The sequence below is a fragment of the Staurois parvus genome, unplaced genomic scaffold (genome assembly GCF_062004578.1).
Source record: "Staurois parvus isolate SC_StPar_1 unplaced genomic scaffold, SC_StPar_1.0 ptg001348l, whole genome shotgun sequence".
Classification (NCBI taxonomy): domain Eukaryota; kingdom Metazoa; phylum Chordata; class Amphibia; order Anura; family Ranidae; genus Staurois; species Staurois parvus.
This window is the reverse complement of record NW_028319144.1, coordinates 316,165-388,253: the sequence shown is the minus strand read 5'-3', so window position 1 is coordinate 388,253 and position 72,089 is coordinate 316,165. Positions and strand designations below refer to the sequence as shown.

At 42.3% G+C, this 72,089-nt stretch overlaps 1 protein-coding gene across 1 annotated transcript; it reads left to right on the top strand.

The window, feature by feature from the left end:
• The first annotated feature begins 29,008 nt into the window (after positions 1-29,008).
• LOC149436748 (uncharacterized) lies at positions 29,009-64,255 on the top strand. Its single transcript, XM_089661504.1, has 7 exons — positions 29,009-29,146; positions 48,285-48,381; positions 51,090-51,404; positions 54,020-54,304; positions 55,640-55,771; positions 57,807-57,836; positions 59,807-64,255. Exons 2-7 carry the CDS (start codon positions 48,318-48,320, stop codon positions 59,875-59,877), a joined length of 897 nt encoding a protein of 298 aa, XP_089517630.1. The 5' UTR covers positions 29,009-29,146; positions 48,285-48,317; the 3' UTR covers positions 59,878-64,255.
• Positions 64,256-72,089: the final 7,834 nt, after the last annotated feature.

Genomic DNA, 72,089 nt, shown 5'->3' with positions numbered 1-72,089 from the left:
TGGGGCGGGCTGATGATGTATTTCCTGTTCCTGGTTGTATTTCCCCGCCCTCTGTATATATCCTGTGTTTTGTGTTAAAATAAATGGAGTTGGCTTCCTGTTTTAAGAAGAGCTGGGTGCTGTCTATTTTCCTGAGGGATTTCAAGGGTGTGGTCCGTGGATGGTGTTCGGACAGGGAAGCTGTGGTATAACGGAAAAACTCAGTGCGGTCTGGGTTCCGGTTCCGTTACAAAGATCTTTTATCACTTTTGATATGTTACGCAGGCTTTTTGATGTTCCTCTCAGGGAATACCAGCGTTATCGACAGATCAGACATTTTTATGGCTCACATTTTGGCCTTATGACCTCATCTCCGATTACCTCTTTTGAACGTGTCTGCCATGAATCCCCTAGGGGTAAAGGTCTTATCTCTGATTTCTATCACCAATTTTTGATCTGCTATTCCTCTATACCCCCTTTATATAGACGAAAATGGGAAGAAGATAGTGGTATTACTTTTTCAGATGATGATTGGGACTCCATGGTGGATAACATTTGTAAGTGCTCTAGGTCTCTGTGCGTGAGACAGCCCTTAAGGTCCTCACAAGATGGTATTATACTCCATCTAGATTGCATGTGTTGTTCCCACAGACGTCTCCGTTGTGTTTCCGGGGATTTGTCCTTACAGGTACTTTGATACATATATTTTGGGACTGCCCTGCCATTTCCTCGGTCTGGCGTAAGATATCTGAGGTGGCTACCTCACTGGCAGGCTCTCCACTTACTTTGTCCTTACAGATATGTCTCTTGGGTGCTCCCATCCCTGGGGTTTCTAATGCTATTATGATATTGATACATACTATTTGTATTGCCACACTGTGGGCTATTGCCCTGAGCTGGAAGTCCCATTCTGTACCCTTGATCTCTGTTTTGCGCAGAGTTGATGCTGTGATGCTTATGGAGCGGATTCACTATATTCTGCTGGATAAAATGCACTTGTTTGATAAAAAATGGGAATCATGGAAGACTTATAGATATATACTTCACAATTGACTTTATGTCATGTGAAGGTTGACTGACATATACTATTGACAGTTGTATCATTCAACCTGCTTTATCGTCTCATTTTCATGTACTTATATTTGCTCTTTATTTCCTTTACTTCTATTCTAATGCATTACCATACTTTTCAACATTGTACTTTTTATAAGTGCTTTCTTCTTGTTTTGTGTATACTCTGCAAAAATATTGTTATTTTGCTGTCTACCTTTGCAAAATAAAAACGTTTGTAAACAAAAAAAAAAAAATGACTATTTTATATGTAAAAAAAATCTGAAGAATATATTTTAAAATATATATAATTTTAAAAATATTTTTCATATATGTTGAAATATATAAAAATACGCATTTCAACCTGCAATATATATATATATATTTATTATTATTATTACATCGAGTTTATATAGCGCCAAAGGGTTTGCTCAGCGCTGTACAATAGAGGGGGGGGGGGACAATACATGAAACAGTACAGCAACAACAAACAGCACACGTGGGGTTAGAGGGCCCTACTCTTTCGAGCTTACAATCTATATATATGTCAGTGTTATGGAATAAGCACACCCATGGATCTTTGGATATATCCTCTCCTATAATAATATATATATATGTGTGTGTATTTAAATATATTTTGAAATATATTGAATACGGCCAAAATTGTAGTATTTCAAATATATGTCAATATATTTGGGAAGAATATTTAAAAAATATATTTCAAATATATATTTTTCTTCCATGTGGGACCCTCCAGCAAAGTGGATAATTCTCTGAATGTAACTGTATTGGGTATAACATACCATCTTGTTATACATTTTTACTTCATCTCCACTGTGTTTATATCCACAACTCCATGTGCAATCCTAAAAATGTTCTATCTCTGCCGCTCACTCAACTGTGTTTTCAACTCTTTTTTACCATTTACCGATATACAGTGGTACAACCGGTTCCACCATTATAGAAAGTGTTCTATAAATGTGCGAAGTGCAATGATTTTGTGTTCCCTTTAAATTCAATCATTGCTCTAGTGGATGCATATTTTAAATATATTTTTAAAATATTCTTCTCAAATATATTGACATATATTTGAAATACTATGATTTTGTCCGTATTCAATATATTTCAAGATATATATATATATATATATATATATATTTTTTTTATATATATATGTACAACCAGTTCAGCCATTATAGAAAGTGTCCTATAAATGTTTTTGTGTTCCCTTTAAATTCAATCATTGCTCTAGTGCAGCAATGGGCAAACTACGGCCCGCGGGCCGTATACGTCCCGGCGGACCTTTTAATCCGGCCCGCGGAGCTAGGCTCCCGCTAGGCTCCTCTCACAGTCCGCCCTGAAGACCGGTAGCATGTAGCATGAAAATCTGTCTCCTATGAGGATCCGTCCCCCTCGACATATCTGCGCATGTGCCGGAGATCGCCGATCGGCTGCTAATGCCTGAAACTGGCACATGCGCAGATACGTCGAGGGGGACAGATCCTCATAGGAGACAGATTTTCATGCTACACCGGAACGGCGCGGGAACATGGCGAGAGGAACGCGCGGAGCAAAGGTAAGTGAATTGACACAGGGGGGACTTGGGGACTTAATATGGGGAATGAATTACTATAGGGGGGATGAATTACTATATGGGGGATGAATTACTATATGGGGGATGAATTACTATAGGGGGGATGAATTACTATAGGGGGGATGAATTACTATGGGGGATGAATGACTATGGGGGATGAATTACTATATGGGGGATGAATTACTATGGGGGATGAATTACTATATGGGGGATGAATTACTATATGGGGGATGAATTACTATGGGGGATGAATTACTATATGGGGGATGAATTACTATGGGGGATGAATTACTATATGGGGGATGAATTACTATGGGGGATGAATTACTATATGGGGGATGAATTACTATATGGGGGATTAATTACTATATGGGGGATGAATTACTATACGGGGGATTAATTACTATGGGGGATGAATTACTATATGGGTAATGAATTACTATGGGGGATGAATTACTATGAGGGATGAATTACTATATGGGGGATGAATTACTATAGGGGGGATGAATTACTATATGGGGGATGAATTACTATGGGGGATGAATTACTATATGGGGGATGAATTACTATGGGGGATGAATTACTATGGGGGATGAATTACTATATGGGGGATGAATTACTATAGGGGGGATTAATTACTATATGGGGGATGAATTACTATGGGGGATGAATTACTATATGGGGGATTAATTACTATGGGGGATGAATTACTATGGGGGATGAATTACTATATGGGGGATTAATTACTATGGGGGATGAATTACTATGGGGGATGAATTACTATATGGGGGATGAATTACTATGGGGGATGAATTACTATATGGGGGATTAATTACTATGGGGGATGAATTACTATGGGGGATGAATTACTATGGAGGATGAATTACTATATGGGGGATGAATTACTATGGGGGATGAATTACTATATGGGGGATGAATTACTATGGGGGATGAATTACTATGGGGGATGAATTACTATATGGGGGATGAATTACTATATGGGGGATGAATTACTATGGGGGATGAATTACTATGGGGGATGAATTACTATATGGGGGATGAATTACTATGGGGGATGAATTACTATGGGGGATTAATTACTATGCTTACTATGGGGGAATATTACTATACTTACTATGGATGACACATACACATCATTCATCTACTCTTGGTCCGGCCCCTGGGTCCAATATATGAACCCATTGCGGCCCTCAAGTCAAAAAGTTTGCCCACCCCTGCTCTAGTGGATACAAATGTTTATCCTTTCACAATGGCTGTGGGAGTGATACAGCGAAATGTTTCAGTTGATATCATCGCCATTCATCCATGATCTGAAACATTTACTTTTTTCTGTTTCAACGCCTGTAAAGTGTTAACCTCCCCTTCCTTCATAATATCCTTCAACCGTGCATTTCCCTTGTGGGAAATAATTTTTTCCCTCCAATTGTATTAATGGTGAATTATACTCCCACCCATTTCGTTTGTGAATGGCATCCCGTATCCTAAATACATTCTTAGTTAAAGTGCTAGTATTTTCAGAAAACATACGATTCAGTTGTGGAACCCAAATAACTTTCTCTAATTGTGCCTCACTTTTGACTTCCAATTTTCCCCTGTGGATTATACACTCATTCTATTACAGTATTTGTAGATTGTTAGCTCCCAGGAGTCAGGCCCTCTGTTTCCTTTTGTACCAAATTGTATTGTAACTGTAATGTTCATTTTGTAAAGCGCTGTGGATGTTGGAGCTACATAAATCCTGTATAATAATAATAATTTGTGATATAATTACTGCACAGTAGTATCTTTTAATCTCCGGCATATTTAGCCCCCCCCCCTTTATTATACATAGGACCTCATATTTCACTCTTGGTTTTTTTGTTTGCTCATATATATCTCATTATCATTCCTTTTAACACCCTGAAATATGCTGGCGGCAAATAAATTGGAAGCGTTTGAAATTTATACAAGAGTTTAGGAAGTATCACCATTTTAACCATTCTAATTCGCTCAATCCAGGACAATAATCCATCTGAAGTTTTCTTCAACTCCTCTTTTATGTCATTCAATAGTAGAATGTAGTTCGCTTGGGGTGTGCTCTTGATTGACGGGGTTAACGTCACTCCTAAATACTTTAATTATTTATCCTGCCATTTAAAAGGAATTTTTTCTTGTAATACTTGTCTTTCTACTTTCAATATATTGATATCTAAAATCTCAGGTTTTGCAAGATATATTTTAAGATTTAATAGTTCTCCATAATATTTTAAAGTTTGCATTAGGTTTGGCAAAGTTACTCTGGGGTTTATCACGTAAAATAACATATCGTCCGCATATGCCGCCACTTTATGTTCTACTTCTCCTATCCGAATCGCTTTTATGCCTACACTTTTCTGTTTGTTGCTAAAAGGGGCTTCAAAGTTAATACGAGCAAGAGAGGTGAGAGTGGGCATCCCTGCTTGTTCCATTATACATTTCGAAAGGTTCCGGCAGTGTAAGGGAATTTCTGTATGGCGACTGGCACATAGAAATGCGCATGCTCCAGGGGCGGACTGACAACTCATGGGGCCCCCTGGCAATAGGGGATCATGGGGCCCCTGTGTCCTTGCACAAACTCAAAAAAGCCTATAAAAAAGGTACCAGGGGCATCTCATGGGGCCCCCTACTGACCCCGGGCCCTCGGGCAGTGCCGAGTTTCCAAATGGTTAGTCCGCCCCTGGCATGCTCACAATATCGTGCATAGAAATGAGCACGAGTGCATTGCTAATAGAAATGAGTATAGGCTTGTGCACTCGTGCAAGAATGCATGCACGCGGTAGCGTGCCCACAGTTTCTGAGTTTTTTTAACCCTGATGAAGGAGTAAAGTTACTCTGAAACGTGTTGGATGCTACCTAGGAACTCTGTAATTTTGTATGGTATCATTGTAATTAATGAATGTAAAACCGCCTTTTCAATGTTTTATGGCTCTCACCTATTTATGTCTAATAAAAATTGATGTAACTTTTATACACTCTGGTGATGCCTATAAAGTCCCACTTATGGGGGTTATTTTCTTCTATAATTTGTGCAGGACTTTTTATCTCAGAAAATAAGTGCAGGAGTGCAACTACACCCCACCCCAGACTTCAGGGGTACGCTGCGTACTGAGTGCAGGTTCATGGGTCCGCTATGTACAGAGTGCAGAGTTCAGGGGTGCCCTATGCACAGAATGCAGAGTTCAGGGGTGTGCTGCATACCGCGTGCAGAGTTCCGGGGTGCTCTATGCACAGATTGCAGAGTTCAGGGGTGTGCTAAGTTCAGAATACAGAGTTCAGGGGTGTGCTGTGTACAGAGTGCAGGGTTCAGTGGTGCACTGTATACAGAATTCAGGGTTCACAATTCAGAGGTGGCCAATGCACAGAATGCAGAGTTCAGAGGTGTGCTACATACAAAGTGCAGAGTTCAGGGGTGTGCTATGTACAGAGTGCAGGGTTGAGGAGTATGCTACATACAGAGTGCAGAGTTCAGGGGTGTGTTTACAGAGTGCAGAGTTCAGGGGTGTGCTTACAGAGTGCAGAGTTCAGGGGTGTGCTATTTACAGAGTGCAGAATTTAGGGGTGCTCTATGTACAGAGTGCAGGGTTGAGGAGTGTGCTACATACATAGTGCAGGGTATAGGGGTGCTATATGTACAGAGTGCAGGGTTGAGGTGTGTGCTACATACAGAGTGCAGGGTTGAGGAGTGTGCTACATACAGAGTGCAGGGTTGAGGAGTGTGCTACATACAAAGTGCAGGGTTGAGGAGTGTGCTACATACAGAGTGCAGAATTCATAGGTGTGCTATGTACGGAGTGCAGGTTTGAGGCATAAGCTACATACAGAGTGCAGAGTTCAGGAGTGTGCTATGTACAGAGTGCAGGGTTGAGGCGTATGCTACATACAGAGTGCAGAGTTCAGGAGTGTGCTATGTACAGAGTGCAGGTTTGAGGTGTATGCTACATACAGAGTGCACAGTTCAGGAGTGTGCTATGTACGGAGTGCAGGGTTGAGGAGTATGCTACATACAGAGTGCAGAGTTCAGGGTTGTGCTATGTACGGAGTGCAGGTTTGAGGCATATGCTACATACAGAGTGTAGAGTTCAGGGTTGTGCTATGTACGGAGTGCAGGGTTGAGGCGTATGCTACATACAGAGTGCAGAGTTCAGGAGTGTGCTATGTACAGAGTGCAGGGTTGAGGTGTATGCTACATACAGAGTGCAGAGTTCAGGAGTGTGCTATGTACGGAGTGCAGGTTTGAGGCGTATGCTACATACAGAGTGTAGAGTTCAGGGTTGTGCTATGTACGGAGTGCAGGTTTGAGGCGTATGCTACATACAGAGTGCAGGTTTTTGGGATTCTGACACATTCCTACTGAAAAAAGCCCTGGGTGCGAAAGACATGAAATGGCCTGGCGGGACAGATTCATCCCATGGGCCTTATGTTTGAAACATGTGGTTAGGATCAAACATTCTCAGTTGAGAGACCAAAAATAGATTGTTAGCTTCTCTGCCAAACAGAGCAACCAAAAAGAAAGCAGAGTTCAGAAGATGAAAATGGTTAGTTTTATAGTTCATGTAAGTTTACACTTTTGTTTTTTGCCGAGTTTTTCAGCTTGCAGTTCTGTTTGCTAGGTTATTGGCCCGGACACACCTTGTGTGTTGCAATAAGATGCCAGAACAAAAATAGAATTATGGTAATCATGAAGCTGCTTCTAAAGCAAAACCATTGCCTGTAGGGAAAGTGAAATTGTCATGTAAAGCTAAAATCCACATCAAGCCTCATTGACATGGGCATACCTAGGCATATGGGAGGGCTGCATTTGCACGTGTGTTCTGTACAGGCAGTCCCATTTATGTCAACACGATATACATGATATACACCTGTGCCTACTGGCCAAACCAGGTATCATGTACCTGGTGATGGAGGCCAATGGAGAGAGGGCTTCCCTTGCGGCTAAGTTCCGGACTCCCCTGAGAGTGGGACAGCGGGAGTCAGGCCCAAAGTTGCACAGGTCGCCTGTAGGAGTGCTGGTTGGTGGTCCACTCAGAAGCACAGCTGGTGCATGGAGATAGGTCTGCAGACAGGAGGCGCCTGTGCGTGGTATGCAAGCCTTTCCGGGATTTAGATGTTTATTGGGTAGTCGGTTCAAGCCAAGGTCAGGTACCAGGTGGGAATCAGAGCAGACGTAGTCAGATGGGATAGCCGAGGTCATACACAGAGGAGCGAGAGAGAGAGAGTATCCGTAAGCCAAGCCGAGGTCAGATCAGGGGTAAAGTAGAGTAGACAGGTCCAGGAGCAAGCCGAGTTGGTAACAGGAAATCACAAGTCAGAATCACAGGAAACAGGAACAGGGCACGGGGAGCTAGAGATCATCCAGCAACTTGAGGAAGTGATGAGCCTCCTTATAAAGACCGTCTGGCACCAAACTGAGACTGATGTGTACTTCTGCGGCCATGCAGAGTACTGGCAGAAATGCCAGATCTTCCAGAACTTCTGCCGTGGACAGGACCCTGACACCAGGACCTTACAGAGCTATGATAAGTGATACTGCAGCCTAGAGCTTGACCTCCTCATACCAAAGTCCTCCTCTGCACAGAGGGTATAAAAAACATGATGAACATGAGGTGAAGAAAAAAAAGTTTTTTACATTGGTTCTACTTTAATGCCGTCACCTGGAGCTGAGCATACCCAAGCCCATGGTTCCGCTTCAGACTTGCTCCTTTCATCTCATGCGGACTACCAGGGTGCTGGACACCACCGCCCGTCTCCACTCTGTTAAAAGTAAAAAATATAAGCCGCACTTCAAAGCTTAGCTCTTCCTTTTTTGTTCCTTTTGTCAAAAAATAATACATACATTGATATCTCCACCCAAAAACAGCCTTCCTTGATGCGTTTCACACTGCTGGTTTGCTCACAAGGTTAGGGGAAGTCCCTCATCCTCATCTCCCCTTTGCTCCCCTCCCCCACGTTTTGCTCCAATGCAATGAGTAGAATAAGTCCTGTGTAAACTCTAAGGATAAGGATTCACTCCCTGTATAAGTTAAATACACAAAGCATATCCCTCTATAGTGTGTACTTGTCTCAATCCAGAGCACTGAGTGTCATTTCTGTCTGCTCCCTCCTTCCTCCTTCCTCTGCTATATGCAGTCACTTCTAACAAGTTTTCCTGACACCAAGAGATAAATGCTGACAGCATACAGCCTGTGATTGACAGCCTCAGCTCTGTTCCTTTGTGCTGTGTGAAGGTGGGTGCATCTCTCCAGTCAGCTCTCAATGAGCTGTGCAGAGCATAATTTCAGCTCCCCACCTCCTGCTTTTTGACAGCTCAGACAAGCCATATAAATTTAGCACTTTGAACCAGGGGCGGACTGACAACTCATGGGGCCCCCGGGCAATAGGGGATCATGGGGCCCCTGTGTCCTTGCCCAAACTCAAAAAAGCCTATGAAAAAGGTACCATGGGCATCTCATGGGGCCCCCTACTGACCCCAGGCCCTCGGGCAGTGCCGGAGTTTTCAAATGGTCAGTCCGCCCCTGCTTTGAACGTCTATAGAGAAGAAAGGGTTGCAGAAAACCAGGTGCAACTTATGTAGGAGGATTTGTTTCATCTCTATGTATTACCTAAGGCCAGTCCCTTCACGGGGTGCATGTAAGGGTTTTGAAACCACTTTAAAGCAAGGGGATTGAGTCACGTGGGTGCAGGATATGCCACTTTACCCAGCAATTGGAATTCTAGGAATGGCGAGTGAAGAAAAGGTGAGTATAAGCAGCTGAGCCTGGTGGAATTAAAGTGAAAGTGGTACTTTTTCTGTCATGGACTTTAAATAAAGGGTTTTTGGTTACAGTTGGGGCCACTAAATAAAGAGTCTTCATCAATTCCATATTCTAGATTTTCCAGGAAATCCTTCTGTTCCAATAAACCCATCATGGTCCTAAATGCTGTAAAAATCAGAAAATGAAAGACACAGTCTGGGAAAATCCAAAATTAGGAAGCATTTCTTTCAGTTTTGGTTTACGTAAATTCGATACACCGGCCAAATTATTTTTCTCACAAAGAACATGGCAAGCAAATGGCTTTGTGTTAAACACTGTGGGCCAACTTAGATCCGTGCGCTGAATTAACATGTGTTATGCCACACTTTAACATTCGTTCAATTAAGGCAAACAATAAAATGAATGGGCTTCCAGAGCATCAAATATTGGAAATGTTACAAATTCTTTACCGCAATGCACTATGGTGCGTTACCTTGTATGGCAATTAGAGATGAGCGAATTTCTCAAAAATTCGATTCGGCTGATTCGGCGAATTCCAGTGTGAAATTCGATTCGATGCGAATTTCTTCGCTACGAAGATGACTTATAAAAAGGGTTTCTAGGCTTCAGAGAGCCTTTAAATTAGTGCAGAACACTGTACCTTTAATTTAAATGCCCTTGGAGATGAGGAAAGAGAAGGAGAAGGAGAAGGAGAAGGATGAGAAGAAGGAGAAGGATGAGAAGAAGGAGAAGGAGAAGGATGAGAAGAAGGAGAAGGAGAAGGATGAGAAGAAGGAGAAGGAGAAGGAGAAGGATGAGAAGAAGGAGAAGGATGAGAAGAAGGAGAAGGAGAAGGATGAGAAGAAGGAGAAGGATGAGAAGAAGGAGAAGGAGAAGGATGAGAAGATGGAGAAGGAGAAGGATGAGAAGAAGGAGAAGGAGAAGGATGAGAAGAAGGAGAAGGATGAGAAGAAGGAGAAGGATGAGGAGAAGGAGAAGGATGAGAAGAAGGAGAAGGATGAGAAGAAGGAGAAGGATGAGAAGAAGGAGAAGGAGAAGGATGAGAAGAAGGAGAAGGATGAGAAGAAGGAGAAGGATGAGAAGAAGGAGAAGGAGAAGCAGAAGGAGAAGGATGAGAAGAAGGAAAAGGAGAAGGATGAGAAGATGGAGAAGGAGAAGGATGAGAAGAAGGAGAAGGATGAGAAGAAGGAGAAGGAGAAGGATGAGGAGAAGGAGAAGGATGAGAAGAAGGAGAAGGAGAAGGATGAGAAGAAGGAGAAGGAGAAGGATGAGAAGAAGGAGAAGGAGAAGGATGAGAAGAAGGAGAAGGAGAAGGATGAGAAGAAGGAGAAGGAGAAGGATGAGAAGAAGGAGAAGGATGAGAAGAAGGAGAAGGATGAGAAGAAGGAGAAGGAGAAGGATGAGAAGAAGGAGAAGGAGAAGGATGAGAAGAAGGAGAAGGATGAGAAGAAGGAGAAGGATGAGAAGAAGGATGAGAAGAAGAAGGATGAGAAGAAGGACAGTTCTGTGACAGTTTCTGTCTATTTCTGACAGTTCTGGGACATTCACTCCATACAGCTGTTTCAACCTCTGTATGGAGGGAATGTCATGGAACTGTCAGAAATAGACTATTAATGACAGTTCTGGGACTGTCCTTCCATGCAGCGGTTGAAACATTGTATGTATTTGTTTCCATAAATGGATCCATTTATGGAAACAAATACATACAATGTTTCAACCGCTGTATGGAAGGACAGTCCCAGAACTGTCATTAATAGTCTATTTCTGACAGTTCTATGACATTCCCTCCATACAGCGGTTGAAACAGCTGTATGGAGTGAATGTCCCAGAACTGTCAGAAATAGACTATTTATGACAGTTCTGGGACTGTCCTTCCATACAGCGGTTGAAACATTGTATCTATTTTTTTCCATAAATGACATTCTGCAAATACACTTAGAGGAGCGCTGCAGATACACTTTTTGCCGGCTTGGAATTAATCTTATTTTCATCCTACTTCTTCTTCTTCATCCTCATCCTCATAAGAAGAAAAAGAAGAAGTAGGATGAAAATAAGAATAATTCCAAGCCGGCAAAAAGTGTATCTGCAGCGCTCCTCTAAGTGTATCTGCAGAATGTCATTTATGGAAAAAAATAGATACAATGTTTCAACCGCTGTATGGAGTGAATGTCCCAGAACTGTCATAAATAGTCTATTTCTGACAGTTCTGGGACATTCACTCCATACAGCTGTTTCAACCGCTGTATTTGTTATGGAATGGATCCATTTATGGAAACAAATACATACAATGTTTCAACCGCTGTATGGAAGGACAGTCCCAGAACTGTCATAAATAGTCTATTTCTGACAGTTCTATGACATTCCCTCCATACAGCGGTTGAAACAGCTGTATGGAGTGAATGTCCCAGAACTGTCAGAAATAGACTATTTATGACAGTTCTGGGACATTCACTCCATACAGCGGTTGAAACATTGTATCTATTTTTTTCCATAAATGACATTCTGCAGATACACTTAGAGGAGCGCTGCAGATACACTTTTTGCCGGCTTGGAATTATTCTTATTTTCATCCTACTTCTTCTTTTTCTTCTTATGAGGATGAGGATGAAGAAGAAGAAGTAGGATGAAAATAAGATTAATTCCAAGCCGGCAAAAAGTGTATCTGCAGCGCTCCTCTAAGTGTATTTGCAGAATGTCATTTATGGAAAAAAATAGATACAATGTTTCAACCGCTGTATGGAAGGACAGTCCCAGAACTGTCATAAATAGTCTATTTCCGACAGTTCTGGGACATTCACTCCATACAGCTGTTTCAACCGCTGTATGGAGGGAATGTCATAGAACTGTCAGAAATAGACTATTAATGACAGTTCTGGGACTGTCCTTCCATACAGCGGTTGAAACATTGTATGTATTTGTTTCCATAAATGGTTGAAACATTGTATGTATTTGTTTCCATAAATGGATCCATTTATGGAAACAAATACATACAATGTTTCAACCGCTGTATGGAAGGACAGTCCCAGAACTGTCATTAATAGTCTATTTCTGACAGTTCCATGACATTCCCTCCATACAGCGGTTGAAACAGCTGTATGGAGTGAATGTCCCAGAACTGTCAGAAATAGACTGTTTCTGACAGTTCTGGGACAATCACTCCATACAGCTGTTTCAACCGCTGTATGGAGGGAATGTCATAGAACTGTCAGAAATAGACTATTTATGACAGTTCTGGGACTGTCCTTCCATACAGCGGTTGAAACATTGTATGTATTTGTTTCCATAAATGGATCCATTTATGGAAACAAATACATACAATGTTTCAACCGCTGTATGGAAGGACAGTCCCAGAACTGTCATTAATATTCTATTTCTGACAGTTCCATGACATTCCCTCCATACAGCGGTTTCCGGCAAAAAGTGTATGTGCAGAGTTCCTCTATTCTGCAGATACACTTAGAGGAGCTCTGCACATACACTTTTTGCCGGCTTGGAATTATTCTTATTTTCATCCTACTTCTTCTTCTTCTTCTTCTTCTTCTTCATCCTCATCCTCATCCTCTTCTTCTTCTTCTGAGGATGAGGATGAGGATGAAGAAGAAGAAGAAGAAGTAGGATGAAAATAAAATTAATTCCAAGCCGGCAAAAAGTGTATGTGCAGAGCTCCTCTAAGTGTATGTGCAGAATAGAGGAACTCTGCACATACACTTTTTGCCGGCTTGCAATTATTCTTATTTTCATCCTACTTCTTCTTCTTCTTCTTCATCCTCTTCTTCTTCTTCTGAGGATGAGGATAAAGAAGAAGAAGAAGAAGAAGAAGTAGGATGAAAATAAGATTAATTCCAAACAGGCAAAAAGTGTATGTGCAGAGCTCCTCTAAGTGTATCTGCAGAATAGAGGAACTCTGCACATACACTTTTTGCCGGCTTGGAATTATTCTTATTTTCATCCTACTGCTTCTTCTTCTTCTTCATCCTCATCCTCATCCTCAGAAGAAGAGGATGAGGATGAGGATGAAGAAGAAGAAGAAGAAGTAGGATGAAAAGAAGAATAATTCCAAGCCGGCAAAAAGTGTATGTGCAGAGTTCCTCTATTTCTGACAGTTCTCTCACAGCTTCTTCACATGAACAGTGGTTGAAACATCTGTATCCTAAATGTAAACTAATAGATACAATGTTTCAACCGCTAAACATGTGTTCCTTCTGTCAGAGAACTGTCAGAAATAGCGGAGCTCACTGCAGGGACACTTTTGCCGGCTGATCGGGAAATGTTCGATTCGCGCACCCGAAGTAGGCAAAATTTCGGTTTCGCCGCGAATCGAATATTTCCTGAAATTCGACTCGAATTCCGGTTCGCCTGGTTCGATTCGCTCATCTCTAATGGCAATGCATGCGCGTTGCCTTGGTGTATTGGAGATGATGGAAATGAATGGCAGTGCAAAGCATTGACACTTGTACCATGCAATGTGCTTACATATGCAATATCCCCCAAAGAACTACAGTATACACATATAGTAGGATGTTGCTGAACCCAGGCACCTGGGGCAGGTGCCCTAAGTCTTCAACTGACTGCCCAGTTCTTCTATAGAGTGCCCCTGGTCTTCTACTGACTGTCATGGTCCTTTGCCCAGTTTTTGTATTGAGTGCCCCAGGTCTTCCACTAAATGATCCAAGTCTTCTATTAAGTGCTTCAGGTCTTCTACTAAGTGTTCCATGTCTTCTACTAAGTAACTCAGGCATTCTACTGACTGCCCCAGGTCTTCTGGGTAATGGCATGCCCATGTCTCTACACCCATCTAGGTCTTCTACTGACTACCTCAGATCTAATAATGAGTGCCTCAGGTCTTCTACTGCGTGACCAGGGCCTTCTACTGAGTGCCCTGTGTCTTCTGCTGACTTCCTTGGGTCTTCTACTGACTGCCTCAGGTCTTCTACCGTGTGTGTGTGTGTGTGTGTGTGACAGCACTGGACTTCTGTATGGTCTGGTATTGATAATAGTGATGTGGGCTATGTCATCCTTCAAGGGGGCTTGCAGCCAATGACGGTGTGGTGTAGGGTTGCCCTGCTAGGTTCTCAGGCTTTTACCTCTCTGAAACTAATGGAAAAGGTGCTCCGTAAAATACTCTTGGATGCGTGTTGAGACACGCTCAGTATAAAGATTCATCACAACTGAGGTTATATTTAAGAAGTTTATTGAAGTTGACAGGTGATGAGTATAGTCAATGCATTTCAGGAGAAATGCCTCCCTCTGTCATCAGGGCTCTGATGGTAGGTGTAGTTGAAACAGATGCAAACTACCAAAGTAGGCAATGAACACCCAAGCAGTATAGCTCAAATGTAAAATCACATATTTTTATTAATCCCATTTTGGGAGAAAAGAGTCATATCCGTGGATGGTGACACATACAATCACTGAACGCATATTAAAAACAATGAAAAGATAGGCAATCCATATTGCAACATGAATATATTTCAGTGGTAATCACTTTAGACTGGTTTAGGGTTATAAGCAGCGCTGAACCGTTTCATGTGAAACTGTATTAGACCGTGTAAACCATAGCCCTGTGTAATGAGCATAATATCTATGCACTTCCGATGCGTGGGAGCATCAAAAATAGGATGCAGGCAGAAAAAGTATCCGGTAGTGGGATGTGGTGGAACAAACTCATGGAATGATACAGCGTTGAAAGGATTCATACTGTCCCATGTTCTTTCAAAGCTTGAATACTGTGTGGTATAAATGATGAAGTATCACGGAAATGTGTATATTATCCCATATGGATGTTCCTCCAATTAGGCCGAGTAGAGAATGTAAAGTACAGCTGAGAGATAGTTGAAAGGCTTCAGGTGAGGTGTGCAATAGCATATAATGATGGTTTGTAATACACCACGCTCACCACCGTCATATTAACCGAACTGATTCCAGGTAGTAGAACTCTCAATGCGCTGTAACTTTGCTGCCCTATGGTAGATGAGTGATGAATACCCAACACAGTCCCCATCAGGGTAATGTTCAGATCTTATATTGTAGATTGCATAGTATGCAGCGTTCCCGCCGGATCAGAAGGCATGTTGAGTGGCGCAGCATCTGAGACTGCTCACACCAGTCCGTGATATCAACCACGTGGGACGTTGCTTCCGGGTGCGATGACGTCAGTACGTTACATTGACGCGTTTCGTCAGAATAGGGAGCAGACAGTGAGAGCTCCTTAAATACCCTATTGTCTAATTGGAAATAATATACAGCGTCTCCTAGTGACTTAAAGTCATCATAGCTTGTTAACCCCTTTACGCCAGCCGCACACAAATGTGCGGCCTCCCGGCGTCTGGGCCTAGACGCCGAGCGGCCGCACATTTGCGTTCATGTAAGAAAAAACATATGTGCTGAGAGCACGCGCCCTGCTCACTCCCAGCACACGTGTCCAGTACTCACGGAAAGGTCCCAGTCTGCTCTTTCGATCGGGACCTTTCCCAATCATGTGACCGCCGTGACAGGATGTCACAATGGTCACATGACCTTAAACCCCGCCCCGCCTCCTGGCTTCTGAAACCCTTAAAAGGCACCGGCGTGAAGGGGTTAAAAACTTAAGTTGGAGAATAGACTGTGATGTGAAACCCACATCTCATCTATACTCCCACCATTTGTTAGTATCTCTACCGGCCCTGGAGACACTAAGAGCCTGGTGGAGGCGTGACCTGTCAGATGTGGATGACGACGACTGGAAAGATATGTGAGATCTCTCTTTTGGAGCTTTGGTCTCACATGATCCCTAAACCACGCCCCACCCGCCCCGCCTCCCGGCGTCTGAAACTCTTAAAGGGTCAGTAGGCGCCGGCGGGAAGGGGTTAAAGAAAATTTAAATTAGCAGTATGACAGTAATAGTAAATATTTCACCCTGCTGGTAAAGTATTTTAACATGGCAATCAATCAGAATTAATTGATCTCAATTCAAGAAGACCTTAAAATTTAGTTCAATATTTAAACCTTTTGGAACCAATGTTTCAAGAGTGTATATCCAAAATTTCTCTATCTGTAAGAGTAGTTTATCAAAATCCCCCGTTCTTGGGGAGATATGAGAGCAAAAATTCCCTTTACCTTCAGATCATCGATCCGTCCATTATGGACTTCCTTAAAATGCTGGGCTAAGGGATTTTCCCTTCCATTATCTTTGGGTTTTTGTTTGGATCTAAAATCCCTAAGGTGTTCACCTATACGGATTCATTTAGTTTTCCCTATATAGAGCTTTTTACATATTCAATGATATAGATAACCTTGGAGCTAGAACAGTTAATAAAATTTGGAATATTGTAAAGTTTAGTTCTACCAGAATTTGAAAAGTTCTTAAAGTGATTACCACGGAAATATATTAATGTTGCAATCCTGATTGTTTATCTTTTCATTGTTTTTAATATGTGTTCAGTGATTGTATGTGTCACCATCCACGGATATGACTCTTTTTTCCCAAAATGGGATTAATAAAAATATGTGATTTTACATATGAGCTATACTGCTTGGGTGTTCATTGCCTACTTTGGAAGTTTGCATCTTGCAACTACAACTCTTTTTGCTATTTAAAATTATTTGGTTTATACCCACACCACTATAAGGTGCGTTCTTTGAGCTCATCACTAGGTTGCCCTGTCTTTACATTTCATGGTAAATTAATATTTTTGGCAGTTGAAACAGACCTGGAACCGGAATTCACCAGAGTATGGTCCATTAAGTGCTGTCAAATGTTAGAATAATGGCATGTCTGTAAATCTATATCCATCCAGGTCTTTTACTGACTGACCCAGGTCTTCCACTTAGTGCCCCATGTCTAATACTGAGTTCCTCAGTTCTACTTTTGAGTGTCTCAGGTCTGCTTGTCCCTGGTCTTCTGCTGTGTTCTACTGAGTGTCCTTGGTCTTCTGTTGACTGTCCTGGGCCTTCTACTCAGAGCTCTTGGTCTTCTACTGAGTGTCCTGGGTCTTTTACTGAGTTCCCCAGGTCTTCTGAGTGTCCTGAGTCTTTTGCTGAGTTCCCCAGGTCTTCTGAGTGTCCTGAGTCTTTTGCTGAGTGCCCTAGGTCTTCTACTGTGTGTCCTGAGTCTTCTGCTGAGTGTCCCAGGTCTTCTACTGTGTGTCCCGAGTCTTCTACTGAGTGTCTCACGTTTTCTCTTGAGTGCCCCAGGTCTTCTACTGAGTGCCCCAGGTCTTCTACTGAGTGCCCCAGGTCTTCTACTGAGTGCCCCAGGTCTTCTACTGAGTGCCCCAGGTCTTCTACTGAGTGCCCCGAGTTTTCTACTGTGTGCCCCAGGTCTTCTGAGCGTCCCAGGTCTTCTACTGAGTGACCTGGGTCTTCTACCGTGTGCTCTAGGTCTTCTACTGAGTGCCCTAGGTCTTCTACTGAGTGTCCAAGGTCTTCTACTGAGTGTCCCAGGTCTTCTACTGAGTGCCACAGGTCTTCTACTGTGTGTCCCGAGTCTTCTACTTTGTGTTCCAGGTCTTCTGAATGTCTCAGGTCTTCTACTGAGTGCCCTAGGTCTTCTACTGAGTGTCCAAGGTCTTCTACTGAGTGTCCCAGGTCTTCTACTGAGTGCCACAGGTCTTCTACTGTGTGTCCCGAGTCTTCTACTTTGTGTTCCAGGTCTTCTGAATGTCTCAGGTCTTCTACTGAGTGACCTGGGTCTTCTACCGTGTGTTCTTGGTCTTCTACTGAGTGTCCCAGGTATTCTACTGAGGGCCCCAAGTCTTCTACTGTGTGTCCCGAGTCTTCTATTGTGTGTCCCAGGTCTTCTGCATGTCCCAGGTCTTCTACTGAGTGACCTGGGTCTTCTACCGTGTGCTCTAGGTTTTCTACTGAGTGTCCTAGGTCTCTTTTGAGATAAGGAGATTATACATTCTATGCACTATACAGTTTAGAAACATTGTATAATTTTTCTCATTTTCAATCCATCTATTAAATATTTTGGTATATTTTGGCATGGTATATTAGCAGCAGATCAACATTTTAATTTGTGTGACCAGAGGTGCCCCTGGTTTATTAGGACCCAAGAAACGCCCTGAGATATAGTATAGTTTAGTGGTGTGATTCCCAGTGACACGTTTATGTATGGATACAATGTGGTCATATGTATCTGTTTATTATTATTATTATTATTATTATACAGTATTTATAAAGCGCCAATAGTTCGCTCAGCGCTGTACATTACAAAGGGGGACAGAACATGTGACAGAACAATACCAATACAATGCAAAACATGAGGGGTTCGAGGGCCCTGCTCTTTCGAGCTTACAATCTAGGAGGGAGGGGGTGGTGGCACAGGAGGAGATAGCTGTGGGGGATGGAGTGGTAGGAAGAGTGGAGGAGGTTGGCAAGTTAGCAGGGGGTGGGGTAGGCTTCCCTGAAGAGATGGGTTTTCAGGGTGCGCCTAAAGGAGAGGAGAGTAGGTGATAATCTGATGGGTTGGGGCAGGGAGTTCCAGAGGATGGGTGACACCCTGGAGAAGTCCTGGAGGCGGGCATGGGAGGAGGAGACCAGGGAACTAGAGAGAAGGAGGTCTTGTGAGGAGCGGAGTGTGCGTGCTGGGCAGTACTTGGATATTAGGTCATTGATGTAGTTCGGGGCAGTATGGTGGACAGCTTTGTACATCAGTGTTAGGATTTTGAATTTGATCCATTGCGCAATCGGAAGCCAGTGGAGGGATTGGCAGAGGGGGGTGGCGGACACTGAGTGGAGGCCAGTGCAGGGATTGGCAGAGGGGGGTGGCGGAGACAGAGCGGTTGGAAAGGTGAATGAGTCTGGCAGCCGTATTCAGGATGGACTGAAGCGGGGATAGCCAGCGGCGAGGCAGGCCAGTGAGGAGGGAGTTGCAGTAGTCGAGTCGTGATATGATGAGGGAGTGGATGAGCTGTTTAGTGGTTTCTGGGGTTAGGAACGTGCGGATTTTGGCGATGTTGCGGAGGTGGAGTCTGCACGAGTTTGTTAAAGATTGGACTTGGGGCTGGAAGGATAGGTTGGAGTCCAGAATGACACCCAGTACTCTGGCCTGCAGGGCGGGTTTGATGGTAGCGTTGTTGGATGTGACGGAGAAATCATTGGGGGGTGGTGTCCGGGCTAGGGGGAAGACAAGAAACTCGGTTTTGGAGAGGTTCAATTTAAGAAAGTGGAGCGACATCCAGTCTGATATGTCGCTCAGTAGGTGTGTGATTCGGGCTGAGACCAAGGGGGTGAGGTGGGGGGTTGAGAGATAGATTTGTGTGTCGTCGGCATAGAGGTGGTAGTTGAAGCCGTGAGAGTGTATGAGTTGGCCAAGGGAGGAGGTATAGATGGAGAAGAGAAGGGGCCCAAGGACAGAGCCTTGAGGGACCCCAACAATAATTAACAACAGAGAGCATTACTGAATGCTGGGTACTCCTGCTTTATCAGCATTTCCCACTTGTTGCTGCTCTTGTAGCTGCAGAGAGTTTTGTGGATCCTCTTATGTCTTCGGAAAGCTTTGTTACTGTGGCTCCAGGTGTCTGCAAAAGCTACATATAAATGACAGAAAGTTTTTTTTGTTATTTCTGTGATCACGTATGTCAGGAAGGGATCTTATATCTTTACTGTTGCTGTTGTCATTTCAGTGTTCAGGAAAGTTCCTATTTACACAAATCCTTCACTGGCTGTCTATAAGTGAGATTCCTCTGACTTGAATTCTCCACTGTGATGAGATCCTACCTAGTTACATCTTGGTCTCGGTTTACAAGATCATTCCTGAAGTCGGGAATTTCTGCAAATTTTCAGTTACCATTGAAATGTTACACCTGGGACCAGTAAACTTTTCATCACTGAGTGTCAATTTGCAAGCAATAGACAACTGGTGTGCCAATCAATGAACAGTAGTGTGCCGCAGCCCTCATATCAGCCCCAATTCACACCTCAGATCACCCCAATTCCTGCACCTTCAGACTCCAGATCACCAGCAATTCCTCCAACTTCACACCTCAAATCACCTGAATTCCTACACCTTCGTACCTCAGATCACCCCAATTCCTGAAACTTCACACCTCTAATCACCCCCAGTTCCTGCATCTTCAAACCCCAGATCATCCCCAATTCCTGCAGCTTCACACCTCAAATGACCCAAATTCCTACACCTTCACACCTCAGATCACCCCAGTTCCTACATCTTCACACCTCGGATCACCCAGTTCCTGCAACTTCACTCTTCAAATCACCCCCCAATTCCTACACATCTCAAATCACTCCTAATTCCTGAATCTTCACACCACTGATCGCCCTCAATTCCTGCAGCTTCATATCCCAGATTACCCCAAATTCCTGCAAATTTACACCTCAGATCACCTCCAATCCATGCACCTTCAGATGTCAGATCATCCCAGTTCCTATACCTTTACACCTCAGATCATCCCAATTCCTGTACCTGCACCCCTCATATCACCCCAAAATCTTCACACTTTAGATCACCCTCAGTTCCTATACCTTCACTCCTCAGATCACCCCCAATTCCCACACCTTCATACCCCAGATCACCCTCAATTCCTGTACCTACACCCTTCAGATTACCTTAATTCTTTTACTGTCACTCCTTAGATCACACCTGATTCCTGCACCCTCACACCTTAGATCATCCCAGTTCCTGAACCTTCACACCTCAGATCACACCCCATTCCTGCCCCTTCACACCTCAGATCACACCCCATTCCTACACCTTCACACCTCAGATCACACCCCATTCCTGCCCCTTCACACCTCAGATCACACCCCATTCCTGCCCCTTCACATCTCAGATCACACCCAATTCCTGTACCTTCACACCTCAGATCACCCCAATTCCTGCACCTTCACTCCTCAGATCACACCCGATTCCTGAACCTTCACACCTCAGATCACACCCCATTCCTGCCCCTTCACACCTCAGATCACACCCCATTCCTACACCTTCACACCTCAGATCACACCCCATTCCTGCCCCTTCACACCTCAGATCACACCCCATTCCTGCCCCTTCACATCTCAGATCACACCCAATTCCTGTACCTTCACACCTCAGATCACCCCAATTCCTGCATCTTCACCTTTTCTTCATGTTCACTGTACATGACCCAGAACTGGTTTCTCTTTTCTCAACAGATCCAGTATCTCTTTTTCACAAAAGAAATAAGACATAATGGTGACTGTTGCCATTAAACACGCCATCTTGTCATCACTCATATTTGAAAAGTATGAAGCACCACACAATCCCTCCACTGGCTCCCGATTGCCCAACGCATCAAATTCAAATTACTAACTCTGACCTACAAAGCCATTCACAACGCCGCCCTAAACTACCTCACCGACCTCATACCCAAATACCACCCTACCCGTGCCCTTCGCTCCTCACAGGACCTCCTACTCTCTAGCTCCCTGGTCTCCTCCTCCCACGCCTGACTCCAGGACTTCTCCAGGGCTTCCCCCATCCTCTGGAACTCCCTACCCCAATCCATCAGACTGTCACCTACCCACCTCACCTTCAGGCGCACCCTGAAAACCCATCTCTTCAGGGAAGCCTACCCCACCCTCACCTAACAACCGATCTCCTCCACTCCTCCCACCACTCCATCCCCCACAGCCATTTCCTCCTGTACCACCTTCCCCTCCCTCCTAGATTGTAAGCTCGAAAGAGCAGGGCCCTCGAACCCCTCGTGTATTGTATTGTTACTGTATTGTCTCATGTTCTGTCCCCCTCGCTATTATACAGCGCTGAGAAAACCCTTTGGCGCTATATAAATACTGTATAATAATAATAATGATGTCACCATGATACCACCAGAGTCTTTACGACCTGTTAGGACTCTGACGATTGATATTTTTTAGTACTGAAAGCCCATTTCTCAAGGAATCCTGTCAGGGATCCAACCGCGGTAGCCTCTAGCACTCCACAGACCGGGTTCCCCCAAGGCGCGGAATCTAAGCTCCGACCTGCTTGTTCACCAGGGCCCCTGATGGTGGGGATGGACTTGGAGCAGGCCGAGACCAGGTCGCGGCCCCTGGGTTCACCCAGCTGCCATAGAAGCACCGTTGGAGGTGTATAGCAGGTGAGAGTCTGATGTGAGGAGGTAACAGGAGCAGCGTCGGGCAGGCCGGGTCGGTAACAGTGGTGGCGGCGTAGTACAAAATCAGCAGGCAGAGGAATAAACAGGTCACAAGCTAACAGGAGGTCAGAACGTGCAGGGTTAAGCAGGAGAATGGTCAGACAAGCCAGGGATCAGAGCAGGAGACGGACAGCAAATCAGGGTCAGGCAGGGTTGGCAACAAAACAATCTACAATCAGGAACTTCAGGAAAACAGGTAAGACCAGACGGCACTTGAGCATGGCAAGAGCCGGGTTTAAATAGCCCGCCCGACTCCTGACAGGCGCTCCTGGGTCCTAGTGCTTGCCCGGCGCCGTCATTGGTGACCGGCGCGGCTGGGTCCTAGTGCCCACCTGCCTGTACATTTTGTCAGGATTCTACGCATGTGCAGATTCGATCACCGAGGCGATCTTCCCATTCCCTGACAAATCCAAACAGCAGCCTCTATATGCTTCCTGACAGGTTCCCTTTAATCCCAAAATTACACTTTCTCATTTCCTGCACCTGGAAACTTAATTTCCAGATTATTTCCCACCATTGCATGTGTTTTGCAAAGATACATTTTTGAGAACATTGTTAAGCCTCTTTCACACAGATATTGTCAAGTACCTGGTCGAGGCCAAGCTGATGAGTGGGCTTTCCCTTACACCTCCTGTCCTGTTTCTTCTGAAGGCAATAACAAGATATAACAGGGCATGGGGTGGAATGGGTGTCTTGTTGGAGATCCTGGCCTGAAGATCCTTGCAGCAGGTGTAGAGAAGCAGACAAATTGGAGAGATGGTTGAGGTGAAGACTCAGTAGCAGTTGTTCAACAATGGGCAGCAAGCGGGTTGGTAAGCAGGCAGATGCAGCATACCCTAGCCGATGTAGTAGGTGCAGAATTGCAGGCGGCAAGCAAGCTGGCAAGCAGATGGAAGCACGATCTCGGGTGGTCAGGCAGGCAAGAGTAAGTAAATGCCGAGCAGCAGAGATGCAGAATCAGGAAACAAAGCAGAGTCAGAGTCAGGCCGGGGTCGGTATCGGATGAGCAGAGAAGGTACCAAAACAGCAGGAGGAAGGCAGAATTAGGTCACTAGCTCAAGTCAGCAATGGGGTATCAGGAACAAGGAGAGTCAATACTGGCCGGGTAAACACAGAAGCTAGCACCGGATCAGGTCAGAGACGGTAGAAGCTGAAGACCACTCAGCAATCATCTGGTCCCTGGAGCCACTTTAAATAGACAAGTGAGCGCCAACTATTAAGCGCTGTGCTTAACCCTTTATCCTTGTCCTAGGAGATCTTCAAAGCAGCCAGATGAGCTGGTAGTGTCCGCAGGCTGTGAAGCTGGGAGAAGTTCTATAGGGGAGAAGAGACATTTCTGCATGTAGTTTTCAACAAGCTAAGTTAACTTTCAGATGGGGCTGCGAGTCCCTATCATGTTAGGGATTATCGCTACTGATCCGAAATGACTGACTGCATTCAAGGAGAAGAATGGTCCAGGATCTGTTTCTGTAAATAGGAAGAAATTTGTCTCCATGCAATGATTCAGTCAAGTTGGGCATCCCATATTCCCTAGTACCCCATCCAAGGTATTTCCCCGAATAAAATAACAAAACCAAGCTCATGGACTGTTTGCTTACTGTGGATGCAAGTCTGGAAAAAGCGTGGCTGTACGGAGTTTAGGGGGACCTAGAAACACAGCACCCCTCAAAATAGTAGCACTACATAATTACTAGGATGTGGGTAAATAACAAACATGGAATGCCTCCAGGTGCTCTCCAAAAAAATTGGTGTGCCCGTGTAGGTGGAGAACGAATGTGGAATAATTTCAGGTGTACGCTGGATGAATTGACGTGCATTTGAGGTCAAAGTCAGATCAGTCTGGAACAGGTTTCAAATGCACTTTTATTGATTTGTATGAAAGAAAAACAAATGCATTGCAACTGCGATCATAAATGCAATTATATACCCTTCATAAGATCCAACGTTTGAACCTATACTCCAGATTCTTCATAAATGTTTTCAGATGTCAGAAGTAAAAACACAATATCTGCATACGCTTGTTTTTAAGCATGACCTCACGAAACTGGTGAGTGGGACTTGAACTGAAAACCTTGGGGATCGAGCTACAAGCAATTTACCATTTTGGGTGCCAGGGGTGTTTGAGGTCTTTTAGCAATTTCCCTGGTCATCTTGAAGAGCTACTGTGACCGCCGTCCTAAAATAACTGAAACTAGCTTGGGTCTGGAGTGAATTGGTACTAGTCTGAATCCAAGTCCAAAGTCCAATCAGGCATGGTTTGGGACAAACTTGAAAAAATAAATTGCAAACCTCGATTTGGAACACCTGACCCAAAAGTAACATTGAAGACAAAGGGATCCAAGAAAAGCTACAAACATGAGCATTACAGCATTACAGACCAGGAAATATTTCAAAGCTGTGCAGAATTGTTTGGAATGCTCCTGGCCACTCATAGCTGATGAAATGATGGGCTAGATTAGAACAATGAACTGTGAGCCAAGGGACAGATGTTGCTTACCCTTATCCAGCCTTTGGGGCACTAGTCCATCCACTGACTCAATAAAAAGGGCAACAATAAGGCACTATTCCTCCAACTGAGACCAACAACTGGGCACAATTCCTTCCACTGACACCAACAATGGGGTACTATTCCTCCCAATGACATCAATAATGGGGCATAATTCCTTTCAATGACACCAGCGATGGAGCACTATTCCTCCTACTGACACCAAAGATGAGGCACAATTTCTCCCAATGACACCAATGATGGGGCATGATTTCTCCCACTTGCACCAATGATAGGGTGTAATCCCTCCCAATGACACCAATAATAGGGCAGAATTCCTCTCACTGACACCAACAATGGGGCACTATTCCTCTCACTCACACCAATAATGGGGAAAAATTCCTTCATCTGACACCAAAGATGGAGCACATTTTCTCCCACTAACAACAACAATGTGGCACTATTCCTTCCACCAATAAGGGGGTGCAATTCCTCCCAATGATACCAATGATGGGGCAGAATTCCTCCCACTGACTCCAACAATGGGGCACTATTCCTTTCACTCACACCAATAATGGGACAAAATGCATTCATTTGACACCAATGATGGAGCACATTTCCTCCTACTAACAACAACAATGTGGCACTATTCCTTCCAGTGACACCAATAAGGGGTGCAATTCCTCCCAATGATACCAATGATGGAGCACAATTCCTGCCACTGACACCAGCAATGGGGCATTATTCCTCCCAATGACACCAACGATGGAGCACTATTCCTCCTACTGACTCCAAAATGGGGCACAATTCATCCCACTGACACCTATGATGGGGCACAATTCCTCCCACTAACACCAATGATGGGGCGCTATTTCTCCTACTGACACCAACACTGGGGTGCAATTCCTCCCAATGACACCAACGATGGGGCACATTTCCTCCTACTGACAACAAAATGGGGCACAATTCCTCCCACTAATACCAATGATGGAGCAATGTTTACTCCCACTGATGCCAGGACAATTTCTACTCCAACTTGCCACAGCCCAGCTCTTTTACATAGAAAAATAGCAAAAAAAAAGTGACAGCAGAAAAAAAGACCAACTAGTCCACTGAGTCTGACACATTTTTTTTTTTAATTTATACAATTTTTTTCGTTAACTATTTTGTCTGAGTATAGATCTATGCGTGCCCAAGCATGTACTGTATGAATTCCCCCAACTGCTTACTGACTCCCTGCCTCTGCTGGAAGTTCATTTCAAGAATCAACTTAAGTACAATCATACTTTCTAAGATTTTAACTTTCCTCCTGATAGTTTGATCTTGAAGTGATGTCCACGTTTTCTTGATCTTGGCTTCATAATGGAAATACTACCCTCCTAAACCTTCTTCACCCCCTTGTTGTATTTAAAGATTTTCCAAAGTATCTCCCCTTTCCCTTCTTTTTTTAAGGTCTGAAGGACAGTAAACTGGAAAAATCTCCTACATAAAAATGTAATATCCTGGTGAAAGGTATTGAAAATAGCTCCACAACCAGAGGATGTGGCCTAAAGCCCTGCTGCCCTCTTGGACTGGGGAAGTCCCAAAGTCACTACAAAAAAATTAATAAAAGGAGGCGCACCAGCACCATTAGGAAAAAAGGTCATACATTATACTCACAAATAAAGCATTAAAATTGAACCAACAGCAAGGCTCTTACTTTCCATTCATCATACATCAGCATCAGAGGTTGGTCATCAGCTCTGAGGAAAGGGATTCGTCCCCGAAACGCGTCAGCCATTTGACCGCACTGACAGTGAGAACACCTTGCCTGCCGTTGTGGCCATTGTCATTTTTCTATGCTTTTTAGATACATGCTTCGTCTGTGAGTATGTTTTTATTATTTTTTCACTCCTACAATAAACCTTGGATAATGCACTAGGTGTGTGCGCCACCTGTTTTCTCTCTATCCAGTGGCTGATTTCCCCGTCTGAGGAGGGCTGCACCCCTGAAGCATTTCCTTTGGTTGTCGCTGTCCTGGTACCCTTGGCTTCCCTTTTGGCTGTGCATATCCTGAGGCGCTGGAGAGTACATACGATATCCAGTTCGGGAGAAATAGTGCCTCATCATTGATCTTAGCAGGAAGAATAGTGCCCCATCGATGGTATCAGTGGGAAGTAGAGTGCCCCATCGATGGTATCAGTGGGAAGAACAGTACCCCATCGATGGTATCAGTGGGAAGAACAGTGCCCCATCGATGGTATCAGTAGGAAGAATAGTGCTCCATCATTGGCCTTAGCAGGAAGAATAATACCCCATCGATGGTATCAGTGGTAAGAATAGTGCCCCATTGATGGTATCAGTGGGAATAATAGTGCCCCATCGATGGTATCAGTGGGAAGAAGAGTGCCCCATCATTAGCCTTAGTAGGAAGAAAAGTGCCCCATCGATGGTATCAGTGGGAATAATAGTGCCCCATTGATGGTATCAGTGGGAAGAAGAGTGCCCCATCAATGGTATCAGTGGGAAGAATAGTGCCCCATCGATGGTATCAGTGGGAAGAATAGTGCTCCATCATTGGTCTTAGCAGGAAGAATAATACCCCATCGATGGTATCAGTGGTAAGAAGAGTGCCCCATCGATGGTATCAGTGGGAATAATAGTGCCCCATCGATGGTATCAGTGGGAAGAAGAGTTCCCCATCATTAGCCTTAGCAGGAAGAAAAGTGCCCCATCGATGGTATCAGTGGGAATAATAGTGCCCCATCGATGGTATCAGTGGGAAGAAGAGTGGCCCATCGATGGTATCAGTGGGAAGAAGAGTGCCCCATCGATGGTATCAGTGGGAAGAAGAGTGCCCCGACGATGGTATCAGTGGGAAGAAGAGTGCCCCATCAATGGTATTAGTGGGAAGAAGAGTGCCCCATCGATGGTATCAGTGGGAAGAATAGTGCCCCATCGATGGTATCAGTGGGAAGAATAGTGCTCCATCATTGGTCTTAGCAGGAAAAATAATACCCCAACGATGGTATCAGTGGGAAGAATAGTGCTCCATCATTGGTCTTAGCAGGAAAAATAATACCCCAACGATGGTATCAGTGGTAAGAAGAGTGTCCCACCGATGGTATCAGTGGGAAGAATAGTGCCCCATCATTGGCCTTAGCAGGAAGAAAAGTGCCCCATCGATGGTATCAGTGGGAATAATAGTGCCCCATCGATGGTATCAGTGGGAAGAAGAGTGCCCCATCATTGGACTTAGCAGGAAGAAAAGTGCCCCATCGATGGTATCAGTGGGAATAATGGTGCCCCATCGATGGTATCAGTGGGAAGAAGAGTGCCCCATCATTGGACTTAGCAGGAAGAAAAGTGCCCCATCGATGGTATCAGTGGGAGGAATAGTGCCCCATCGATGGTATCAGTGGGAAGAAGAGTGGCCCATTAATGGTGAGAGTGGGAGGAATGGTGCCTCAGCATTGGTATCAGTTGGAACAATAGTGTCCCAAGTGCCGGACAGAGGCAAGCAAAGGGTCGAGTCTGGCCCCCGAGCCACAGTTTGGAGACCACTGCTCTACAGTCTCGGAGATGACCTCTTGATAGTTCAAACTCTAGCCATACTGTTTCATGTGTATATTTGATATGGGAACATCCGTCCTTTTCCATGTCAGCGTGATATGATTTTCCGATTGTCATTTCTGTGTCTGTATGCAGCACCTTCTCAACCTTGGGTGTTAACCCTACGCTTTGTCTCCCCTTACCCTTCTGTGGCATCCTCCTGCTGATTTGTTGTATGATTTGTTTGTACTTAAGTGTCTGTTAAAAAAAAAAAAAAATTAAATTGGAATTTGCGCTGGGGAATTTTTCTTTTGGATCATTTTGTGGACTGCTCTTCCTATGTTCATCTTTCCTTTTCCTTCATTGATCGGAGTTGTTGGCGTTGCACCTTAGCTGGACAGCTCAAGGGTTGGACAAGAAGCAGCACACCTAAAGAGAAAGTGAAAGCAGCTTGCAGAGACTTGCTGTTATTGAGACGATCGGGGAGTCGCTGTCACAACTCTCAGAGGTTCAGGAGGGAGCAGAAAAATCCTGGAGCTGGAGAAGAACATTCGCTGGGGCTCTCGGCTGCAGCTGACTCACCGGACATCGCAAGCAGGTGAGGCGAATGCGACATCAAGTGCAGGAGGAATGCCCAAAATAGTAGCAGATTCTTCTTCCAGCTGCTTTCGTCTTTTTGTAGTTTACACTTAATGAGTAACTTTCAGCCAAAGTAACAAAGCTCTACTAATCCGAAGAAAACGCCAACAGGGTCACCTGCAGGCTAATGCAGCAACGCAGCCAGCAAAGCAGAGAAAGTCCAAGTTTTTTGGCTGGAAAAAACCCAGGACTAGTGTGTTTCTAGAGGAGTTTTTTTAGCTGTAAAAACGCTCTAACACTGAAAAACGCAGCAAAATGCGGTAAAACGCAGTGTCTTTGGTTGTTTTTTTTACCAAAAAAAAAAAATGGGGGGTAAAAATGTTAAAAAACACTGCTAATCGCAGCAAAATGCCGCTAAACGCTGATGCAAAAACGCTAAAAAACTTTTAGCTGTAGAAACGCTCTAAGGCTGAAAATCGTGGCAAAATGCAGTAAAACGCAGATTTTTAAAATAAAAAAAATTTGGGGAAAAAAATTGTAAAAAACGCAAACGCAGCTAATCGCGGCAAAACACCGCTAAATGCTAATGCAAAGGCTGGTATAAACAGCGTTTTTTGGCAGGGGGCTTTTTTTAGCTGGAAAAAAAAATGAGGACTACTGGGTTTCTAGAGGAGTTTTTTAGCTGTAAAAACGCTCTAATGCTGAAAAATGCGGCAAAATGCAGTAAAACAGTGATTTTGGTCTTTTTTTAAAAATGTTAAACACTGCTAATCGCAGCAAAATGCAGCTAAACGCTAATGCAAAAACGCTAAAAAACTTTTAGCTGTGGAAATGGTCTAAGGCTGAAAAACGCGGCAAAATGTGGTAAATGTTAAAAAATGCAAACGCCGCTAATCGCGGCAAAACGCTGCTAAACGCTAATGCAAAACTGCTAAAAAAGCTGAAAAACTCCAGTTTGTAACATGACTTTACACAACTAACGTTACTGGCGTTAACGCCGCTAATCGCGGCAGAACTAGTGCGTTTCTAGAGGAGTTTTTTAGCTGTAAAAACACTCTAATGCTGAAAAATGTGACAAAATACGGTAAAATGCAGTGTTTTTGGACTTTTTTTGACCCAAAAAAATTTTTGGGGGGTCAAAAGAATGTTAAAAAACGCAAACGCCGCTAAACACTAATGCAAAAACGCTAAAAAAGCTGAAAAACTCATGTTTTCAACATGACTTTACACAGCTAACGTTACCGGCGTTATCAAAACGTCCCGTGTGCATGGAGCCCTAGTCCTCATGCACACGGGGCATTTTTACAGCGGCTGTTTTTGACTTTTGCCGTTTTTTTCTACAGTCAGTAAACTCCCCAGCATGTTATTCTATGTGTTCATGTACACACAGGCTGTAATCAGCGTTTTATGGTGGGAAAAAAAAAACCCAGGCTTTTTTTTACCTCCCCAAACATGCCCCAAAGATGCTGCAAGCAGCGGTTTTTACACAGCACTGCAAGCGCAACACCCCAGTGTGAACACATACATAGATTCAGATACGCAGAGAAGTGTATTTCTTGAGCTTTTCAGGCGCTTTTTTTTTTTAAGCAAAAACGCTTCAAAAACTCCTCATTGTGAAAGCAGCCTAAGCCCGGGTTCACATGCATGCGGTGCGGAATATCGCATGGGATTCGCATAGGAGCCGCACCGCATTCCTGTGCCAATCACATGCAATTTGTGTGCGGTGCGATCGGAGTCATACATTTTGCATGGCTGTAATCGCACCGCACCCGCACTAAACACATGCAGGATCCTTTTTTTGGTCCGCACTAGAATCGGATCACATGGGTATTCACACCTATGTGATCCGATTCTGCACATCGCACCTCATTTTGTGGACCACTTTTGGGGTGCTGTTAATGTCACATACACACCCGCAGTAGTTCACATGAACGGGGAGCGATTCTGATGCGGTGCGGAATTCGCACAGAAAACACTGCAAATTCCGCACCGAATGAATGTACACCATATCTAATGGAACAAGGAAATTGCCAAACATATTCCATGTAAATATTTGCCGTCTAGTGCTGAGCTCCGGTGCCCAGCAGAGCTCTTTCACGCCAACGTTCTGATCGGGTCCGCTTGTCCATTTTTCAGGTGGACCCGATCGGAACCTCCATTCTCCTCTATGGAGTGTTCGTTTACACCCGTCGACATCCGATCGGACGAAAACGGATAGGCGGGCCGTTTTCATACCACCGCCCATTGAGGAGCAGCTCTGTGTCGGCTCTGCAAGCAGCGGAGGGGACACAGAACCGTCATCCCCTTGCTCAGCAGGGATCAGCAGAGAGATTCCCCCCCTGCTGAGCAAGCAGATCTGCTAAACAGATCCGCTCCGTGGGAAAGGACCCAGACTGTTTGTACAGAGTTTGTTCACTCTTTGTAGGGATTTCCCTCCTCAATGGAAAATCATACCGGATATTCAGGTTTTGACCAAACAGGCTTGGATAGGTATGGACGTGGTAGCCATGTTGGATAGGCATGGACGCGGTAGCCATGTTGGATAGGCATGGACGTGGTAGCCATGTTGGATAGGCATGGACGCAGTAGCCATGTTGGATTGTAGCCATGTTGGATTGTCATGTTGGATTGTAGCCATGTTGGATAGGCATGTTGGATAGCCATGTTGGATTGTAGCCATGTTGGATTGTCATGTTGGATTGTAGCCATGTTGGATAGGCATGGACATGGTAGCCATGTTGAATTGTAGCCATGTTGGATTTTCATGTTGGATTGTAGCCATGTTGGATTGTCATGTTGGATTGTAGCCATGTTGGATAGGCATGTTGGATAGCCATGTTGGATTGTAGCCATGTTGGATAGCCATGTTGGATTGTAGCCATGTTGGATTGTCATGTTGGATTGTAGCCATGTTGGATAGGCATGGACATGGTAGCCATGTTGGATTGTAGCCATGTTGGATAGGCATGTTGGATAGCCATGTTGGATTGTCATGTTGGATTGTAGCCATGTTGGATAGGCATGGACGTGGTAGCCATGTTGAATGGTAGCCATGTTGGATTGTAGCCATGTTGGATAGGCATGCATGTGGTAGACATGTTGAATTGTCTTTGTACTTTTGTAGCGAGGAAAGAATTGCATAGTACATGTGTCGGTGCTGAATAGGTGACTGATAAATGGAATCAGGTCATTGTCCAATAATAGTTTATTATTAGATTTGGTTGCTACCTTCTAGCTGTGGGGGGCATAGACAAGTTTGCATTCTGTTTGTTTGGATTGAAGATTAACCCCTTGCCCTCCAGAGGATTTACCGCTCCCCCCCCCCTTCCTGACCAGTCCATTTCTTGCAATACGGCGATGCGTTTCTCACACACCCGCAGCGGTTCACATGAACGGGGTGCGATTCTGATGCTGTGCGGAATTTGCACAGAAAACGCTGAGAAGTCTGCTCCAAATCAGTGTGAACTCGGGCTGAAGTGAAGCTCCACTTTAACTACTACTAGCTACACCATGACTTTGATAGATGAGAACCATGACAGCAGGAAAATGTGCGAACTCAGCAGTACTGACCTAATTTCCCATACCACTTTGTGTGAGTCAGACATACACAGACGAATACACAGCCAAACGAAGATTTTACAGTATGTTTACCCTGTGAATTGACTAAGAGGTTTTTTAAGTTCACCACTTCCCTGTCAAGCGCTTCTCGTGATATTTCATCATATTAAATGTAAAGTATTTTTTTCCTAGTAGTTCAACTTGAACTACTTTGAGTTCCTAGTTCAAAGTATTTCAATATGACATGAACTCAAAAAAGTGATTGGCCATAGTACAGGAAATATTAAAGTGTTACTAAACCCTGGACCCCGCATTCGCTATATCCGCTCTCCCCGGACCCCGCATTCACTATATCCTGTCTCCCCGGACCCCGCATTCGCTATATCCGCTCTCCCCGGACCCCGCATTCGCTATATCCGCTCTCCCCGGACCCCGCATTCGCTATATCCGCTCTCCCCGGACCCCGCATTCGCTATATCCGCTCTCCCCGGACCCCGCATTCGCTATATCCGCTCTCCCCGGACCCCGCATTCGCTATATCCGCTCTCCCCGGACCCCGCATTCGCTATATCCGCTCTCCCCGGACCCCGCATTCCCTATATCCGCTCTCCCCGGACCCCGCATTCGCTATATCCGCTCTCCCCGGACCCCGCATTCGCTATATCCGCTCTCCCCGGACCCCGCATTCCCTATATCCGCTCTCCCCGGACCCCGCATTCACTATATCCGCTCTCCCCGGACCCCGCATTCACTATATCCGCTCTCCCCGGACCCCGCATTCACTATATCCGGTCTCCCCGGACCCCGCATTCACTATATCCGCTCTCCCCGGACCCCGCATTCACTATATCCGCTCTCCCCGGACCCCGCACTCTCTTGATTAGATATCATCAGATAGAACACCAGCCAGCTGACAAATACTTTAACCACTTAAGGACCAGCTATAATATCGACGGTCCCCGTTGGGAGTTCACTTAAAGCAGTATTAAACCCAAAAGAAAACATTCGTTATATTGCAGCTTACCAATTCTAAGATGTGACTGCTGCATTAGTGTTCTTTTTTCATACTTTTTTGCTTTATTTTCTCCTGGTGATCCTGCCAGTAAGCCTGTTGTTTTTGAACATAACAAGCTGTCCTGCAGATGTAGCAGTTACAGGAAATAGACAAACCATTTGGGGGGCTTACAATGATCACCTTTAATCACAAAAAAGAAAAAGAAAAAAACTGTTGCTGTCACTGGTTATAAAGTGGGAGCTGGAGTTTGGCTTCAATTTGTTAGTGTGTTTGAATCTGCTAGTCCACCAAATATTCCCCGCCTCCCCAGACTGACAATGCTCCTGTCCAAAGGTTCCCCCTGTCCTCTTTCATCCAGAGTGGGGGCGCTCTAATACAGGAGGTGTGTTAGGCTCAGTTCACACCTATACAGTTTGCTTTTTGTAGGTTTTGCAGTGCTTTTCGCAGTTCGTTTTGCATTTTTCTACACGTTTTTGACGCATTTCGTTCTTTTTTTTGCCGCAAAACGCTGCGAAAACGCAGCAGAAACGCACTACCATGCATTTCAGCAGATTATCATTTAACTCTATTGTAGCAAGAATGCTGCTTTTTAAAAATAAGTCCCCGACCCTTTCCAAAAACTCAGCGGCTCAAAAAAACCTCGATGTGAACGTGTCCCATAGGAAACCATGTTACATGGACTGTAGTGCGTTTCTGCAAAAAGCACTAAAAAACGCACTAGTGTGAACGGAGCCTACCACCAGGTGAAAACAGAGGGGAACAAAAAAGCCTAAAAAAAGAAAACCAATGCAGCCGCCACATCTAATGATTGGTAAGCTGCAATGTAGGACGTTTTTGGTTTTGGGTTGAAACAAAGTATTATAGGAGGGAAGTAATTACAAAGTTCTGTCTTGTTATTGAGAATTTCAGGCTTGTTCTGTTATCTGATCATTTCTACAGCAAAACTCTGCAATGTAAAAAAAATTGTTTTTGTTTTGATATTTTTTTTTATAAATGTAACACTTAAAGTGTCCCAGCCATAGAAAAAAAAGGAAGAGAACCCTTCCAACGAAGACGACTTTTATATCGGCTCCATTGCAGAGCTACGGCGGCTGAAGAATGTTCAATATCCAAAACACTTCTGGGGGTGTTCAATGCTGAGTCTAGTTTTGCGTGTTGATGCCCCCCCCCCCCCCTCCCACCAGTCGATACACATTAAAGATCAACAGTAAACAGCTTCAAACATGCTTGGGACAAGCATAGACCTATACTCAGACAAAACAAGTTAAAACAAAAAAATCAAAAGAAGCAAAAAAAACACACATACACAAAAAAAAGAAAAAGGCAGACTCTATGGACCACTGGATCTCTTTCTGCCTCTCTTTTAAATGTTTCTATTTGAGATTAAAAAAACAAAAAAAATACAATAATAAACGCTACAACTGACTTTTGCATTTAACACGCCTTCTAAAAGTTGTCAGTTACTGTTTTTTAAAACTTGGCCCCCCTTTGCTATCTCCTCGCCCTGGGCTCAGAGAAGAATGCTGCAGAGAGATGACCCCTGTCATTATGGAGCCACATTCTTTGTGACATTTAGGTTCTGCCCACCTGAGAAAGAGGCCCTGTGATGTCACAGGACTGAGCACAACTGGAAATTTGTTTTTTTTTTAATGGTGCAGTAGTGCTCCAATGGGGATTCTTCTCACTGACCATAAATGTAAGGAGCATTCTTCCCACTGATCATCAATGTAAGGGACATTCTTCCCACTGATCACCAATGTAAGGGACATTCTTTCCACTGATCACCAATGTAAGGGACATTCTTCCCACTGACCACCAATGTAAGGAGCATTCTTCCCACTGACCACCAATGTAAGGAGCATTCTTCCCACTGACCACCAATGTAAGGGACATTCTTCCCACTGATCACCAATGTAAGGAGCATTCTTCCCACTGATCACCAATGTAAGGAGCATTCTTCCCACTGACCACCAATGTAAGGAGCATTCTTCCCACTGATCACCAATGTAAGGGACATTCTTCCCACTGACCACCAATGTAAGGAGCATTCTTCCCACTGACCTCCAATGTAAGGGACATTCTTCCCACTGACCTCCAATGTAAGGGACATTCTTCCCACTGACCACCAATGTAAGGGACATTCTTCCCACTGACCACCAATGTAAGGGACATTCTTCCCACTGATCACCAATGTAAGGGACATTCTTCCCACTGCTTACCAATGTAAGGGACATTCTTCCCACTGACCACCAATGTAAGGAGCATTCTTCCCACTGACCCCCAATGTAAGGGACATTCTTCCCACTGACCGCCAATGTAAGGGACATTCTTCCCACTGATCACCAATGTAAGGGACATTCTTCCCACTGATCACCAATGTAAGGAGCATTCTTCCCACTGATCCCCAATGTAAGGGACATTCTTCCCACTGATACCCAATGTAAGGGACATTCTTCCCACTGATCACCAATGTAAGGAACATTCTTCCCACTGATCACCAATGTAAGGAACATTCTTCCCACTGACCACCAATGTAAGGGACATTCTTCCCTCTGATCACCAATGTAAGGAGCATTCTTCTCACTGATCACCAATGTAAGGGACATTCTTCCCACTGATCACCAATGTAAGGAACATTCTTCCCACTGACCACCAATGTAAGGGACATTCTTCCCTCTGATCACCAATGTAAGGAGCATTCTTCTCACTGATCACCAATGTAAGGGACACTCTTCCCACTGATCACCTATGTAAGGGACATTCTTCCCACTGATCACCAATGTAAGGAGCATTCTTCCCACTGATCACCAATGTAAGGGACATTCTTCTCACTGACAACCAATGTAAGGGACATTCTTCCCACTGATCACCAATGTAAGGGACATTCTTCCCACTGACCACCAATGTAAGGAACATTCTTCTCACTGACCACCAATGTAAGGGACATTCTTCCCACTGACCACCAATGTAAGGGACATTCTTCCCACTGACCCCCAATGTAAGGGACATTCTTCTCACTGACCCCCAATGTAAGGGACATTCTTCTCACTGACCCCCAATGTAAGGGACATTCTTCCCAATGACCCCCAATGTAAGGAGCATTCTTCCCACTGATCCCCAATGTAAGGGACATTCTTCCCACTGATCACCAATGTAAGGGACATTCTTCTCACTGACAACCAATGTAAGGGACATTCTTCCCACTGATCACCAATGTAAGGGACATTCTTCCCACTGACCACCAATGTAAGGAACATTCTTCTCACTGACCACCAATGTAAGGGACATTCTTCCCACTGACCCCCAATGTAAGGGACATTCTTCTCACTGACCCCCAATGTAAGGGACATTCTTCTCACTGACCCCCAATGTAAGGGACATTCTTCCCAATGACCCCCAATGTAAGGAGCATTCTTCTCGCTGATCACCAATGTAAGGGACATTCTTCCCACTGATCACCAATGTAAGGGACATTCTTCTCACTGACCCCCCAATGTAAGGGACATTCTTCCCACTGACCCCCAATGTAAGGGACATTCTCCCCACTGACCCCCAATGTAAGGGACATTCTTCCCACTGACCCCCAATGTAAGGGACATTCTTCCCAATGACCCCCAATGTAAGGAGCATTCTTCTCGCTGATCACCAATGTAAGGAGCATTCTTCTCACTGACCCCCCAATGTAAGGGACATTCTTCCCACTGACACCCAATGTAAGGGACATTCTCCCCACTGATCACCAATGTAAGGGACATTCCTCCCACTGACCGCAATTAAACAATTTTAGCAGGGGTTCCCCAAAATCTCAACATTATTTAAGGGGTTCCTTTGTAGAAATACGTTTGAGAAAGGTTGGCCTAAAGGGAAATACCTAAACTGGCTTTCTATGACGAACACTAAAACGCTGCATTTTGTCAACAATCCTACCTCTGAAGCCTCGGGCTCATTCTGCTCTCATTATAAGCAGCCACTGGTAGATGGCCTCCAGTAGCACATCATTGATCTTAGTGCTTGTAAATAATTAAACAAAAAGGAGTGGAAAATGTGCAAAGATGGTGTCATCATTGGTGTGTTAGACATGGTGAATAATTGCAGCCCAGGGGAAGCATGCAGACTATTACACCATTCCAGCCTGTGCAGGCAAATGTGTGATTTATGGTGTCCTACTCTGCTCTCCTACTGCCTCAGTTCAGCTGATTTGAAAATTTGACTGCAAGAGATGAGACACGATGGCCATGCAAACTAGATGTTCCTAGATGTTACAATGTAAACCTTCAGTTCTTCAGTTCTTTTCTACTTTAAGAAGAACCCACTACACCCATGTTTGACATCCCGCAGTCTAGGAAAAATGTAACAATGCCTGCTCTTCATTGCATGCATAATGACAATACACAGCCTCTGGACTTGCAAAATTCTTAGAACATCTTCTGGCCCAGATTCTTCCCTAAACGAAAATACTCCGACCTCACAACCATTACTGTTTAGGCAATGGATGGGCAAAGTGAGTACAGCCAGTCTTATTGTTGGCTCAACCATTTGTGCCAATCATGAGCTGTATTGTATGATTATGAATGGGCTTTATAAAAACATAATTTGTCTTTTTTTTTTCTTGATGCGAAAGAGAAAACTTGACATGCTCTGCTATTAAGTACAACAAGAAAAATAAAAAATGCTGTCAAGCCACTTTAAGAAAACAAAACATAACAGGAAGATGCCAGATAACAAAAAAGTCTTGGTAATGTAAGGACAGTCTAAGCAGGAAGGTTACTAACGAAAAAAAAACTGCTAAAGTGAATGTGTTGTGTTTACTCCAGATTTAACTGCCTCCTCCTACAATTCTTTGTTGATTATCTCTGCTCCTGTTTACAATGAGAGGTGCTCAACAGGAACATCTACTCTACATAATGGTATTTGGAATGCACTTGGGTCAAAAGGTAGCGTTAGGTTGGAGTTAGGAAGTATGGTTCATGTTAGGGGTAGGGTTAGTGTTAGGAGGTAGGGTTAGAGTTAGGAGGGTTAGGGTAAGAGTTAGGAGGTAGAGTTAGTGTTAGGAGTAGGGTTAGTGTTAGGAGGTAGGGTTAGGGTTAGGAGTAGGGTTAGTGTTAGGGGGTAGGGTTAGGGTTAGGAGTAGGGCTAGAGTTAGATGATAGAGTTAGAGTTAGGAGGTAGGGTTAGAGTTAGGAGGTAGGGTTAGTGTTAGGAGTAGGGTTAGTGTTAGGATGTAGGGTTAGAGTTAGGAGGTAGGGTTAGTGTTAGGAGGTAGGGTTAGTGTTAGGAGGTAGGGTTAGTGTTAGATGATAGAGTTAGAGTTAGGAAGCAGGGTTAGTGTTAGGAAGTAGGGTTAGAGTTAGGAGTAGGGTTAGTGTTAGGAGGTAAGGTTAGGAGGTAGGGTTAGAGTTAGGAAGTAGGGATAGTGTTAGGAGGTAGGGTTAGAGTTAGGAGTAGGGTTAGTGTTAGGAGGTAAGGTTAGGAGGTAGGGTTAGAGTTAGGAAGTAGGGATAGTGTTAGGAGGTAGGGTTAGTGTTAGGAGGTAGGGCTAGAGTTAGGAGGTAGGGTTAGTGTTAGGAGGTAGGGTTAGAGTTAGGAGGTAGGGCTAGAGTTAGGAGGTAGGGTTAGGAGTAGGGTTAGTATTAGGAGGTAGGGTTAGGAGTAGGGTTAGTATTAGGAGGTAGGGTTAGGAGTAGGGTTAGTGTTAGGAGGTAGGGTTAGGAGTAGGGTTAGTATTAGGAGGTAGGGTTAGGAGTAGGGTTAGTATTAGGAGGTAGGGTTAGGAGTAGGGTTAGTGTTAGGAGGTAGGGTTAGGAGTAGGGTTAGTGTTAGGAGGTAGGGTTAGGAGTAGGGTTAGTGTTAGGAGGTAGGGTTAGGAGTAGGGTTAGAGTTAAGAGGTAGGGTTAGAGTTAGGAGGTAGAGTTAGAGTTAGGAGGTAGGGTTAGAGTTAGGAGGTAGGGTTAGAGTTAGGAGGTAGGGTTAGGAGTAGGGTTAGAGTTAGGAGGTAGGGTTAGAGTTAGGAGGTAGGGTTAGGAGTAGGGTTAGTGTTAGGAGGTAGGGTTAGGAGTAGGGTTAGAGTTAGGAGGTAGGGTTAGAGTTAGGAGGTTGGGTTAGAGTTAGGAGGTAGGGCAAGAGTTTGGAGGTAGGGTTAGGAGGTAGGGTTAGAGTTAGGAGGTAGGGCTAGAGTTAGGAGGTAGGGTTAGGAGTAGGGTTAGTGTTAGGAGGTAGGGTTAGGAGTAGGGTTAGAGTTAGGAGTAGGATTAGAGTTAGGAGGTAGGGTTAGGGTTAGGAGTAGGATTAGAGTTAGGAGGTAGGGTTAGGAGTAGGGGTAGGGTTAGGAGGTAGGGTTAGAGTTAATAGGGTTAGAGGAAGAGAAAGAGGTTCTGCCTCAAAATACATCAGCCATTTGGACAGCCACCATTTAGGGAGTTTGGACCATGCTGTCTTTTTTGTGATGTGCCTTTGATTTTATTCTTTTGTGAGTATACTACTTTTATTTAATAAATCTCATTTTTAGAAGGTAATGCACTAGGCCCGTGCGCCCTCTGTTTGTTTCTTTGCACACAGCTTCTTTGGATTTCCGTGGTCAGTTGAGGACAGCAAGGCTTGCATTCCCAAAAAGTACTCCATGTGGGGCCACTGACATTGTGGAGCTCATCGTCCAGCGCAGGAGTTTCAGCATCCATTTGCTCATGTTTTTTTATCAGTCTGCCAGCTTTCCCTATTCTTTTCTTATGGCTGTTTCAATACCATGACACTATGGAGTTTATTGACTAAAATTGAAGAGTGCAAAATCTGGTGCAATGGTAGCCAACCAGCTTCTTCAGCTAATTCAACTTGTTCAATTGAGCTTTGATGAAAAAACTTGAAGGCTGACTGACCAAATGTTGCACTTTCAGTTTTAGTAAACCAACCCCTTTTGTCTGCTCTCTTCCTCCCATATTTCTACTTAGGGGGTTGGCTCATCCAACAGCCCCCCTAATTGGTCCTTCTAAGCCTCCTTGCCATAGTTCAAAGGCCACGCAGTATATTATGGTATACCAAAACGATCCTGGGCTAATCGGCACATAACTTTGTGTAGGATGCACCTTGAACCCATGTGGGTAGTGAACCTGAACCTCAATCTGAGGGTGCAAAAGCCTCCATCATCCACTCTATGGAAAGCAGAACTTTGACCTTGGAAAGTTTCGTTCTCAACGGCTGATCTCTGTTTTTCTGCTTATCGGTCTAAACTTTGTCCTCATAAACAGCTGTTGTTGTCAGTTAGGCAATATAATGTCACTTGTATGATACAAGGAAATATGATTATCTATTGATATCCTGTTATCAACGGCACAGGAAAAAAAACGGGTAAAGTGTAAGCAAACGGGGGAGAAGGTCACTGTCGCTTGGTAATGCTCAGATGGTTTGCGCTCTTGGATTCAGGATTTGGTTCTTCCAGGGTCAGGATCTGGTTAGCATTTGTGTGAGTCTCTTCCTGGCGCACCAACCCATCCACAAGCCAGAAATACTGATAAATGATTGCAATCCAACTAGACTGGCCTGAAAAAAAATGAGTCTGAGCAAAATTAAAAAAAACAAAACAAACCAATTCAGTACATCTCTGCAGCTTTGTCAGCCCTCCTTGTCTCCTGTCAGCATGTTTACAGTGTCAGACTGACTGCACAAAAGGACCATGATTGGCTGAGAGACCTCTCTGGGTTAGATCGTTGGCTCTACAAGCTTTTCAACATGAAGGCCACATTGCATGTTTGACAAATAATTATGGGATGGAAAACAATAAATAAATAAATAGCATTTGAATGAATAAATAAACACCTTCTAAGAAATAACTTCAGAAGCCCCGAAATCATTTCAAAGCCCCCCTTATACAACAGAGACCCCTCTTCACATCGCAGACCTCCCCTTTCCATTAGAGTCCCTCCTTCATAGCAAAAGATCCCCATCACATCACAGCAACCCCTCACATCAGAACACCGCCTTCACATCAGAGTTCTCCCTTTACATCATGGTCCCCCCTTGCACATCAGAGCCCCACCTTTACATCAGACCCCTCTATCACATCAGAGCTCCCTCTCTCACATCAGAGTCCCCACTTCATATCAGAATCCTCCCTTGAACATCAGAGCCCTCCTTCCTATCAGCCCCCCATTTCACATCAGAGCCCCCCCCCCTTTCACATCAGAGCCCCCCTTCATATCAGGCCCCACTTTCACCTTAAAGTCCCCGCTTTCACATCAGAAACCCCCCTTGACATCAGAGTACCTCTTCACATTACCCCCCCCCCCTTTCACATCAGAGCTTCCCTTCATATCAGGCCCCCCTTCATATCAGGCCCCACTTTCACCTTAAAGTCCCCCCTTTCACATCAGAACCCCCCTTTTTACATCAGAGTCCCCCTTTATATCACCCCCTTTACATCAGAGCCCCCCTTCACATCAGCCCCCCCCCTTTCATATTAGAGCTTCCCTTCATATCAGCCCCCCTTTCACATCAGAGCTCCCCTTCAGATCAGCCCCCCCATTTCACATCAGAGTCCCCCTTCATTTCAGCCCCCCTTTACATCAGAGCCTCCCTTCACATCAGCTCCCCCTTTCATATTAGAGCTTCCCTTCAGATCAGACCCCCCTCTATCACATCAGAGTCCCCCTTCATATCAACCCCCCTTTACATCAGAGCCCCCCTTCATATCAGCCCCCCCTTTCTTATTAGAGCTTCCTCCCCCTTTTATCAGCCCCCCTTTCACATCAGAGCTCTCCTTCATATCTGCCTCCCCCTTTCACATCAGAACCCCCATTTCTTTTGCTGTTAGCTTGTCCACTATTGAACCGTATGATGTAAATATGAAGCAAATTGCTGCCGGCAAAAATCCCGTAGACTGCCAGATGTGGCCCCCCGCCTGTGGTTTGGATACCCCGATGTACATAACTCCCAAGCTTTTGAGATGGGAACGAGAGACACCTATTAGGAAAAGTATGTAGGCATAGGACACACCCCCACCACGCCCCCTTAAAGGAGAATTCTACCAAAAATCGGTTTGTAAAACCCAGAAATGCTTTTTTTTTACCACTACTATTTCTTTGTATTGGCTTTTGAAATTTACAAATGCAACAAATTAGAAACTGGGTGGAAGGTTTATGTACAGATAAACAGTGCAATTTATATACAACTCTATATATCAGACCAAAATGAGGGACAAATGAGGAGGAATGAGGGACAGAGGGACTTTCGAAATCAGGGACAGTCCCTTAATATCAGGGACAGTCCCTCGAAATCAGGGACAGTCCCTTAATATCAGGGACAGTCCCTTGAAATCAGGGACAGTTGGGAGCTATACGGTTTAGGTTAGCGCTGCTGTGCTCCCCTCCCCCCCAACATCAACTCGCTGAAACTCTACCGATGACCCTGACCGGATTTATCTAAGAGCATCCACTGGAAAAGGATTGATTGCCTGAGATAACCCTTTAAAAAGTCCCATAGAAAACGTTGGGATGAGCCGGAAGGGAGGAAAGTGGTTAATATGTTTTTTATTTAAATATCACAAGTTCTATCTGGTAATATAATCATCCGATTTATGTTCCGGCCAAAAACAGCGTCCATCATACTTTAACCCCTTCACGCCAAAGGTTGAAACAAATGTTAATGCTTAAGCACAATTTTGCAACATTGACATGTAAAACGGTACATATCATCACAGCTACTTTGTGCATCCAGGTGGATTACACTGCGTTTTTTTTTTCAGGACAAATTGGGCTTTCATTTGGTGGAGAATGGTGACGGACATCTCCTGATTTCTTTTTTTCATTATTATTATCAAAGGAAAACTGGCCCAAAATATAAAAAAGTAGTTTTTTTGTTAGCTGTATATTTTTTGCTACTATCTTATCCTACCACCAAAGGACAACCCAAAATAAATTCTCCTTCTCCTGACGATCACAGCGCTGCCACATATGTGTATGTTAGTTGCTGTTTATACCCGTAGTACGGACCAGAAACAACAGCATTTTGCTTTTTTTTTTTGCGTATCCTACCTAAAATACACTGACACTGATACTATTTTAAAAATGTAATAAAAAAAAAATCCTGACCAAAAGAAAAATATTGATTCTGACCTTCACCTTTGGCCCTGACTCAAACACTAACCCTGGCACTGACCTAGATCAAACCTTGATCTAGATATTTTTTTTTTCTTCTTGTTTTTTTTTATTATCAAAGGAAAACTGGCCCAAAATATAAAAAAAAAGGTTTTTTTTTGTTAGCTGTATATTTCTTGCTACTATCATATCCTTCCACCAAAGAGCAACCCAAAATAAATTCTCCTTCACCTAATGATCACAGTATGTTAGTTGTTGTTTGTACCTGTAGTATGGCTCAGAAACAATAGCGTTTTGCTTTTTTTTTGCTTATCCTACCTAAAATACACTGACATATATTAAAAATGTAATAAAAAAAATAAATCTTGACCAAAAGAAAAATACTGACCTTCTTTCTCTAAGGAGAGAGATACAATTTATTTTATACTGTATTCTGTTTTGCTTATCCTACCTAAAATACACTGACATTGACACTGATACTATTTTAAAAATGTAATTAAAAAAAAAAATCCTGACCAAAAGAAAAATACTGACCCTGACATTCACCTTTGACCCTGACCCTAAACACTAACCCTGGCACTGACCTAGATCAAACCTTGATCTAGATATTTTTTTTTTATTCTTGTTTTTTTTATTATCAAAGGAAAACTGGCCCAAAATATTAAAAAAAAGTTGTTAGCTGTATATTTCTTGCTACTACCATATCCTACCACCAAAGGACCCCAAAATAAATTCTCCTTCTCCTGATGATCACAGTGCTGCCACATATGTGTATGTTAGTTGTTTGTACCCCTGGTACGGCCCAGAAACAATAGCATGTTGCTTTCGTTTTGCTAATCCTACCTAAGATGCACTGACACTGATACTATTTTAAAAATGTAATAAAAACCTTGATCTAGATATATATTTTTTTTTCTTTACACACAATTTTTTTTTTCTTTCTCCAAGGAGAGAGATACAATGTATTTTATACTGTACTCTGTTGTGCTTATCCTACCTAAAATACACTGACACTGATACTGATAGTATTTAAAAAAAAAAATCCTGACCAAAAGAAAAATACTGACCCTGACCTTTACCTTTGACCCTGACCTAAACACTAACTCTGGCACTGACATAGATCAAACCTTGATCTAGATATTTTTTTTTTCTTCTTGGTTTTTTTTTTTTTACACACAATTTTTTTTTTCTTTCTCCAAGGAGAGAGATACAATGTATTTTATACTGTATTCTGTTTTGCTTATCCTACCTAAAATACACTGACACTGATACTATTTTAAAAATGTAATAAATAAAAAAATCCTGACCAAAAGAAAAATAGTGACCCTGACCCAAACACTAACCCTGGCACTGACCTAGATCAAACCTTGATCTCGGTTTTTTTTCTCTTTTTTTTTTTTCCTTTCTCCAAGGAGAGAGATACAATGTATTTTATACTGTATTCTACTGTATGTATACAATGTATTTCTTTCATCAATTCACAGAGAGAAACTACGGGGGCGGGCTGCACAGTGAATGATCATTGTCATAACCAATCAGAGGCTATCACTGCAATTGGGTGACCCGGAATCGGGAGTTCCGTGTCCCCATCATTACATCATGCCATGGCATCCCCATGCATCTTTCAAATGTGGGTGCATTCATGGCATCCAAAACACATGGTACCACAGTACCCTGCAGTTTGATGCATTATGATTCTAAAAATCACGCCTGATCTACTCTTTGCGCATTCCCATGCGTTTGGAAGCCCATTGAAATGAATGGGCTGTCAGAAACGCATTGCACAGTAGCATGCAAAAAACATGCACCTTTATGGCATGAATGAACCCTCGGTGAAGATATCGCACTGTGCCGGGGCTCCTCTATTTTTTTCTTCGTGTTAAAAAACCTGTGTCTGTTTCCCTCTATGATGCCTCGTCCATTGACATAGACAGGAGAATGAATCTGTAGTGCAGCCGCTACTCGGCCAGCAGAAAGTTTGGCTCGAAACAGCGCTGGAACTTCCCTTACACAAAGGAAGTCTAGATCCACGATTGCCATCATTAAAATTGACCTTTTTTGGTCCTTTACATAAAGTTTAAATTCACATGAGAAAAGACAATGTGCTCCATTGTGTGTGTCCTTTTCTGCCAACATCTCCGGTGGCGTGCTTGCACCGCTTCCAGCTAATGGCATTAGGAAGGATGTAAGATCCAATTCCAACAATCCTCCTGTAAGCAGTAGATTTGTTGGAACGCTGCCTGGACCCCTTGATGAAAGTTCATTTGAGAACCGGCTCCCATATGAGGAAATCCATAAATAAAGGGGAAGTAAAAAACATCCACCTGGTATTTATAATGAAACAAAACTAAACCCAAAACTGACCTCCCCCCTCCAGCTATGGGACATCCTCGAGCAACCTTGCCAGCTCCAAATATTATCCCCGGCTTCTTCTGGGCTTGGGGGCTTCATAGATTTTAATCGGCCATTAGTCAACTATTATAATAATTATTATTATTATATGGAAGTTTGCTCAGCGATTTACAATATAAGGGAGACAGTACAATTACAATACATTTCAGTACAGAAGGAATAGAAGGGCCTGGCTCATGGAGCTTGCAATTTAAGGGGAGGGGGGGGCGGTGGTACAAAAAGTGATAGCTGTGGGGGATGATCTGATGGAGGTGGCTCAAGTATGGTCCTTAGGTTGAGGTGGGGATAGGCTTCACTGAATAAGTGAGTTTTCAAACATTGACCAAAGGCAGACAAGGTGGGAGCTGACCAGACACACTGGGGTTGGGAGTTCCAAAGGATGGGAGAGGCTCTGGAGAAGTCCTGGAGGTGAGCGTGGGAGGAGGTGACGAGGAAGCTAGAGAACAAGAGGTCTTGGGAGTAGCGGGCGATTTGGGTGGTATCTGCGGATGAGGTTGGTGATGTAGCTAGAGGCATTGTTGTAGATGGCTTTGTATTTTGAATTCTATACGTTAGGCTAGTGGAAGCCAGTGACGTACCAGTACATTGCTGGTCCATGCTGGGCATATATGTAACAGGGTATACGATGAATTGGCTTTGTGGATCAACATGACCGCAATTCATTCTTTTCTGCAATGCCCGTGTTGAGGGTTAGGCCCAAAAGAGTTTTAAATTCAGAAACCGTGATAGGTGTCCATGCGAATTGTTTGGCAAGAGCTGAATTTGGGTGGCGGCCATGTATTGTTGTGCGTATAAATTGCCTTGGCCCACAATCAATTGGCACAAATCTTCTGTGAAAAACAGCGGAGGGGCTAAATACTACTGCTGGCAGCAAACGGGGCCGATCCTGCTAACTCTGCATTTTTGAGGACACTATACTAAGGGGGCACTAGTATAGTTCTGTATGTGATCAATGTATTGATCCGTACAAACACTAAACTAGTAACGGCGGGGGATCAGCGACCTATAGCGCGAGTGCGATAGTGTGCGGGCAATCTAACGCTAGCTGACCCTGGCTGGGGAGGGGCGCTAACTGACCCTGACACTATCTGACGTTGCGAGTGGCAGGAATGCAGTGATCGCTGAAACATTCTACATACTGACACTGTACTAATGGCACTGGTTGGGTGACGGGGTGATCAATGGGTTAATAGGGGCGATCAAAGGGTTAAATGCGCTAATCTAAACGCATATTATATAAAGTATCCCCTATGTATACAATGTATTATATAAAGTATCCTCTATGTATACAATGTAGTGGTGCTTTTACTTGGTGCGGTTAGTATTTTGAATTTTTGTACGTTAGGTTATGGAAGCCAGTGGAGGGATTGGCAGAAAGAGGGGCAGCAGTCGCTGATTGGTTGGTAAGGTGTATGAGTCTAGCAGCAGTCGCTGATCGGTTGGTGAGGTGGATGAGTCTAGCAGCAGTCGCTGATCGGTTGGTGAGGTGGATGAGTCTAGCAGCAGTCGCTGATCGTTTGGTAAGGTGTATGAGTCTAGCAGCAGTCGCTGATCGGTTGGTAAGGTGTATGAGTCTAGCAGCAGTCGCTGATCGGTTGGTGAGGTGTATGAGTCTAGCAGCAGTTGCTGATCGGTTGGCAAGGTGGATGAGTCTAGCAGCAGTTGCTGATATGTCGGTAAGGTGTATGAGTCTAGCAGCAGTTACTGATCGGTTGGTAAGGTGGATGAGTCTAGCAGCAGTCGCTGATCAGTTGGTAAGATGGATGAGTCTAGTAGCAGTTGCTGATCGGTTGGTAAGATGGATGAGTCTAGTAGCAGTTGCTGATCGGTTGGTAAGGTGGATGAGTCTAGCAGCAGTCGCTGATCAGTTGGTAAGGTGGATGAGTCTAGCGGCATTCATAATAGACTGAAGGGGAGGTAACATAACTTTGTAATAAAGGGCAAACCTAACAGACATTAAACCATCACGCCGTACGGGCAGCCCTGTACTGTGGGCGGGCAACAAGGGGTTAAATATATACCAGACAGCCTTGGATTTCTGTGCTCTCCTTGGTCAGTGTCATGGACATTTGCCTTTGTTTTCCCTCCAGGATCCTCTGATACCTGTATAAAACTCAGGCGGGATGACTTCTGGAACCCCTTTGGTTTTCTTTCTTCTCCTCGTGGAGTCGGGTGTGCTCAGCATGGGTAAGTCTTCTTAATGGTACAAGAAAGTCCTTATTGCGAAGAAAGTGGGACTATTTTCTACCATGAAGTAGGGGCCATCCGAGGCAAGTGCGGTGGGTGTGCGCCGCAATGGGTGACACCTACTGCACGGGGTGACACCGGACCCGCTCCACGAAAAGGAAAGTTGTAAAGCAAGCCGACGATCCCCGCAAGATGGATCGGATCTGCGGATTGAGCAGAATGGATCGGAGTCTGATCCGTTATGTTCCCCAATCCGCAGATCCCATCCATCCTGTGGGGATAGTCAGCTTGCTTTACAACTTACCTTTTCGTGGAGCGGGTCCGGTGTCACTTCGTATAGGTTGCATGCCGACGATCCCTGCAGCATGGATCGGATCTGCAGATTGGGGAGCATAATGGATCGGACTCTGATCCATTATGCTCAAATTCCTTCCTCATCCACCGAGAGGCAATCGGATATTCCCTTATGTATTATACATGGAGATCATATCCCCCCTTATGTATTATACATGGAGATCATATCCCCCCCTTATGTATTATACATGGAGATCATATCCCCCCTTATGTATTATACATGGAGATCATATCCCCCCTTATGTATTATACATGGAGATCATATCCCCCCCTTATGTATTATACATGGAGATCATATCCCCCCTTATGTATTATACATGGAGATCATATCCCCCCTTATGTATTATACATGGAGATCATATCCCCCCCTTATGTATTATACATGGAGATTATATCCCCCCTTATGTATTATACATGGAGATCATATCCCCCCCTTATGTATTATACATGGAGATCATATCCCCCTTATGTATTATACATGGAGATCATATCCCCCCTTATGTATTATACATGGAGATCATATCCCCCCTTATGTATTATACATGGAGATCATATCCCCCCCTTATGTATTATACATGGAGATCATATCCCCCCCTTATGTATTATACATGGAGATCATATCCCCCCTTATGTATTATACATGGAGATCGTATCCCCCTTATGTATTATACATGGAGATCGTATCCCCCTTATGTATTATACATGGAGATCGTATCCCCCCCTTATGTATTATACATGGAGATCATATCCCCCCTTATGTATTATACATGGAGATCATATCCCCCCCTTATGTATTATACATGGAGATCATATCCCCCCCTTATGTATTATACATGGAGATCATATCCCCCCCTTATGTATTATACATGGAGATCATATCCCCCCTTATGTATTATACATGGAGATCATATCCCCCTCATGTATTATACATGGAGATCATATCCCACCTTATGTATTATAGATGGAGATCATATCCCCCCTTATCTATTATACATGGAGATCATATCCCCCTTATGTATTATACATGGAGATCATATCCCCCCCCCTTATGTATTATACATGGAGATCATATCCCCCCCTTATGTATTATACATGGAGATCATATCCCCCTTATGTATTATACATGGAGATCATATCCCCCTTATGTATTATACATGGAGATCATATCCCCCCTTATGTATTATACATGGAGATCATATCCCCCTTATGTATTATACATGGAGATCATATCCCTCCTTATGTATTATACATGGAGATCATATCCCCCCCTTATGTATTATACATGGAGATCATATCCCCTTTATGTATTATACACGGAGATCATATCCCCCCTTATGTATTATACATGGAGATCATATCCCCCTTATGTATTATACATGGAGATCATATCCCCCCTTATGTATCATACATGGGGATCATATCCCCCCCTTATGTATTATACATGGAGATCATATCCCCCCTTATGTATTATACATGGGGATCATATCCCCCCTTATGTATTATACATGGAGATCATATCCCCCCTTATGTATTATACATGGGGATCATATCCCCCCTTATGTATTATACAAGGAGATCATATCCCCCCTTATGTATTATACATGGAGATCATATCCCCCCTTATGTATTATACATGGAGATCATATCCCCCCTTATGTATTATACATGGAGATCATATCCCCCCTTATGTATTATACATGGAGATCATATCCCCCCTTATGTATTATACATGGAGATCATATCCCCCATTATGTATTATACATGGAGATCATATCCCCCGTAATCTCCTCTTTTCAGAATAAAATCAGCTCCTCTAATCTTTCCTCATAGCTGAGCTCCTCCATGCCTCTTATCAGTTTAGTTGCCCTTCTCTGTACTTTCTCCAGTTCCCCAATGTTCTTTCTGTGAATTGGTGCCCAAAACTGAACTGCATATTCCAGATGATGTCTTACTAATGATTTGTACTGGGGGGGGGGGGGGTGATATCTCTCTCTGGAGTCTATACCTCTCCTAATACAAGAGAGGATTTTGCTCGCTTTAGAACCCGCAGCTTGGCATTGCTGCCATTATTAAGTTTGTGATCTACCAGAACCCCCAGATCCTTCTCTACCATTGACCCCCCCAGATCCTTCTCCACCATTGACCCCCCCCCCAGATCCTACTCCACCATTGACCACCCAGATCCTTCTCCACCATTGATTCCCCCAGATCCTTCTCCACCATTGACCCCCCCAGATCCTTCTCCACCATTGACCCCTCAGATCCTTCTCCACCATTGATTCCCCCAGTTGTACCCCCGCTAATATGTATGATGCATATTGTTGGTTAAAATGGATTTCTATTTTCCCTATTAGTGATAATGAAGGAATGTGGAGAAAATATAGAATTCACCCCTCATTGTGACCTCAATGTATGTAATCCAAACTCTACAATAATCAACGTGGTAATGTACAAGGGGATCATTAAAAGACTAAAGCAGAACATCAAGACGTTGACTGACACGGACCCTCACTGCTCAGAGAAGTTTTGTGTTGATTTCCGAAAAGTCAGAAAAGAGCTATCCGTGACTGTGCATAGTGTCACCTTCGAGGAACATGGGCCATACAGCCTGGAAATTACCGATACTAATGGGATCACTGAACGTTTTACTTTTCAAATAAATGTGACAGGTAAGGAAAAGGCAAAATAAAGTAAGCTATAAGAGATTTTGGTAGCTGGACGTCGAGCAATCGGGGAAGTAATATACTTAAGGCAGAACTTCAAACAAAAACCAAAAGATTAAAAAACATTAAGGGCCAGTTCACACCAGATGCAGTTCAGTGCGCTTTTTTTCTGCATCAAAAATGCATTCACAGTGTTCTCCATATATTCCAATGGCCCTAGTTCACACCAGTGCATGCAGTTCCAGTCAGTTTCCGGTGCAGAAAAAAAAGTAGAACAGACTGCATTTTTTTCTGCACAGAACCGTACCGGAACACAGCAAACTGCATCCAAACTGCACCGGAACTGCGTGTGGTGTGAACTGTAAGCAAAAACGTGTCCGGAATGCATTTTTGCAGTGTGAATTGGCCCTAAAAGTTTTTGTCGCAAACCTTCAATCCCTGCCCTGCAGTACTCCTTTACCTCCACTAGATGTCCTCAGTTTTCTTATTTGAATGATGACCAGCATCCATTAACCTACTTTCACTGAGGTCCGGCTGTCATGGATCCGCCCCCAGCCTGTGACTAGACAGTGAAAGGAGAAGCAGCGCAGTGATGAGCTCATCTCTTCATCACTCTGTTCTCTCCTCCTATCAGCATATTATCAGCACATGAACTGACTGGCTGCTGGTGTTACCTCTCTATCTCTCAGTCTGAGCTCAGCTATACAGGAACTGTAAGAGTCTGATACCAAATCATATCCATGTATTTAAAAAATACCAGTTCCACAGCTTCTATGTGCTAAAGTTTATCTATGAAATCAGCGCCCCGAAGTTTGAAATACTTAAAATATACATTTAATGATATATTATTGATTACAGAGCTACAATCATTGTTATTTCCCAGACATTCAGCTTTAATTATATTCATTCGTTTACATGGCCATGGATAGAGGACAATTGGCCATCTCTGATGGAGCCCCAGTCATATACAGCTTTTTTATCATGCTGTTGGGACTTGACGAAAGGGACTTGTTGCTTGATGAAAGGGACCTATAGAGAGTAGATGTTACTTTTTTGGACAGTCAAAGATAGAAGTATGACATGACTAACAATTATATAAAAGGAAGAGAGTGCCACAACTCAAGATGTAGTCCAACAAAGATTAATATTCACTTCAAAAGGTGAGAAGGTATAGCCAACACATTTTGGTAGTTCACTGATCCTCCTTCATCACACCTAGCCCTGATGAAGGGATTTGTGAGCCCTTGAAACGCGTTGGCTATACTTTCTGACTTTGTGGAGTGAAAAATGAACATTCACTGGACTAAATCTTGAGTTGTGATGTCCTAATCCCTTTATATAGACATTCAAAGCACTTTGTGAACCTATCACGTACCTGGTGATGGAGGCCAATGGAGAGAGGGCTTCCCTTGCGGCTAAGTTCCAGACTCCCCTGAGAGTGAGACATCGGGAGTCAGGCCCAAAGTTGCACAGGTCGCCTAAAGGAGTGCTAGTTGGTGGTCCACTTAGAAGCACAGCTGGTGCATGGAGATAGGTCTGCAGACAGGAGGCACCTGTGTGTGGTATGTAAGCCCTTCCGGGATTTAGGTGTTTACTGGGTAGTTGGTTCAAGCCAAGGTCAGGTACCAAGTGGGAATCAGAGCAGATGTAGTCAGATGGGATAGCCGAGGTCATACACAGAGGAGCGAGAGAGAGAGTATCCGTAAGCAGGCAGAGGTCAGATCAGGGGTAAAGCAGAGTAGACAGGTCCAGGAGCAAGCCGAGTTGGTAACAGGAAATCACAGGTCAAAGTCACAGGAAGCAGGAAACAGGACACGGGAAGCTAGAGATCATCAAGCAACTTGAGGAAGTGATGAGCCTCCTTATAAAGGCTGTCTGGCACCATGTGTCCTTCTGCGGCCATGCAGAGTACTGGCAGAAATGCCAGATCTTCCAGAACTTCTGCCATGGGCAGGACCCTGACAGAACCTCAAGGAACAGTTAATATTTGGGTGGGGCTCACAAATCCACCTTCATCAGACCTAGTCCTGATAGAGGGATTTATGAGCCCACAAAAAGCGTTGGTTTAATTTTATGACCTTTTGAAGTGAATAATAAACATTCACTGGACTAAGTCTTGAATTGTGATGTCCTCATTCCTTTATATAGGCATTCAAAGCACTTTGTGAACCTCTAGGAACAGTTAATATTTTGGAGGGCTCACAAATCTGCCTTCTTCAGGCCTAGCCCCGATGAAGGGATTTGTGAGCCCCCTGAAATGCGTTGGTTATGCTTTATGACCTTTTGAAGCAAATAATGAATGTTCAGTGGACTAATTCTTGGGTTGCGGCGCTCTCATCCTTTTCTATTGATTTTATCGAGACTGCTCTGGGGTTTTCAGTTTTCTAGGAACACCCCATCTGACGGAGAGCGCCACCAAGAGTTAGAATCCATACCCATTCTCATGCACATTTGGATCCAGCACCCTACCGGCACATTTTGTACCAATGATTCAGAACGTATCCAAGTGAACACAAATTGCAGAAAAATGTTAGCAGCACACAATCAATATTAACTGTAAACATTGATTGATTGATTGATTGATTGATTGATTGATTGATTGACTGATTGATTCTACCTAGGGCTGTGTGAGCCAAAGCTCTCATCAAGTATGGATAAACTGACATGTGAAGCTGACGTGGAAAACATTTATGAGCCAACAATTGTCTGGATGGACAGGGATAGAAAATATTATCAAACCAAAACATTTCAGAAAAATACAACAAAAAACTTTCAAAACTTGAACGATGCCCTAAAGTTGACGGACGAGACCAGGAAAGTGGAAATGTGTTGCAACATATCCTATAAAAATAAAGATGGCGAGCGGAAAGAGAAAGTGAATTGCAGGCACCTACCTCTCCATGTTGGTAAGTTCTACTCTCCTCTACTGATCATTTCAATGTACAAATGTAGGTTCCTGTACCGTTGGCTATTTCATACAGTATATAAATATATATGGGCCAAGAAAGCAAAGCCAAAGCAGGAACAGGTCCCCTTAAAGCGAACCTGTGACCAGCCTAATGCTGATAAGTCACTTCTGGGAGGGGGAGCAGGATGTGCTGGGATGATATGCACAACATCGGGGCGTCTACTGTGAAACATCAAGAAAGTGAGTTCTGCTGCCCTCTAATGATCGACTATAGACTAAGGTTATTGGACTATGGACTAAGGACAGTGGACTAAGGACAATTGACTATGGACAATGGATTTTGGATTAATGGACAATGGGCTATAGACTAATGATGATGGACAATGGACTTTAGACCAAGGACAATGGATTGTAGACTCAGGTCAATGGATTATGAACTATGGACTATGGGATTTGTAGTGTGCATAGAGCACATGACTACAACTAACGTGCACTGCTCCTTCAAAAGAAAGTGAGAAGGAAAAAGAGAGGTATAGTTGCTCACAAAGGACATTACAAAGAAGCAGAAAAACACAGTAAGAAACAATTCAATGAAACATAGAAGAACACATATCCCACATGGAAGAAAAATATATTTGAAATATATTTAAAAAATATTCTTCCCAAATATATTGATATATCTTTGAAATACTATAATTTTGGCCATATTCAATATATTTAAGTAAAAAAAAATATATATATATACATACACAGTATATATACATATATATATATACATATACATATATATATATATATATATTATGCTGAAATGTATTTTTTTTACATTGCTAAACATATATTTTTTTAAATATATTCTTCAGATTTTTTTTAACATATAAAAAAGTCATTTCAACATATATTTTTACATATATTTGTATTTTGCATTTTGTAAAGACACACAGTATATTTGAAATGTATTTTTAAAATATATTATATTTTTCAGATATTTTGTAATAAACATGCATTTCAACATACAGTATATATATACACATATATATATATATATATATATATATATTTATTGAAATATATTTTTGAAATATATGGTCAAAATTGTAGTATTTCAAATATATGTCAATATATTTGTGAAGAATGTTTAAAAATATATTTCAAATATATTTTTCTTCCATATGGGATACAGTAGAGGATGTATATGGATTATTTTGGGGTATTTTTTATTGTCACTTTAATACAAGCACTTTGTATTCTAATCAGTTGGATCGGTAAAATCGTGAGCTCCACATTCCCTGAAAAGAACCATTTAAGTGATTTATCTTTCTTATTCTGACAGGAAGTGAGATAAAGAATGACACGGATAACACAAAAATTATTATTCCAATTCTATGTGTTCTGGGCCTTGCGATTTGTGCCGCTCTGTACATCTTGTATCGTCGCCGAGCGTCCTCCATTCGGAAAAGCAGAGGTAAATATCACCAATTTTTTTCACAATGAGGTTAAAGTGCAAGTCTGAGCAAAATCAAATCGATCAATAAATAGGAATCTATAGAAGAAATGTCCAGGGAAAAACTTCCATTCACAAATATCCTCGTTGTTGGCACCCCAATGGAACAAATCCATCCAGATATCCAATAAAAACACAACGGAGGCAAATAGGTTGTTCTCTTTGCCAAGGAAAGTTGCACTTTGCAAAGGATTTTTTTCTCTAGAGCTCAGTGAATGGAGCTTGGCAAACACATTTGTGCAAGGGAAAGAAAAGAAAAATATATATTTTTTCCATCTGATTGGATGATGGAAATCGTTAACTAAGTTCTGGGGAAAATTTCCTTGGAACGTGCAACTTCCCCTGCAACAAGCTATTTGCCTTTAGGAAATCAACCCCCAATGTGCCACACTATGCTAATTATATCTCTGTGCAATAAATTATAATAGATTTATTCAGAATATTATGTGATGAAGGACAATAAACAATATCAGGTTTTTTAATAATTATAAAGAATTTTCTGTTTTAGTGACAACTCCAAATTTTGGATTTTTCTGTACCAAAGACAATGGTATAATTAGAACAGGTAGCTCTTCCCAGTGAGGACACAGACAACAACAAAAACATGACAGGGGTACTACCCCCCTCACACTACTTCGTCCAAAGCTTAAAAAAAGTTTAGCTTTAGATACGCCTAAAATTAGCAATACAACATATTGGCAATTAGAGATAACAATAAATTATTATTGTTGTTATTTTCATTATCATCATCATTGTTGCTATTATTATTATTTTTATTTTGTCCCAGTTTTACAACTTTTGTATGATCAAAAATCTGAATAAAAATAAATGGAATATTTTTTTACAATTGGCAATTAGCAATAACAAGAAATTATTATTATTATTATTATTATTATTTCATTATCATCATCATTGTTGCCATTAATATTATTTTTATTTTGTCCCAGTTTTGCAACTTTTGTATTATCAAAAATCTGAATAAAAATAAATTGAATATTTTTTTACAATTGGCAATTAGAAATAACAGTAAATTATTATTATTATTATTACTGTTATTTTCATTATCATCATCATCGTTACTTTTATAAATATTATTATTTTTTTGTCCTAGTTTTACAACTTTTGCATGATCAAAAATTTGAATAGAAATAAATAGAATTTGTTTCACAATTGGCAATTAGAAATAACAATAAATTATTATTATTATTATTGTTATTTTCATTATCATCATTGTTGCGATTATATTATTATAATATTATTTTTTTTTGTCCTTGTTTTACAACTTTTGTATTATCAAAAATCTCGAAAAAATTAAATGGAAATGTTTTTCATGTAAAAAATCTATATAAGTGACAATAATTACAATTGGCAATTAAAAATAACTATAAATTATTATTATTATTGTCGTTATCATCATTGTTGCTTTTATTATTATTTCCTTGTTTTACAACTTTAGTATCTTCAAAAATCTCAATAAAAATTAAATATAAAAAATCTATATAAATTACAATAATCAGGAATGGTAATTGGAAATAACAATAACAATTGTTATTTTCATCATCATCATTATTGTTGCTATTATTATTATTATTTAGTGTTTTACAACTTTTGTATGGTCAAAAATCTGAATAAAAATACATTAATTTTTTTTAAAGGTAAAAAATAATAATAATATAAATTACAGTAATTACAATTGGCAATTAGAATAACAATACGTTATTATTATTTTCAATATCATCACCATTGTTTTTATTATTATTTTTATTATTTTGCCCTTGTTTAAAACTTTTGTATCATCAAAAATCTCTATAACTACAAATGGAAACACATTTTAAAACATTTTAAAAATCAATATAAAGTACAATAGTTATATTTATTTTATAGCATCTATTAATAAATTGTCTGATTATTAAATTCAAATTTAATTTGATTATATATTAAACTCAATTTCAAAAATGTATTTAGCTCTAACAATACATTTAATTTTTTTTTTTAGAGCGCACCTTCTCTGAAGTAGGTCTCATGGGTGAGTAAGATTTAATGAAAGCAGATTTAAATGATATCCGATGCCAAATTTTTGTTATTATTAATTTGGAGAAAAAGGAAGGTATAAAACTGGTCCTTGCTTTGCAGGGAGAAGAAACAATCAGCTTGTTCCTTTCGTACAGTGCCCTGTGTTGTTTGCCAACACAGACATCTGGACTGTGATTGGACACAGCCGATCAGCAGGTCCCGGCTATGAATCATTGGTCGGGACCTGCTGACAAAACCCCAGTGCAGGAGTGGGTGGCCGTTTATAAATGTCCTCCCGCTTCCCTGATTGTGTGCGCTCCCTAGGAGCGCGCGGCACCACGGTCCGGTGCCCGCTGTGTCCTCAGGACACAGTGGAACACCGATCGCTGTACGGAACCTCTGTGTGAGGTCCCATTCATGTGATCACTGATTGGCCAATCAGTGATCACATGAATAGTAGTAAGCAAGATGTCACTTCTGACATCATTGCTTACTACTAGTGAAATCTGTGAATGATCACAGAGATCACATGGTACAAGGCTATTCACAACAGCCTTATACCATGTGATAAGCTGTGACCAATCACAGCTCACACAGTATTTCTAAATGGCTGCAAGAATGCAGCCAGAGAGAAGGAGAAATGATTGCTTTTACAGCCTTTATGGGTGTAAAAGCAATCAGTGTAAAAAAAAAAAAAATCTTCATTACCCTCCACAAGTATATACACTGTACTGCTAGGGTGACAGTATGTGAAAAATACCATAAATAATAATATTAAAAAAAATAAAAATGTAAAAAAAATTGAAAATTATAATTTTTGGTTATAAACTAATTTGGGTTATTTTTTTTTACTAAAAAGATAACTGAATACATTTTGGACAAGATTTATGAAGAAAGATTATTTATTTGTAAAATTTTATAAGAAACACACTTTTTTTCAAAATTTTCGGACTTTTTCATTTATATAGCAAAAAAAAATTTAAAATTGCATTGGTGAATAAATACCACCAAAATAAAGTTTTATCTGTCTCAAAAAAATGCTAAACAAATTATGGGTACAGTGTTGCATGACCGCGCAATTGTCATTCCAAGTGTGATAGCGCTGAAAGCTGAAAATTGGCCTGGACAGGAAGGGGGTGAAAGTGTCCGGACTGGAAAGGGGTGAAAGTGTCCAGACTGGAAGGGGGTGAAAGTGTCCGGACTGGAAGGGGGTGAAAGTGTCTGGACAGGAAGGGGGGAAAGTGTCCGGACTGGAAGGGGATGAAAGTGTCCGGACTGGAAGCGGGTGAAAGTGTCCGGACTGGAAGGGGGGTGAAAGTGTCCGGACTGGAAAGGGGGTGAAAGTGTCCGGACTGGAAGGGGGAGAATGTGTCCGGACTGGAAGGGGGGGAAAGTGTCCAGACTGGAAGGGGATGAAAGTGTCCGGACTGGAAGGGGGTGAAAGTGTCCAGAGTGGAAGGGGGGGAAAGTGTCCGGACTGGAAGGGGGAGAAAGTGTCCGGACTGGAAGGGGGTGAAAGTGTCCGGACTGGAAGGGGGTGAAAGTGTCCGGACTGGAAGGGGGTGGAAAGTGTCCAGACTGGAAGGGGGTGAAAGTGTCCGGACTGGATGGGGATGAAAGTGTCCGGACTGGAAGGGGGTGGAAAGTGTCCGGACTGGAAGGGGATGAAAGTGTCCGGACTGGAAGGGGGGAAAGTGTCCGGACTGGAAGGGGGTGAAAGTGTCTGGACTGGAAGGGGGTGAAAGTGTCCGGACTGGAAGGGGGTGGAAAGTGTCCGGACTGGAAGGGGGTGAAAGTGTCCGGACTGGAAGGGGATGAAAGTGTCCGGACTGGAAGGGGATAAAAGTGTCCGGACTGGAAGGGGATGAAAGTGTCCGGACTGGAAGTGAATCTTGATGGTTACTGTTTGTATTTATGAAGTTGAACCAATGAGCCTCATTTTCCAACAAGTCAGTTGAGTTTGTTGTATTTTTGTCTTCACAGAAGACCATCAAGCGGGGGACACGAGTGGCACCCCATCAGAACCACTTCAAGGGCCCCAAAACCAAGTCTGAAGAGCCCCGGATTATTCTGCAGAAAGGACACTTGTGAAGTCGGAATGCCTGGTCTGGGGGGGTTGGCATAACCCAACAGGACCTGTTTAAAATGGCAAATGACCAGATGCAGGGTGCAACAGCCCAAAGTAACCAATCGGGTGTAATTTTATTGTAGTCACACTGGGGGGTAAACATTGGTTTGGTGATTTCTATACTTTGTCAATATTCACTGCACTTTGAGTACTTTTCTCAGGAGCCAATATAGAGCACCGGCCACCCGAAATACCTTCAAGGAAACCATCCATGAAAGGAAGACTGAAGGCTACTAATGCTGAGCTCTCCATCCGAGACGGGGAAAAGCCCGGCTGTCATGTTGTTATTTCGGCTTTAAAAAAATGTTGAGGCCGCTGACTCAGAAAACGTTCTGCATTCTCGTTCCGGGTGTGCGACTTGAAGCCACTAAGAGCCGGGCCGCTAGCATTGACATAGGAGCCCGGCGACGGCAATCTCCATATTTCTCTGCTTGGATTTTAAAGCTGAACTCCAGGCAAATATGAAAGATAATCATTGAATCCTGTTATTTGTTCCTTAAATCAGTTTTTCAGTTTTCTAAAAAAAAAAAAAAAAATGAAAGTCCGCAGCTACAACCCATATGGAAATATATATTTTTAAAATATATTTTTCAGATTTTTTTTTAACATATGTAAAAGTCAATTTAACATATATTTTTTTACATATATTTCTAAAATGCATTCCAAAAATGTAGATTTGTATTTTTACAGACAGTATATTTGAAAATGTATATTTAAAAAATATTTTATATATATTTTGTAATAAAAATGCATTTGAACATGCAGAATATATATATGTGTGTGTATGTATATATATATATATATATATACATACATATATATATTTATTGAAATATATGGAATATGGCCAAAATTGTAGCATTTCAAATATACGGCAATATATTTGGGGAGAATATTTTTAAAATATATTTCAAATATTTTTTTTTTTGGGGGGGGGATTTTTGCTGATACACAATGCACATACATTTTGGTGGTGGTGGGGGGGGGCACTGATTGATATCTTTTCCCTGGGCGCTAGATGACCTTGATGACAATGAATCCTGTTATTTGTTCCTTAAATCAGTTTTTCAGTTTTCTAAAAAAAAAAAAAAAGGATGAAAGTCCGCGACTACAACCCATATGGAAATATATATTTTTAAAATATATTCTTCAGATTCTTTTTAATATATAAAAAAGTAATTTTAACATATATTTTTACATGTATTTGTAAAATGCATTCCAAAAATGTAGATTTGTATCTTTACAGACACACAGTATATTTGAAAATGTATTTATGTAAATATTTTTCATATATTTTGTAATAAAAACGCATTTCAACATGCAGTATATATATATGTGTATATATATATATATATATATATATATATATATTGAAATATATTGAATATGGCCAAAATTGTAGCATTTCAAATATATGGCCATATATTTGGGAATAATATTTTTAAAATATATTTCAAATATTTTTTTTTTTTGGGGGGGGATTTTTGCTGATACACAATGCACATACATTTTGGTTGGGGGGGGGCACTGATTGATATCTTTTCCCTGGGTGCTAGATGACCTTGTCCCGGAACTGTCTTTTATATCTGCCTAGAGTTAAGCTTTAAAGAGACTCTTTCACGTTACCCAACGAAATGAGTCTTTTCGGGTCCATTCACATTCCCACTGGTGTGTTCAGCACATATAAATGCATGTACTCTGAAATGCATTCACATGATCAAAGCATGGCAGCGTATTTGATGTGATTGGTCCCTTGAAGCACACTCTGAACCACATAAACTTTCCTGTCCATCTTGTCTGTCTAGACCTTCCAGGGGTCAAACCCTTCCAGGGGTCAGATGGTGGTGGAGCTTACACAGGGTTGATAATGTGAGCCTCATCCTCAAGTGGCAGTGTTTGTGCCTGCAAATTGTCTGCTAGGCCAGAGTATGGTTTGCACCACCCCGGAATATCATTTATTCTCAAATCCTGCCAAATAAAAACTTGGCATCCTTTTGAAACTCAAGAAAACCTCAATTTTTAGGATCTATCTCACTGTTGGTGGACCAGTCTTCATCTGGCTTTGTTTTGAGATCTACCATCAAGCGCATATCTGAAAACTGTTGATCGGTTAAAAGATATATTTTGATATCCATCGCTCAACGATGCCTCTGGATGGCCCTTTAAGTTGGGTTAAATGCCCCAGAGGTGCCCCGAAATCTGTATCATGTAATTGGCTCAACGGCAAATCCTGCTGGCTCCAATCAGAAGCCTTGACCGAGAACTGTCTGTGAGAGCTCATTCGGACATTTGGTGACCTCAATGACACATGTGTGGTTGGGTGGTCAGGTTCTTCGATCTTGCATATATTTGTCATGTGGTTGGCAAGAGATAAAATGCATAAAAATAAACATTGAAAAAAGTCAAGATGTCATCTATGGAAGTTGAGATCCTGTTTTTTGTAATTTCACTAATACCAGATTTGTAGATGCCGTCCTTCAAAAAACCTAGCCAGGAGGTATCAGCTATGGCTGGCTATTCACCAGCCACAATCAGAATGTATATATACTGTACAGCTTCCTCTACCAAAAATTTACCAAAATTGTGAAGGTCCACCTAAACAATTCATCCATATTTCGTCCAGCCAGGCAGGCCCTGGAACTATGTTGTTGTTGGTGGATCTAAAGGAGATTGTGATCTGAAAGAAAAACTTCTGTTGGTCTGGCAGTTGTTGAATCTTTTTAGGACGGGGATTTATTTGGCCTCATAAGGGCCGGCTAATGTCTATGGCGATGGTTAAGAGTCGCCAATTCTAAAAGTTTCTATCTTTAGTATGTTAGCTTGTTTAATCACCTTTGTAAATTTGACCACACCCTTCTTTTTCTTGCCATTCATTCCCTTCTTAGAAACATTTAAGTCTTTTTGGATGCAGTACAGAGATGCTGTTTGGATTTAAGTCAACCCTTACACAAACCTTCAGAGGACCTTAAGCTGGCCATACACTAGCAGATTTTTGAATGAACATTTGTATGAAAATTCTCAGTACGTTTGATGACTTGATGAATGGCGTCCAAAAGTGCTTTTTGATCACTTGCATTTACCTTTCGATTTTGGAATGAATATACTTTCCCAAAGGAAAATTATATATGCTGCTCACTCTAGCAGTTTGGGGGGTGGTGAAACCCCATGGCTGAGATGTACTTTTAAAGACCCCCCCCCACCCCCAATGGTTACACCTTTTAGGCAGCTGCCAGGGGTGTACTGTATATAATGTTCTATTGCAGCGTAGTGCCCTTCAAACACAACCCATTAAAGTGAATCGGGCCCATCTGTAAGCACCCCTGCAACTGCGGCACACTGGCGTTGGGGTTCAAGGGGTTAAATCAGGTGGTGAGGAGGCGTTGCAATGCGATACAACGCCTCCTGACCACCTATCAAGTGTTGATACGTTGAAAAGGAATGACAATTTGATCCCAATAACAGTTAAAAAAACAAATTAACAATGTTCTTAAAAAAAATTTACCAAAATTCTACTAGTATATAGCCAGCTTTTTCCCCATTTTCCCGTTCTAATTTAGAGCCTCTTGACCACCTATCAAGTGCCCTCTTAATGCAGATTGCGCTTCAGAGGCCAACATGAGTGTGAACGAGCCCTTAGAAATTAGTTTGTTCAAGAAAATGTTTCCATGTTGCTCCTCTGAATTTTCTTTTCACCACGGTTGAAAACGAACGACAATTTCATCCAAATAACAGTTAAAAAAAAAAATTAACAATGTTCTTAAAAAATTTACCAAAATTCTTCTAGCATATAGCCAGCTTTTTCCCCATTTTCCCGTTCTAATTTAGAGCCTCCTGACCACTTATCGAGTGCCCTCTTAATGCAGATAGCTCTTCAGAGGCCAACACGAGTGTGAACGAGCCCTTAGAAATTTGTTTGTTCAAGAAAATATTTCCTTCCGACTCCTCCGAATTTTCTTTTCACCACGGTTGAAAACGAACGACAATTTGATCACAATAACAGTTACAAAAAAAAAGAACAATGTTCCTAAATTTACCAAAATTCTACTAGCATATAGCCAGCTTTTTCCCCATTTTCCCATTCTAATTTAGAGATCTTCTGTCTATGGGCCATTGGGGGGGGACCATTTTTGGTGCATGGATACTCTGAGGTGATCATCCTTTATTATGGTTCACAGAGGTCCCCAGACACACTGTATAGGTGTATGATGTATATTTTATAATTGCATTGTTTTGTTTATTTGTAAATATGTATATGAGCACTTTTTGGAAGTTTTTGTAATGAATAAACACTTATATTTGTACAACTTTTCATTTGTCTTTTCTGTTGTCTGATACAATGTTTCTCAACTTTTTTTTTCAGTTAAGGCACCCTTTAAAATTATGGACAGACCCGAGGCACCCTTTAAAATTATGGACAGTCTTGAGGCACCCCATTTTAGAATGGGGTGCCTCAAGACTGTCCACAATTTTGAAGGGTGCCTCAAGACTGTCCATAATTTTGAAGGGTGCCTCAAGACTGTCCATAATTTTGAAGGCTACCTCGGGACTGTCCATAATTTTGAAGGATGCCTCGGGACTGTCCATAATTTTGAAGGATGCCTCGGGACTGTCCATAATTTTGAAGGGTGCCTCAAGACTGTCCATAATTTTGAAGGCTACCTCGGGACTGTCCATAATTTTGAAGGATGCCTCGGGACTGTCCATAATTTTGAAGGATGCCTCGGGACTGTCCATAATTTTGAAGGGTGCCTCGGGACTGTCCATAATTTTGAAGGGTGCCTCGGGACTGTCCATAATTTTAAAGGGTGCCTCAAGACTGTTCATAACTTTGAAGGGTGCCTCGGGTCTGTCCACAATTTTAAAGGGTGCCTCAAGACTGTCCATAATTTTGAAGGGTGTCTCGGGACTGTCCATAATTTTGAAGGGTGTCTCAGGACTGTCCATAATTTTGAAGGGTGCCTCAAGACTGTCCATAATTTTGAAGGGTGCCTCGGGACTGTCCATAATTTTAAAGGGTGTCTCAAGACTGTCCATAATTTTGAAGGGTGCCTCAAGACTGTCCATAATTTTGAAGGGTGCCTCGGGACTGTCCATAATTTTAAAGGGTGCCTCAAGACTGTCCATAATTTTGAAGGGTGCCTCGGGACTGTCCATAATTTTAAAGGGTGTCTCAAGACTGTCCATAATTTTGAAGGGTGCCTCAAGACTGTCCATAATTTTGAAGGGTGCCTCGGGACTGTCCATAATTTTAAAGGGTGCCTCAAGACTGTCCATAATTTTGAAGGGTGCCTTGGGACTGTCCATAATTTTAAAGGGTGCCTCAAGACTGTCCATAATTTTGAAGGGTGCCTTGGGACTTTTGGGCAATTTTTAGACATTTTGCCAAGGCACCCCTGGAGAAACCTCAAGGCACCCCAGCATGCCTGGGCACCCTGGTTGAGAAAGGCTGTTCTGATATATAATTATGATTAGATAATTAGATGGACATATGAATCTGCAGGGTTAAATTCCTGACATGTCACAATATACAGCAACAGTATCAATTTTCAGAAAATTTGCTTCTCTTATTAACTACTTGCCCTCCTGAGGATTCACCCCCCTTCCTGACCACGCCTCTTTTTGCTACTCAGCGCTGCACTAATTCAACTGATAATTGCGCGGTCATGCAATGCTGCACCCAAACAAAATTTACATCCTTTTTTTCACACAAATAGAGCTTTCTTTAGGTGGTATTTGATCACCTGTGCGCTTTTTATTTTTCATGCTATAAACAAAAAAAGACCGAAAATGTTAAAGAAAAACGATATTTTTTACTTTCAGCTATAAAAAATATATAGTAAACTCAAACTTAGTTATACATTTAGGCCAAAATGTATTCTGCTACATGTTTTTGGTAAAAAAATATCCCAATAAGTGTATATTGATCACTTTGTGTGAAAGTTATAGCGTCTATAAACTTTGGTATAGATACTGCAATTTACACCATTTTTTTTTGCTGTACAGCACTACGCTAGTTTAACGGACAATTGCGCGGTCATGCAATACCGTACATAAATGGAATTTATGTCCTTTTTTAACACAAATAGAGCTTTCTTTTGGTGGTATTTGATCACCTGTGCGCTTCTTATTTTTTGCGCTATAAACAGAAAAAGTTTTGAAGAAAAAAAATGTTTTTGAAAATAACAATATTTTCTGATTTCTGTCATAAAAAATATTCAAAAAAACTAAAATTTCATCATAAATTTAGGCCAAAATGTATTCTGCTACATGTTTTTGGTTAAAAAAAATCCCAGTAAGTGTATATTTATTGCTTTGTGTGAAAGTTATAGAATCTACAAACTGTGGTATAGATAATGGAATTTACTCAGCTTTTACTTTCTGACTGCTCATCACATTTCTTGAGGTGCTAAAATACCAGGATAGTACAAACACCCTCAAATGACCCCTTTTCAGAAAGTAAACAGCCTAAGCTATCTGCTGAGAGGCATATTGAGTCCATGGAAGATTTATTTTTTTCCACAAGTTTCTGGAAAATGCCAAAAACATTTTTTTTTTAACACAAAGTTGTCATTTAAATGATTAATTTCTCGCACGAGCCATGGTTATATGTGGAATTACACCCCAAAATTTGGGAGTCTAGCCACATACAGGAGCCTGAAATCCAATGACCACTTTGAAAGTCTGAAGGTGCGTAACTTCCTCATTACACTTCTTTACTACCTATCACAGTTTCGAAGGCCCTGAAATGCCAGGATAGCACCAAACCCCCCCCCAAATGACTCCTTTCTGGAAATTAGACACCCCAAGGAATTTAAAAAGAACCATGGGGAGTATTTTGCAGATCTAATTTTTTCTCACAAGGTTTTGAAATATAAAAAAAAATAGAAAAAATATGTTTTTGTATTTTTCTTCATTTTCCAAAAACTTGTGGCAACAAATGAGATCTGCAAAATACTTACCATGCTTCTTATCAAATTCCTTGGGGTGTCTACTTTCCAAAAAGGGGTCATTTGGGGGGGGGGTAAGGTGCTATCCTGGCATTTCAGGGCCTCCGAAACTGTGATAGGTAGTCTGGAAGTGTAATGAGGAAATAAAGCCCTTTAAAAGCCTGAAGGTGCTTATTGGATTTTGGGGTCCTGTACTTGGCTAGACTGCCAAAACGTCTCTCACATGTGGTACCCCCATACTCGGGAGAAGTAGCAGAATGTATTTTGGGGAGTAATTCCACATATACCCATGTCATGTGTGAGCAGTAAATCATTTAATTGAGGAAGAGGCAAGTCCTTGAAACGCGTCAGGCTATTGGATGTCTACACCCCTATTGCGGACTGTTACTCAGCACGGTGTTGTCCCAGCTGTTCTTTTATGATGTGCCTTGACTTTATTCTTGTTTGTGAGTACAACACCTATTTTATTTCTTTTTAAACATTTTTTATGGTAATGCACTAGGCCTCTTTGTTCTTTCCTCAGCCAGTTTTTAAATGTAATTACCGCTTTTTTTTTTTCCCTTCACTATACAGTAGTTCAGAAATTCAACAGTTACTTTCCCCCTCCAGCTGAAAGAGAGAAAGTTTCTTTTAGTTTATTTCCCCAAGTTAAAAGATACAATGTTTACTTTCAGTTTCTTAAAATATACAATGTAGCCTTTCAGTTTTTTAAAATATACAAAGTATCCTTTCAGTTTCTTAAAATATACAATGTAGCCTTTCAGTTTTTTTTTTAAATATACAATGTATCCTTTAGCTCTGGGAAACTGACAGCCAATGTTGTGAGCTATACTGAAGAAAAAAAAAGATGGTAATTGCATTTAAAAATCAGCACTGACATACACTTAGTATTGTGAAAAAAATGATAGTATTGTAAAACATTTGTAAACTGAGGCATTATTTTCAATGGATTTTCATTCGTAAACCGAAAATTACGTGAGGCGTTCGTAAGCCGAGGTATTACTTTATATGTTCTTTTTTTTTTTTTGTATGCAGCCTGTGGACTGAATGAAAAAAAGAGAAGAAATCTCTGCCAGACAAAGTGTGGTGTGCCCACCATAGGAATATACCGCCCTGCATCCACCCACTTCTAATGGTGGGCACACATTAGGTCACACTTTGCCACATGCGCCAGTTCCAAGATTGTACAAATGTCTAAATAGTGTCACACTGGAATAAAAATTGTCCACGTTTAAGTGGTACCCCATATGGAGAAGGATGATACCAAGTCCCAAACTATCTTGCCATTGCTCCCCATGTAGTCTGGGCATCTGGGGGGGCTCCACGTGACTATCTTTTCCCTCGTAAAACCGAACACTTTTTTTTTTTTCTTTCACCTTTCTCCTCTATTCTCCTTTATTTCAGTTTCTATGTCATTTTGGCCTTCAATGCTCATTAATCTGAACACAATTAACTAATCTGATTACTCTATCTGCTATTAATCCCCACGCTTCACATCTCTTGTCCTTCGGGCCTCTTGATTTCTCTTTCTCTTATCTCTCTACCTAATCATAGATTCTGCGTCCACAGACACTTCCTTTCTCAATTCTTTCTGATAGGTCGTTGGAGGATAGCAAATGCCTTCTGTGACCCCCTAATTATCTACCAGCATTTATTGGCCGACCTCAACTCCACCTCACCCTACGATTACACACTTTCTATTGGACCCCTTTTGTATCCTTATTTCTACACCTTTGCATACTCTGTTTATCCATCACTCACATATACCACTTTCTTCAACACTTACTCATATCAACTTTATAATTCAATGTCATATGAATGCCTTTTAACAACTGCTATCACCACACTGAATGTATACCTTCCTTTTTGCTGCGCCTCTACCTCTTCGACTTGACTTAATGTAGCAATTGTATCTTAAATGTCTTGATAATATGATTGGTTTATTTCTGTCAAAACCCAATAAATATTCTTTGAAAAAAAAAAACAAAAAACCGAACACTACTTGTGCTCGCCACCGCACCAGCTTGTACTACACTTATGGGACTCGCCACATCGCCAAGTCATTCTGCAGTGCTGGAATTATTATTATTATTATACAGGATTTACAGTCAGGTCCATAAATATTGGGACATCGACACAATTCTAACATTTTTGGCTCTATACACCACCACAATGGATTTGAAATGAAACGAACAAGATGTGCTTTAACTGCAGACTGTCAGCTTTAATTTGAGGGTATTTACATCCAAATCAGGTGAACGGTGTAGGAATTACAACAGTTTGCATATGTGCCTCCCTCTTGTTAAGGGACCAAAAGTAATGGGACAATTGGCTTCTCAGCTGTTCCATGGCCAGGTGTGTGTTATTCCCTCATGAGTTCATTTCAAGTGTGCTATTTGCATTTGGAATCTGTTGCTGTCAACTCTCAAGATGAGATCCAAAGAGCTGTCACTATCAGTGAAGCCATGATCAGGCTGAAAAAACAAAACAAACCCATCAGAGAGATAGCAAAAACATTAGGCGTGGCAAAAACAACTGTTTGGAACATTCTTAAAAAGAAGGAACGCACCGGTGAGCTCAGCAACACCAAAAGACCCGGAAGACCACGGAAAACAACTGTGGTGGATGACCAAAGAACTCTTTCCCTGGTGAAGAAAACACCCTTCACAACAGTTGGCCAGATCAAGAACACTCTCCAGGAGGTAGGTGTATGTGTGTCAAAGTCACCAATCAAGAGAAGACTTCACCAGAGGGAATACAGAGGGTTCACCACAAGATGGAAACCATTGGTGAGCCTCAAAAACAGGAAGGCCAGATTAGAGTTTGCCAAACGACATCTAAAAAAGCCTTCACAGTTCTGGAACAACATCCTATGGACAGATGAGACCGACATCAACTTGTACCAGAGTGATGGGAAGAGAAGAGTATGGAGAAGGAAAGGAACTGCTCATGATCCTAAGCATACCACCTCATCAGTGATCATGGTGGTGGTAGTGTCATGGCGTGGGCATGTATGGCTGCCAATGGAACTGCTTCTCTTGTATTTATTGATGATGTGACTGCTGACAGAAGCAGCCGGATGAATTCTGAAGTGTTTCGGGAATATTATCTGCTCATATTCAGCCAAATGCTTCACAACTCATTGGACGCTTCACAATGCAGATGACAATGACTGAAGACAGTTGCAGTAGAGGCCTGGCAGAGCATCACCAGGGATGAAACCCAGCGTCTGGTGATGTCTATGCGTTCCAGACTTCAGGCTGTAATTGACTGCAAAGGATTTGCAACCAAGTATTAAAAAGTGAAAAAGTTTGATGGCTTGCTGATAGTGACAGCTCTTTGGATCTCATCTTGAGAGTTGACAGCAACAGATTCCAAATGCAAATAGCACACTTGAAATGAACTCTGGACCTTTTATCTGCTCATTATAATTGGGATAATGAGGGAATAACACACACCTGGCCATGGAACCGCTGAGAAGCCAATTGTCCCATTACTTTTGGTCCCTTAACAAGTGGGAGGCACATATGCAAACTGTTGTAATTCCTACACAGTTCACCTGATTTGGATGTAAATACCCTCAAATTAAAGCTTACATTCTGCAGTTAAAGCGCATCTTGTTCGTTTCATTTCAAATCCATTGTGGTGGTGTATAGAGCCAAAAATGTTAGAATTGTGTCGATGTCCCAATATTTATGGACCTGACTGTATATCGCGCCAACAGTTTGCTCAGCACTTTACAATATAACGGGAGACAATACAGCAACAATACAGTTCAATACAAGAGGGATAGGAGGGCCTGATCCTGGGAGCATATAATCTAAGAGATATGTGAAAGACCAGGATGTACTAGACCGCCGGTGTCGCCAGTTCACCAAAAGGCAGCGCGGCGCTAGTACTGGCACTCTACTGCATATGAGAGTCATCAAAATTTACCGGCAAGTGCTAACAGAGATCAGGCTTGATTCTGCCAACACTGCAGTATTGTGTGCAATATATCAAGTGACAGTTATCTACTGACACTTCACTTGCTCGGGGAAAAGGGGGAGGGGTAAGCATAGGAGCTAAATGCAGGTGTTGACAGGTGCCGGGGCTGATCCCACTAACACTGCGTTTTTGGGGACGCTATACTAATGTGAATGCTGGTATAGTGCTGATCTGTTCAAAGATATTGATCTGTTCAGACACTATACTAGCAATGGAGGTTTATTGTGTATGAGCGTCTTCCTGGCAATCAAGAGGTTAAATGTAATGACTGGTGTACTGACGGGCAATCTGACACCATCTGGGAGGGGCGTGAAAACCACGGGAGCGCCAATCATGTATATATATGTGATTTTGCGCACCTGTGCCTCCCTGTAGCAGTATTTCTGCTATAGGGCGGCCAGGAAGCGGTTACATAAGCGGTTTGTGTTACGGCGCTGCGTTAATTTAACTGACAATTGCGCGGTCATGCAACGCTGCACCAAAATGAAATTTACATCTTTTTTTCCCCACAAATTGAGCTTTCTTTCGGTGGTATTTAATCGCCTGTGTGTTTTTTATTTTTCGCGCTATAAAAAAAACAAACGACAATTTTGAGAAAAAAAAACATATTTTGGATTTTTTGCTATAAAACATGTCCAGTAAAAAAATTTAAAATCAAATTTTGTCATAAATTTCAGCCAAAATGTATTCTGCTCCATGTCTTTGCTAAAAAAAAATCCCAATATGTGTAAATTAATTGGTTTACATGAAAGTTACAGCATTTACAAATGGCGGTATAGATACTGGGATTTTTTATTTTTTTTATACTAATAATGGCGGTGATCAGCGACTTATGGCGGCGATCAGCGTCTTATGGCGGGACTGCGGCGGACATTCTGACACTGGGGGGGAACTGACTTAGGGTCACTGACATCCCCAGTGACACCAATACAGTGATCAGTGCAGAAAAAAAAAAAACACTGACACTGTTCTAATGGCACTGGGGAGGAAGGGGTTACCTTTTTTCGCAATCAAAGGGTTAACTGTGTGAGGGGAATGTTTTACTAGTGGGAGGGGGGGGTGTGTACTTCACAGGAATACACTGATCCCGAGAGCTAAACTCCGCTCTCAGTAACAGTGTGTTGGGAACTGACAGGGAGCTGAGCTGCATTGAAAACAATGCAGCTGTGCTCTGTGTCACTGTTTGCCAGCAATCGTCAGGACC

Excerpts from the sequence above, each read along its gene's own strand:
- LOC149436748 (XM_089661504.1), top strand. The coding sequence starts at position 48,318 with ATGACTTCTGGAACCCCTTTGGTTTTCTTTCTTCTCCTCGTGGAGTCG. Across the intron at positions 48,382-51,089 it reads GTCGGGTGTGCTCAGCATGG|TGATAATGAAGGAATGTGGA; the intron begins GTAAGTCTTCTT and ends TTTCCCTATTAG. Across the intron at positions 57,837-59,806 it reads CTCTGAAGTAGGTCTCATGG|AAGACCATCAAGCGGGGGAC; the intron begins GTGAGTAAGATT and ends TTGTCTTCACAG.